Here is a 72,089-nt window from a genome sequence, read left to right on the forward strand (position 1 = left end):
AAGGCAGCCTTCAGAATGGGAGAAAATAATAGCAAATGAAGCAACTGACAAACAACTAATCTCAAAAATAGACAAGCAACTCCTACAGCTCAACTCCAGAAAAATAAATGACCCAATCAAAAAATGGGCCAAAGAACTAAATAGACATTTCTCCAAAGAAGACATACAGATGGCTAACAAACACATGAAAAGATGCTCAACATCACTCATTATCAGAGAAATGCAAATCAAAACCACTATGAGGTACCATTTCACACCAGTCAGAATGGCTGCGATCCAAGAGTCTACAAGCAATAAATGCTGGAGAGGGTGTGGAGAAAAGGGAACCCTCTTACACTGTTGGTGGGAATGCAAACTAGTACAGCCACTATGGAGAACAGTGTGGAGATTGCTTAAAAAACTGGAAATAGAACTGCCTTATGATCCAGCAATCCCACTGCTGGGCATACACACTGAGGAAACCAGAAGGGAAAGAGACACGTGTACCCCAATGATCATCACAGCACTGTTTATAATAGCCAGGACATGGAAGCAACCTAGATGCCCATGAGCAGATGAATGGATAAGAAAGCTATGGTACATATACACAATGGAGTATTACTCAGCCATTAAAAAGAATACATTTGAATCAGTTCTAATGAGATGGATGAAACTGGAACCTATTATACAGAGTGAAGTAAGCCAGAAAGAAAAACACCAATACAGTATACTAACGCATGTATATGGAATTTAGAAAGATGGTAACAATAACCCTGTGTACGAGACAGCAAAAGAGACACTGATGTATAGATCAGTCTTATGGACTCTGTGGGAGAGGGAGAGGGTGGGGAGATTTGGGAGAATAGCATTGAAACATGTATAATATCATGTATGAAACGAGTCGCCAGTTCAGGTTTGATACACAGTACTGGATGCTTGGGGCTGGTGCACTGGGACGACCCAGAGGGAGGGTAGGGGAGGGAGGAGGGAGGAGGGTTCAGGATGGAGAACTCGGGTATACCTGTGGCTGATTCATTTCGATATTTGGCAAAACTAATACAATATTGTAAAGTTTAAAAATTAAATTAAAAAAAAAACATTGTAAATCAGCTATATTTCGATTGAAAAAAAAATAAATGAAACACTATGGTTTTTAGGAATAAATACATGTATGTGTCCAGTCACTCAGTCATGTCCAGCTCTACTTCCTCATGGACTGTAGCCCACCAGGCTCCTCTGTCCATGAAATTTTCCAGGCAGGAATACTGGAGTGGGTTGTCACTTCCTATTCCAGAGGATCTTCCCAACCCAAGGATCAAACTCACATCTCCCACATCTCCTGTATCGGCAGGCAGATTCATTACCACTGAGCCACCTGGGAAGCCCTAAGTGTACAGTAAATATATAAAAATCAAAAGAAATGAAAAACAAAAAATAATTAGGATAGTGGTTAGCTTTGAGGAAAGAGGAAATGAGAAGAAACATGCTTAGGAAGGGGTGGGATTAGAGTAATACAGGCAGGATCCCAAAAAGTAATTGCATTTAAGGCAATGGCACCCCACTCCAGTACTCTTGCCTGGAAAATCCCATGGACGGAGGAGCCTGGTAGGCTGCAGTCCATGGGGTCACTAAGAGTCGGATACAACTGAGCTACTTCACTTTCGCTTTTCACTTTCATGCATAGGAGAAGGAAATGGCAACCCACTTCAGTGTTCCTGCCTGGAGTATCCCAGGGATGGGGGAGCCTGGTAGGCTGCCGTCTATGGGGTCGCACAGAGTCGGACATGACTGAAGCAACTTAGCAGCAGCAACAGCAGCAGCAGCAGCAGCGGTCTTAAACTGACTGATGGGTACAAGTTGTAGATTGTACTATTACTTTTTGCATTAAACAATTGTCATAAATATTTATATTTAAGCCATTATTTATTAAAATCACTGAATTTTCAGATGCCTAATCTAGCCCTGATTTCAAGAAAATCAGAGATACCAAAGGAACATTTCATGCAAAGATGGGCTTGATAAAGGACAGAAATGGTATGGACCTAACAGAAGCAGAAGATATTAAGAAGAGATGGCAAGAATACACAGAAGAACTGTACAAAAAAGAGCTTCACGACCCAGATAATCACGATGGTGTGATCACTGAGCTAGAACCAGACATCCTGGAATGTGAAGTCAAGTGGGCCTTAGAAAGCATCACTACGAACAAAGCTAGTGGAGGTGATGGAATTCCAGTTGAGCTATTTCAAATCCTGAAAGATGATGCTGTGAAAGTGCTGCTCTCAATATGCCAGCAAATTTGGAAAACTCAGCAGTGGCCACAGGACTGGAAAAGGTCAGTTTTCATTCCAATCCCAAAGAAAGGCAATGCCAAAGAATGTTCAAACTACTGCACAATTGCACTCATCTCACACGCTAGTAAAGTAATGCTCAAAATTCTCCAAGCCAGGCTTCAGCAATACGTGAACCGTGAACTTCCTGATGTTCAAGCTGGATTTAGAAAAGGCAGAGGAACCAGAGATCAAATTGCCAGCATCCGCTGGATCATGGAAAAAGCAAGAGAGTTCCAGAAAAATATCTATTTCTGCTTCATTGACTATGCCAAAGCCTTTGACTGTGTGGATCACAATAAACTGTGGAAAATTCTTCAAGAGATGGGAATACCAGACCATCTGATCTGCCTCTTGAGAAATTTGTATGCAGGTCAGGAAGCAACAGTTAGAACTGGACATGAAACAACAGACTGGTTCCAAATAGGAAAAGGAGTCCATCAAGGCTGTATATTGTCACGCTGTTTATTTAACTTATATGCAGAGTACATTATGAGAAATGCTGGGCTGGAAGAAACACAAGCTGGAATCAAGATTGCCAGGAGAAATATCAAAGCCTCAGATATGCAGATGACACCACCCTTATGGCAGAAAGTGAAGAGGAACTAAAAAGCCTCTTGATGAAAGTGAAAGTGGAGAGTGAAAAAGTTGGCTTAAAGTTCAACATTCAGAAAACGAAGATCATGGCATCCGGTCCCATCACTTCATGGGAAATAGATGGGGAAACATGAAATTGGAAGACGCTTACTCCTTGGAAGGAAAGTTATGACCAACCTAGATAGTATATTGAAAAGCAGAGACATTACTTTGCCAACAAAGGTTCGTCTAGTCAAGGCTATGGTTTTTCCAGTGGTCATGTATGGATGTGAGAGTTGGACTAAAAGAAAGCTGAGTGCAGAAGAATTGATGCTTTTGAACTGTGGTGTTGGAGAAGACTCTTGAGAGTCCCTGGACTGCAAGGAGATCCAACCAGTCCATTCTGAAGGAGATCAGCCCTGGGATTTCTTTGGAAGGAATGATGCTAAAGCTGAAATTCCAGTACTTTGGCCACCTCATGCGAAGAGTTGCCTCATTGGAAAAGACTCTGATGCTGGGAGGGATTGGGGGCAAGAGGAGAATGGGACGACAGAGGATGAGATGGCTGGATGGCATCACTGACTCGATGGACATGAGTCTGAGTGAACTCCGGGAGTTGGTGATGGACAGGGAGGCCTGGCGTGCTGGGATTCATGGGGTTGCAAAGAGTTGGACGTGACTGAGCGACTGATCTAATCTCTGAATCTAGCCCTTTGGAATAAAACTCGTTTGTCTATGGAGAATTATTATTTTAATATAGCATCATATTCTATATTTTTTATTTAATGTAGAATTCTGGAACCAGCATTCAAAACTAAAATATGATCTTTACTTTTTCTATTTCAGTATTATCTTGGTTTAAAGATTATTCTTGACTTCACAAGAAACCAACTGAAGAGTTTTCAATACTTTTATAGTCTGAAACTGCTTAGATACCCAGGCATTATCTGCTTTTTATTTGTTTTCTTTCTTTCTTTCTTTTTTTAAATTTGTCTATTTTAAACATTCTTTTGTTCTAAAATAGAAGTAGGAGCAATGGGATAGTCAAGTAATTTAGGAATCTTTTAATTCTGTTTTTAAAATGCAAGCATTTTCAATCACTTGTCTCCCTGATTATATAAATCAATTTGTTTTTGAAAAGGAATCAGGGCATGACATCAAACTTTAAGGCCATTTAAGCATTCCATTGTTACTTAACGGACTTAGACAAGTAATTCATGTGGAACTTTCCCAGCTATCCTCTGGAAAGAACTCAGCTCACAATTAGGGCACTCTTCACATAGTGAATTACAGAGTAGCTTAATTCACTTATTGAATGATCCTAGGTAATGTGAGAGAATATCTTGGTATAATGGGTTGTATGATGATTTGCAAAGTGGTGGATCTGCATTTGGAGCCCTGTAATCCAAGTTACTGGTAAAAGGGTCTTGGAAAATGTGTTGAAATTAGTGACCTTGAGAGGAGAAGATCATCCTAGTTACTGAGGTGGATCTTACCTGTGATGGATTCATTTTGATATTTGGCAAAACTAATACAATTATGTAAAGTTTAAAAATAAAATAAAATTAAAAAAAATAAATTCAATTAAAAGTGTCCTTATAAAAAACAGAAGTACAGAAGACATGGACATAGACACACAGAACTGAAGATGATGTGAAGACAAGGGTAGTAGTTAGAATGATGTGGCCCCAAGCCAGAAACCAATAGAAGCTGAAAAGGGCAAGGAACCAAAATCTTCCCTGGAGCCTCTAGGGAGAAAAAGGATCTGCTGACTCTTTGATTTATTATGTGACTTCCAGGACTGTGGGAGAATAAAATTCTATTATTTTAAGACACTCAGTTTGTGGTAATTTATTACAAGAGCCACAGGAAACTAATAAAGATTTCTGTATGATGAAGTGAGTTGCTCTGTAACTACTACTTAAAAATGTGGAAGTGATTTTGGATTTGGGCAATAGACAGTGACCAGATTAATTTTGAGGTGTATGCTAAAAAAAAAAAAAAAAAAAAAGTCTAGATTTTTCTTGAAAAGACTGTTGGTAGAAGAAAGGGTGCTAATACTCTGCAAGTGAGGGCTCAGGAGAAAGTGAGGAACACAATAGAGAACACTTCTATTATCTCAAAAAATGTATATGTTGTCAAGAACTGAATGCTGGCAAAAACATGAACACTAAACTTGCTTTGATGAAGACTTAGAAGGAAGAACATGCTTTTGGAAACTGGAGGAAAGGTAATCCTTATATTCAGTGCAGAATATAATAGAATATAGATATAGAATTCATAATATAATATAGAATTATATTATAATTCTAATATATATTATTATCTAATAATAGAATTTAGCTGAGTTATGTCCTGCTATTGGGTAGAAAGCAGAACTTTTAAGCAATGAACTTGAATGTTTAGCTGAAGATAATTTTTCAAATAAAGTGTTGAAGGTGTGATCTGGTTTTTAATTTCTCTTTATAGTAAAATGCAAGAGGAAAGTGATACTTGAGGGAAAAAAATGTTGGGAGAAAAGGAGTCAAAATAGGAACACTTGAAAAAATTTCAATAGATGCTAATACTAGGAGATTTACTGTTAAGAAAGTATACTCTGGAGAGAAGTCCAAGGGTATACATGGACAATGTTTCACTGAAAGAATTCTGTGTGTCTTGTGGATCCACTTGGCCATCTCAGCAAAGTGAGGAATTGATGTGAGCCTCCATAACATACACAGGAGATCCATAAGGCTTTTTACAATGTTATATCAGCAGAAAAAACTGCCAGCTTGCAGTGAAGGAGACAGAAAGAGCATAAAATGAGGGAAGGCTGTTGAATCTCTGAAATTCTACTGGTAGAAAATGAACTGATAGAGTTACTCAGCTGCAAACATGTGCTAGTCTTCAAGAAAAGGAAGATGACTCTGAGAACAGAGTCTTAGGCCCAGACGATGGAGCTTTGGGAACATACAACAGATTATCAAGCAATAGAGTGTTATTCCCAGCATTAAAAACTAATGGGATTTTCCCTTATGCCTTTGGATGTTACTTGGGACTGGAGATTTAGTTCTGCTTTCCATTTTCTCTTTTGGAATAAGAATATCTATAAAATTTTATACTATGATTGCCTCATCATTGTATTTTGTTTTCTAGTTTAACAGGTTAACAGATGGAGAGAAATTTTGCCTCAGCCAGAGCCAAACCCATTTGTGATTTACATGATTAGATGATAAGATTTGGAACTATTGAGCTAATAATATTTAGATAAGATTTTAGACTTAAGAGTTGTTACTTTGGGCAATATTCTGATGAGGTGCATATATTTTGCATGCTGGACAGACATTAATTTGGGGTGGCCAATGGGCAACCTATAGAGTTGAATGGTAGCCCTCAAAAAGATATTGCCTGAAACCTGTACATGTTGGCTTATTTGGAAGGCAGGTTTTTGCAGATGTAATTAAGTTAAGAATCTTGATATGAGAACAGCATCCTCAATTAAACAGGTACGCCCTAATTTCAATAACAAGCGTCCTTACGGATACACACAGATGAGAAGGCAAAATGAAGGAGGAGGCAGAAATTGGAGTGGTGTGGCCCCAAGCCATGAAATCTGATGAATATCAGAAGCTGGAAGAGTAAGACACAGAATTTTCCCTAGAACTTCTGGAGGAAGCATAATTCTGCTAACATTTTGACTTAAGACTTATAACTTACAGAGTTGTGAGAGAATACATCTGTGTTGTTTTAAGCCTCCAAGGTTGTAGTAATTTTTATGGAAACTCCAAGGAACTGAGATGTTTGGAAATGCCATCAAGCCTCAGATAAGAGATCCATGGATTGTTAAGGCATTGACCCTGGGAAAAAAGCAGCACATAGCAGCCTCTCTAATGCAGTAAACCTGGGTTTCCCAGCTACCAGTAAACAGTTAGAGAAGTATTTCCAGTGCATAATAAAAACTTCTTCATTTAACTAGTAGCTTAATTAGCTTGCCCTCAAGCATATTCAAGAAGTGAACTAAAATTTAGTTGTAGGTACTAAGAAGTAGGAAAAATTAAAATTCACCATATTGGACTAATTTCTTCTTTAATTATTTGAATATTAATTTATGTGCATCTATATATTAGATAAAATACTTTGGCAGTTTATCTTTTGGTACCAGAACCTATAATCAATTTTTTTTCTTTTTTTAATTAAGTGAAAAATAAAGATAAACTCTTTTTGTAAACTTCTAAAAGATTGTTTCTTTTATTTTTTAGCCTTAAGAAAGCTGAAATAATTTGCTGTGGGGAATCAAAATCTTTAGAAATTGTTAGCTTTCATCTGCAGAGACACAGAGACAACCATATGGCTTACTATCCCGAAAGTAGATGATTATTTATACTCTCCCAAAATTGTAGGTCATAACTTATTAGTGAATGATGGGTTTAAATGAGGCTGTTATAGAAGACACAGACATTGTACATTAGCAAATACTCAAGAAAATAACAGTAGCACAGCAATAATAGTCAAAATGTTCTGGGCTGTTACACAGCTAAGCATTTCACAGTGGAGTGAAAAGTGGTTGACTGTGGTTTCTTGAGGCTTACCACTCTCCGCTATATGTCACAGCCATCTCCGTCTTGCAAGTCTTGAGCTTAATGGGACTGACCCAGACAGCGTCTGGCTTTCTTTTATCTTCATTATCTGGCAGTACTGTTTGCCTGAAGGTGAAAAAAGAAAGTGAGTGCACAGGCAAAGATAAAACATAACATCTGAAGAGGATGAAAATGTGGATGAAACAAACTGATCATTTTACATACAATGCGATGCTCAAAATCACCCTCTAAAATTGGTAACATTATAATCATCATTGTGAGTAAGGCATTTTATATTTAATCCCTTTTTGGTCTACAGCTTATGTTAGCACCCCTCAGCGCTGATATCCAGGACAAGGGCCTTCTTAAAGCAGCAGCTTTTGTGCATGTACCAGATTCACTGCTCTAGTGGAGGGGCAGTCCCACTTTCTCCTTGAGTCACCTCAGCAATTACATACAAAGCAGCAGAATCCACAAAACCCAAAGAAGAATGCACCCCACTCCCACCTTGTAAAAGAAGACATTTGTAGCAATGTTTTAGATCTTGATTTGTGGTGAGCAATAAATTTTAATCACAGAACATTAAGAAAGAAATTTGCTGTCTATTAAGAAACAAAATAGCTCTTCCTTTCAAGTAGGAAAATTAGGCCTGCTACTTCCATTAAGGGTAGGATCTTGGTGTTTTATTGGCTTTTAGAGTCTCTTGCAGTTCTAATTCTACCATTTTATCATTCAGAGTGACTTCTATAAAGTTGAAGGTTATCACAGGAAAGTCTTTGTGACAAGCCTCTAAACCAGCCTGCCTGTGGACTAACCCCCTATAGAAGGAAACACCCAAACTGAAAAGAAACTGTGGGGATTCCCAGAGGTGATAGGATCTGCTTGTGTGGAGCTTCTGATGTTGGCCCAAAGGTGAGGCAGCCAGGCTCTGCGTGAGGAGCATAAAGTAAAAAGGGAGCTAAGAGGTTTTCCCCTTTTGCTCTGCCCTGCTGCTGTCTTGAGACATTGTACCTCTGTTCCAGAGAAATTTTCCTGCTTGAGAGGAGTTTCAAGGAGAGAAAGTGTGGATGGGCCAGAGAAGAGCTGAAAGAGATACTGACTGCAACATTTCCAGAAGTGATGTAGAGCAGGGAGTCCTGGTGTGAGGGTGCTTTAGGAATGCCTTATCCTGTACATTTGCTTGTATTTTCTTTTTATTTGTATGAGCATGCTATTACACAAAAACTCTACATATTGAAAGAGGTCTAAATAAAAGATTCCTACCAACTGATTTAAAATAAATGTTGTTAAAAGCACAATGGCACCTTGCAAATTTTATCCTTTCTTTGTAATTGTTAAAACAATGGTGCATCCTTCAATCAATTATAACTTAGATTTTATTAAAACTAACTTCTCTATTTGAAATATGTATATGTATATAAAATCTACAATAATTTGGGTTCAGTTCAGTTCAGTCAATCAGTTGTGTCCAACTCTTTGCAACCCCATGAACCACAGCACGCCAGGCCTCCCTGTCCATCACCAACTCCTGGAGTATAGAGATAGAGACAGGAAATAAAATTCCAAGTTTATTATTCTACAAGGCTATAATAACTTGGATACTAAAAATAGATGAGTAGTACACAAAAACAAAATATATAGGCAAACTCTACTTCTTAAAACTTATGCAAAAATCCTAAACTAGATGTAACAATAATAACAGCAAATTAGCAACCTAGTAAAATATTCAAATGACATAACCGAAAGGGTTTATCCTGGGAAATGAAAATGCCTCATCATTAGGAATTTTATTAATAAAATCATTATCAGTCAGTCAGTTCAGTCTCTCAGTCATATCTGACTCTTTGCAACTCCATGGACTTCAGCACACCAGGACAGCTTCTTGGTCCATCATGTCCATCGAGTCCGTGATGCCATCTAACCATCTGATCCTCTGTCGTCCCCTTCTCCTCCTGCCTTCAATCTTTCCCAGCATCAGGATCTTTTCCAATGAGTCAGTTCTTCTCATCAGGTGGAAGTATTGGAGTTTTAGAGTTTCAGCTTCAGCATCAGTCCTATTAAGAGATAATAACATCTTAACATATACAAAGAAGGAAATGGATAAAATTTACTAGCTATAGCTATTGTATACACAAACTATCAAAGTGATACAAAATATGGATGCTATAAACATTTGAAGAATTAACATAAATCCTTCTCAAATTTTCCCCAAAATTTAAGAGGAGGGAACATTCCCAAGCTCATTTTGTGAGATGAGCATTGCCCTGACACCAAGCCAGGTAGGGATAGCATAGGGAAAGAAAACTACGGGCCAATAGAATTGATGAATATAGATGTATTCTCAACAAAAACTAGCAAACTTAACACAGAAGCACATTAAAAGGATCATGCCTCAGGATCAACTGGGATTTGTTCCTGGGATAAAGTCTGGTTCGACATACACAAATCAGTAAATGTGATACATCACAATAATAGAATGAAAGATAAAAATCATATAGCCATCTCAATAGATGCAGAAAAAACATTTGACAAAATGAAACATTCTCCCATGATAAAAATGATTTAAAAAAAAATGCTCAGTGGGTTAGATATGGATATTTCAGCACAGTGAGGGCCATGTATGACAGGACAATTAATGGCACAATACTCAATGGTGAAAGGCTGACAGTTTTCCTTTAAAATCAGGAATAAGACAAAGTGCCCACTCGCACAACTTCTCTCCAGCATAGTGCTGAAAGTCCTCGCCAGTGCAATCATGCAGAGTAAAAGAAATTAAAGGCACCCAAATCAGAAAGGAAAAAGCAAAGTTGTCTTTATCAGCATATGATTCAGCCTTATACAGACAAAATCCTAGAGATTCCACCAAAGGGCTGTTGAAACTAATGAATGAGTTCTGTAAGATACAGGATACAACAATCAAAATGCAAATGTACATTTTGGATGTACACTAACAACAAACAATCTGAAAAAGGATAAAAAATTATATTGCAATATCATCAAAATCAATAAAATACTTGGGTATAAATTTAACAAAGTGAAAGATCTATAAATGAAAACCTCAAGACTTTGATGACACATAGAAGGGAAAAGGTGGAAGCAGTGACAAATTTCTTCTTCTTGGACTCTAAAATCACTGCAGATGATGACTTGCAGACATGAAATCAGGAGACAATTGCTTCTTGGCAGGAAAGCTATGACAAACCTAGAGAGTGTGCTGAAAAGCAGAGACATCACTCTGCTGACAAAGGTCCATATAGTCAAGCCTATGGTCTTCCCAGTGGTCATATACGTTTGTAGGAGCTAGACCATAAAGAAGGCAGACTGCAAAAGAACTGATGCCTTCAAATTGTGGTGCTAGAGAAGAATTCTGAGAGTCCCTTGGACATGGAGATCAAACTAGTCAATCCTAAAGGAAATCAACCCTGAATATTCATTGGAAGGACTGATACTGAAGCTGAAGCTCCAGTATTTTGGTCACCTAATGTGAACAGCCAGAGAAGGCAATGGCACCCTACTCCAGTACCCTTGCCTGGAAAATCCCATGGATGGAGGAGCCTGGTGGGCTTCAGTCCATGGGGTCGCTAGAGTTGGACACAACTGAGCAACTTCACTTTCACTTCTCACTTTCATGCATTGGAGAAGGAAATGGCAACCCACTCCAGTGTTCTTGCCTGGAGAATCCCAGGGACGGGGGAGCCTGGTGGGCTACCGTCTATGGAGTCGCACAGAGTCGGACACAACTGAAGCGACTTAGCAGCAGCAGCAGCAATGTGAACAGCTGACTCATTGAAAAAGCCCCTGATGCTGGGAAAGAATGAGGGCGGAAGGAAAGCTAGTGGAGATGATGGAATTCCAGTTAAGCTATTTCAAATCCTGAGAGATAATGCTGTGAAAGTGCTGCACTCAATGTGCCAGTAAATTTGGAAAACTCGGCAGTAGCCACAGGACTGGAAAAGGTCAGTTTTCATTCCAATCCCAAAGAAAGGCAATGCCAAAGAATGCTCAAACTACTGCACAATTGCACTCATCTCACACGCTAGTAAAGTAATGCTCAAAATTCTCCAAGCCAGGCTTCAGCAATACATGAACTGTGAACTTCCAGATATTCAAGCTGGTTTTAGAAAAGGCAGAGGAACCAGAGATCAAATTGCCAACATCCGCTGGATCATTGAAAAAGCAAGAGAGTTCCAGAAAAACATCTATTTCTGCTTTATTGACTATGCCAAAGCTTTTGATTGTGTGGATCACAATAAACTGTGGGAAATTCTGAAAGAGATGGGAATACCAGACCACCTGACCTGCCTCTTGAGAAACCTATATTCAGGTCAGGAAGCAAAAGTCAGAACTGGACACGGAACAACAGACTGATTCCAAATAGGAAAAGGAGTACGTCAAGGCTGTATATTGTCACCCTGCTTATTTAACTGATATGCAGAGTACATCATGGGAAATGCTGGGCTGGAAAAAGCACAAGCTGGAATCAAGATTGCTGGGAAAAATATCAATAACCTCAGATATGCAGATGACACCACCCTTAGGGCAGAAAGTGAAGAGGAACTAAAAAGCCTCTTGATGAAAGTGAAAAAGGAGAGTGAAAAAGTTGGCTTAAAGCTCAACATTCAGAAAACTAAGATCATGGCATCTGGTCCCATCAATTCATGGGAAATAGATGGAGAAACAGGGGAAACAGTGTCAGACTTTATATTTTTGGGCTCCAAAATCACTGCAGATGGTGATTGCAGCCATGAAATTAAAAGACGCTTACTCCTTGGAAGGAAAGTTATGACCAACCTAGATAGTATATTCAAAAGCAGAGACATTACTTTGCCAATAAGGCCCATCTAGTCAAGGCTATGGTTTTTCCAGTGGTCATGTATGGATGTGAGAGTTGGACTGTGAAGAAAGCTGAGTGCCGAAGAATTGATGCTTTTGAACTGTGGTGTTAGAGAAGACTCTCGAGAGTCCCTTGGACTGCAAGGAGGTCCAACCAGTCCATCCTAAAGGAGATCAGCCCTGAGATTTCTTTGGAGGGAATGATGCTGAAGCTGAAACTCCAGTACTTTGGCCACCTCATGCGAAGAGCTGACTCATTGGAAAAGACCCTGATGCTGGGAGGGATTGAAGGCAGAAGGAGAAGGGGATGACAGAGAATGAGATGGCTGGATGGCATCATCGACTTGATGGACATGAGTTTCAGTAAGCTCTGGGAGTTGATGATGGACAGGGAGGCCTGGCGTGCTGTGATTCATGGGGTCACAAACAGTCAGACATGACTGAGCGACTGAACTGAACTGAATGTGAACAGCTGACTCATTGGAAAAGTTCCTTATGCTGGGAAAGAATGAGGACAGAAGGTGAGATGACTGGGTGGCATCACTGATGCAATGGACATGAACTTGGGCCAACTCTAGGAGATGGTGAGGGGTAAGGAGGCCTGGTGTGCTGCAGTCCATGGGGTCACAAAGAGCTGGACATGACTGAGTGACTGAACAACAACAACAATTTTGGGGGATAGTTTGAGAAAGATAAGTGTTAACTCTTCTGTAAATGTTTGATAGAATTTGTCTATGAAGCCATCTGATCCTGTATTTCTATTTATTGTAAATCTTTTAAACACAGTTTCATTTTTAGTACTTGTGATTGATCCATTCATAGTCTTGAAACAGTCTTTGATATTTTTCAGTCTCGGAAGGCTGTACCCTTCTAAGTATTTGTTCATTTCTTCTGGATTTTCCATTTTATTGGCATATAGTTACTTGTAGTAGGCTCTTATGATCCTTTGTATTTCTGTGGTGTCAACTGTAACTTCTATTTCATTTCTGATTTTATTGGTTTGGGTCCTCTCCCCCTTTTTTTGATGAATCTGGCTAAAGGTTTATTGATTTTGTTTATTTTCTCAAAGAACCAGCTTTTAGTTTCATTGATCTTTTCTATCATTTTCTTCATCTCTATTTCATTTACTTCTGCTTTGATCTTTATGATTTCTTTCCCTTACTGGCTAGGTTTTCTTTGCTTTTTTTTCTCTAGTTGCTTTAGGTATAAGATCAGATTGTTTGTTCTATCTTTAACTTTTGAACTTTAATTATAATATGGCTTAGTATGGGTCTCTTGTGGTTCTTCTTATTTGGTATTCTGTGCCTTCTGGACTTGAATGTTTATTTCCTTATATTAGGGAAATTTTCAGCCATTATTTTTTCAAATAGAGTTTCTGTCCCTTTCTCTCTCTTTTCCTTCTCAGCCCCCTATATTTTCCCAGAAGTCTCTTAAGCTTAATCCTCATTTTTTATATTATCTTTTCTTTTTTGATTGGGTGATTTTTACTACCCTGTGTTCCAGACTTCTATTCTATTCTTCTGCTTCCTGTAATCTGGTGTTGATTCCCTTTTGTGGATTTTTCATTTCAATTATTGAGTCTTTCAGTCATAATTACTTATTTTTACATCCTCTGTCTCCTTGTTAAAGTTCTCATTGAATTATTTATTCTTTTCCTGAGTTGAGCATCTTTCTGACCAATGGAGAAGGCAATGGCACCCCACTCCAGTACTTTGCCTGGAAAATCCCATGGATGGAGGAGCCTGGTAGGCTGCAGTCCATGGGGTAGTTAAGAGTCGGACACGACTGAGCGACTTCACTTTCACTTTTCACTTTCACACATTGGAGAAGGCAATGGCAACCCACTCCAGTGTTCTTGCCTGGAGAATCCCAGGGACGGGGGAGCCTGGTGGCTGGCGTCTATGGGGTCGCACAGAGTTGGACACGACTGAAGTGACTTAGCAGCAGCAGCAGCTGACCAATGAAGTCTTCATCTGATAAATTGCTTATATTTGTTTCATTCAGTTGTTTTGGGGGGAGTTTGATCTTGTTCTTTCATTTGAAAGGTTTTCCTTTATTTCTTCATTTTGCTTAATTATCTGCATATATTTTTATTAGGTATATCAACTACATCTCCTGGTCTTGAAAGAATGTGTCCTGTGGGGCCCAGTGATGAAATCACTCCTTGTCACCAGAGTGCTCTAAGGGTATCCCTTGTGGGGCTGCCTGTGCCTTCCTGCTGTCCTCGAGCTGCAATTGCTTCAGGCACTAGTGGGTAGAACTAGCCCCTGATGGCAGACACCCTGATGGGAAAGGCTGGTCCCCAGCCTGGCTGTCCAACAGGCCTGGTTTCAGCTGCTGTAAGCAAGCTGGTATGCATTTCTAGCCTCTAATATGACTTAGAGGCTACAAAGTCTACAAAGCCTGGCTGCAACTGTTGTGGTGTGCCAGTGTATAGAGCTTGCCTCTAGGAGAAGGAGCTGCTTTAGAGGGATGCTGGTCCTGGCTGAATCTGCCTGTTGTATGGGAGGGGCTGGCCACCTGGAACTACTCTACTACTACTACTACTAAGTCACTTCAGTCGTGTCCGACTCTGTGCGACCCCATAGACGCCAGCCACCAGGCTCCCCCGTCCCTGGGATTCTCCAGGCAAGAACACTGGAGTGGGTTGCCATGTCCTTCTCCAATGCATGAAAGTGAAAAGTGAAAGTGAAGTCGCTCATTCGTGTCCGACCCTCAGCAGCCCCATGGACTGCAGCCTTCCAGGCTTCTCCGTCCATGGGATTTTCCAGGCAAGAGTACTCTGGAGGGGAGCTGATGCTGGACAACACCGCCTGCCAGGAGCAGTATGCTTGGACCTGCTTTGGAGGGGCCCAGTGGGGAAGGTGAGTTGGGCCGGGCAAGTCCTCAGGGGAACATAGGGGCAGTGCTCATGGCATTAGGTGGGTTGATCAAAAATGACAGAAATATCACTTACCAGAGCCAAAACAACTAGATGAAGCAAGGGTAAAAAAATAAATAAACAGATGGCTCTTGATAGTACTCTATCCCCAGAGAAAGTTCTATCAGATTCCTGCCCCTCCAGTACCCACCTTAGTATTAGGCAATGTACCTCCTCAAATGGCTCAGGTGCTTTCCAGGCTATTGCCTTTGCCCTGGGAGTGAGTGTTTGTATGTGAATCCTATAAGAGTGGAGACTTGGTTTCCCACAGCCTTCCATCTCCCCCAGATGTAAGCCTCACTGGTTTGCAAAGCCAGACATACGGGGGCTCATCTTCCCAGTGCAGGTCCCCTAGGCTGGGATCCTAATGTGGGGCTCAGATCCCTCCACTTCTCAGGGGAACCTCTGTAATTGTGGGTTGTCACATCGAGAGCGTGAATTGTGATTAGATTGCATCCTGTCCCTCCTACCTATCTCATTGTGTCTTTTCCTTTATATCCTTAGTTGTAGAAAATCTGTCCTGCTAGTCTATGTAACTGTAATTTTGGTATGTCCAAAGAAGAAGGTGATCTCAAGATTTTGCTGTTCTGTCATCCTGAATCGTACTGCACAAATTGTAAATTTCTTATGGAAAGTCAACATTTTCTGTGAGAGTATGACATTTGAGTGTTACTGAGGAAAGCAAGTAAATGTTAGCTTTTGTGGCAGGAAAGGTAGAAGGAAACAAAGAATTAGAGGGAGAAATAGCATGAGCTGTAAAAGAAGTCAAGCTTTTGGAGGTGAAAAATAATAGATATACAGACAGTACAAAAAGCAGAAACATTACTTTGCTGATAAAGGTACATCTAGTCAAAGCTATGGTTTTTCCAGTGGTCATGTATGGATGTGAGAGTTACACTATAAAGAAAGCTGAGCACTGAAGAATTGTTGCTTTTGAACTGTGGTGTTGGAGAAGACTCATGAGAGTCCCTTGGACTGCAAGGAGATCCAACCAGTCCATCCAAAAGGAAATCAGTTGTGAATATTTATTGGAAAGACTGATGCTGAAGCTGAAACTCCAATACTTTGGCCACCTGATGTGAAGAACTGATTCATTGGAAAAGACTCTGATGCTGGGAAAGATTGAAGACAGGAGGAGAAGGGTATGACAGAGGATGAGATGGTTGGATGGTATCACCGACTCAATGGACATGAGTTTGAGCAAGCTCCGGGAGCTGGTGATGGACCGGGAAGCCTGGTGTTCTGCAGTCCATGGTATCTTAGTCAGACACAACTGAGTGACTGAACTGAAGTGATGATAGATTTTCAGAGATAGAAGGGATCTTGGTAATTGTGTGGGCACCTTTTATTCCTTAGATGAAACATTTAGTCAAGTGATTACAGTACATCTCATGATTATTCAATAGATGGCCCACCAGAATCTAATGAATCTTGACTTCTAATTCAAGTTTTGTTCTGTTTTGTTTTGTTTTTTTTTCCAGGTAAGGGAACTGTGCAATTTTCCCCAAGGAAACACCTTTCATTGGCTACAACTTTTTTCTTTTCATCATTCGAAGCCATGTCAAAACTCTGTGTTCCATGAGATTTTGCCTCTTCTCCTTCTTCTGCCTCATTGCACTGCCTGGGGGAGATAATATTTTTCAAAGACAGACTCAGCAGCATTCTGTTATGAACTGAATGTGTCCCCTTAAAGTTGATATTTTGAAGCCATAAATCCCAGTGTGGCTGCTTTGGGAGATGTGACCTGTAAGACAGTAATTAAGATTAATGAAGTAGTAAGAGTGGGGCCCACATTCAATGGTTTTAGTATCTTTATAAAAAGAGGCACCTGAGAGCCTTGTCTCCATGCACATGTATTGAGGAAAGGCCATGCGAGGACACAGAGAGAAGGCAGCCATCTGCATGCCAAGAAAAGACTACTTGCCAGAAACTAAATCAGCCAGAACCTTGATCTTGGACTTACAAACTCCAGAACTGTGAGTAATAAATTTTAGTTGTTTAATCCAACCAATCTGTGGTCTTTTTTATGGTGGCTCAAACAGACAGATTTGTGTCACATCCCACAATCCTTTCTACTTTCTCATTAAAAATGGGATAGAATGATCTCTCCCTGAAGCTAGACTGGCCTTAGGAACTTGCTTGTAAACCAATAGAATGTGGTAGCAAGAATGCACCAGAGACATTTGCAGTTATGTGCTATAAGATTCCTGAAGTCTGATCAGAAGAGGCCATGCATTTCAGACTCCTCCCTCTAAATCCTGGCTTTCCACATGCATCCTCTTGAAGTGCTGTTTCAGAACCCAGCATTCATGCTGTGAGGAACCCAAGCCACATCCTGAGGTTGTGTGTGGGCACAAGGGCACAACTGAGTCCAGCCTTCAAGTCATTCCATTCTGGGTGCCAGATGGTTCCAGATGGTTCCAGCTCTCAGCCAGTCAAGCCACCCCCAAGGGTTTAGATCCTCCCAGCTGAAGCCCTGGAGCCCTGAGTTCTAGAGCAATGTCTGAATTTCTGATTATAGAATCTGCAGGCATAGTAAAATGGCTGATTTAAGCCATTAATTTTGGTGTGTGTGTGTGTGTGTGTGTGTGTGTGTGTGTGTGTGTTGGTGCATCCATGGATAATTAGAACATGGAATTTCTTGCTGTAAAATATCTTTAGTGGGAGCTCTCTGACTAGTCCTATGCATTCTACTCCTTATGACTTGTAAGATGGAGAAAGAGACAAGATGAACACGGGACAGAAATCTTCCCATAAGTAAGCTAGAGACAACTTTTGAAATAGTCCAGAATCTTTGCTACTTAACTTCCTTTGCCAAATATTATACTTGACGATGAAAGATTAAAAATTGTTGACTTTAAATACAAGTGTCTCTGAGCTTCTGACATTGGTTATTTATGTTCAAGACTAGTTTAATCATCATAGCTATATTGAAAGTTGAAACTCTCAAAATGATCAAGGTGCTCCATGCTGGGTTAAACCAGCCCAAGTAGTCAGTCATTCTCACTAGACAGAAATCAGGGTGTCTACTAGAGAAGGAATACTTAAGGTAAAACTAGGGTAGATTTGGTCTCCACTTAGATAACTAGGGATCAGAAACATTCTTGCAACTAACTCCTTGCCTGTTAATAAGTTGATTACAGTCTGGTTAATTGCTCAGGTTGAAAAAGTGGTGCTATTCATAAACACACTACTACAATAGACATGCATCCTACATGATTGCGTTCATGAAAAATTCTACAAAATGCAAAATTCTTAGCGACTGAAAGCACTAGAGACAGTGACTGAAAGTATTAGTGTTTGCCTGGAGATGGGGAGGAGGGGTAATTACAAGGGTCAATGGATGTGTCCATTATCTTGATGCGGTAATGGTTTCATAGATATACACATATGCCAAAACTTTTCCAGCTGTACACTTTAAATGTGCTATGCTTAGTCACTCAGTCATGTCTGACTCTTTGCGACCCCATGGATGGTAGCCCACCAGGCTCCTCTGTCCATGGGATTCTCCAGGCAAGAATACTGGAGTGGGTTGCCATGCCCACCTCTAGGGGATCGTCCCAAGCCAGGGATCGAACCCAGGTCTTCCAGATTGCAGGTGGATTCTTTGCCATCTGAACCACCAGGGAAGCCCACACTTTAAATATATGCAAGTTATTATAAGCCAGTTTTCTCTATAAAGTTGTTTTAAAAATTTCCATCATAGCCAAGATCATAGCATTGAACTTTCTGCTGGTCGTTTTTTTTTTAAGCAAAGAAAGTATTGCAGAAATATCCCTCTTACTCCCTCCGCCTTTGTCATTTTCCCAAAGCAAACACTATCAGGATGTCCATGTATTTCTGTGCAAGATTTTATACATTATCTCTGAGTGTGTCCATTAAATTTATTTTCTTTCATGAGTTCAAAATATTTGCATAAATATTATCATATTGGGATAAGTACCTATTTGTGATCATTGAAAGAGAAAAAGAAATTCTTTCCTTTTCCACCTTCCTTTCAGACATAAGTTTCCAGCCTCAGATTACTTTGCATGCACTCTTTGCTTACGATCATTATTTCTTAAATGTCATGTTTTCACTTTTGTTGGATTCTTTTTGTTTTTCTGTGGTATGTTCTCAATGAATCGTATTTTATGAAAGGTACTTGGATAAGAAACAAACTTTCCAGTCCTTCTTTGCATGTCTAAAGGTGTCTATTTAATTTTGTATTCATGTTTGATAGATAGCTTGGCAGGGAATAGAATTTTAACCTGCAAATTATTTTCCCAAGAAAATTCAAGCATTGTTCCATCACATTCTAAAAGCTGGTGATACAGATGAAAATTCTGACAAACTTTATCTTTCATTGTAGTTCACATGCCTTTTGCTTCTAGAACCCTTTAGTGTCTTTATTTTGTTCTTTCTGAAATTTTTTTTCTGTCATACTTATTAACTCTTTTGACTGGGAAATTTCAGCAAATCTTTCTTTTAGTTAGTTCTATTAAATGGTTTTATTCAGGTATCGTGTTTTTAATTCCATGAATTGACTCCATTTTTTTTTTCCTTTTGAATAGTTGTCTATTCTTAGGTTCGGAGAAGGCAATGGCACCCCACTCCAGTACTCTTGCCTGGAAAATCCCATGGATGGAGGAGCCATGGGGTCGCTAAGAGTTGGACATGACTGAGCTACTTCCCTTTCACTTTTCACTTTCATGCATTGGAGAAGGAAATGGCAACCCACTCCAGTGTTCTTGCCTGGAGAATCCTAGGGACGGGGGAGCCTAGTGGGCTTCCGTCTATGGGGTCACACAGAGTCGGACACGACTGAAGCGACTTAGCAGCAGCAGCAGCAGCAGCATTCTTGGTTATAGATTCTCTGCTAAGTCTGTCTAGAGATTTTAAATATCTCATTTTTCCTCTGAATTATCTTCATTTCCTCTTTGTCAATTCTGTTTGTTCATCCTTCCCTGACTCTTCTGTTTTCCCTTCTTTTCTCCTTTTGAAATTTTTCTTGGAGTGTGTATTTATGAATAATTCACAGTGTTGGTTAATTAGACAGTTCACAAGAATTTACTCAATTGTTCATGTATGGCTTCTCCTCAGAATTTGAGGACTTCTTACAACCTGGAATATAGGCGAAATATGTCACCTGGCAGATTTCTTTAAGTATATAAACAATGGTGTGAAAATTGGCAAACATCCCGAAGTCACAAAGGGATCCTGTCTATTATTTTAGGAACCTTATCCTCTCCTACTCAGGTACTTCTGCCTTCACTCTGGGAATAAATATAGATTCGGGGAAAGAAAGCTGGAAAAAGCGTACCATGACCCCTACTCTATTCTCAGCATTGCTATAAATTTATTCTGCTTTATATATATCTCAATCTCAGGAGTATGACTCATGTAAACTGCATACATTAAAATCTGTTATTGGGTCTACTTTGAAATGAACCTAAACTAAGTTAATCTCTTGAATTCAACACTTAATCCTAGAATCTGAGGATTTATTTTATTTGATTCATTAACTATGTTCTTGTAAAGATTTTTCTCTTAACTTTGGATTTTTACAGGAAACTAGATGCAGATTTTAGTGCTGTCAGAACCACTACTACCTATTCTGTGACATATTTTAATGTAGACATATTTACTCAAATCTTCCCTCCACAGATCCAGAAAAAGTAATCCCATAATCTAATAAAGTCAATTAACCTTGATATCTGGACAGCTTAAGATTTTGTGGCAGTTTTTCCTTCTATTCTCCAAAAATCAGCTAATGAAAGGAGATACACGACTTGATCTATCCATCTAATTAAACATTAATGAGTGACTGACCCTCTACTTCATGCCAGGCAGTTTAGGAGATATAAAAAATCCATAACCAATCCTAACCATAGGGCATATTATCACAAAGATTACAGTCTACTAAGAAATACACACAAACAACAATTGTGCTCTGTGAGACAAAGGCTATGAGAGAAGAGTACAGAATGCCATTACAGCCCATGGGAGAATCAGTTACTGGTAACTGTCTATAGCAACTGGGAGCGTTCCTGAAAGGAAACAATCCTGTTTCAAATCTTGAAGGGTGGGAAATAGAGCTTTGCTAATCAAAGGGACCAGGTATTTCAAGCAGTTGAGTTCAGTTGCTCAGTCGTGTCTGATTCTTTCCGACCCCATGAATTGCAGCATGCCAGGCCTCCCTGTCCATCACCAACTCCAGGAGCTCACTCAAACGTACGTCCATTAAGTCAGTGATGCCATCCAGCCATCTCATCCTCTGTCGTCCCCTTCTCCTCCTGCCCCCAATCCCTCCCAGCATCAGAGTCTTTTCCAATGAGTCAGCTCTTCGCATGAGGTGGCCAAAGTACTGGAGTTTCAGCTTTAGCATCATTCCTTCCAAAGAACACCCAGGACTGATCTCCTTTAGAATGGACTGGGGGGATCTCTTTGCAGTCCAAGGGACTCTCAAGAGTCTTCTCCAACACCACAGTTCAAAAACATCCATTCTTCGGTGCTCAGCTTTCTTCACAGTCCAACTCTCACATCCATACATGACCACTGGAAAACCCATAGCCTTGACTAGATGGACGTTTGTTGACAAAGTAATGTCTCTGCTTTTGAATATACTATCTAGGTTGGTCATAACTTTCCTTCCAAGGATTAAGAGTCTTTTAATTTCATGGCTGCAGTCACTATCTACAGTGATTCTGGAGCCCCAAAAAAATAAAGTCTGACACTGTTTCCACTGTTTCCCCATCTATTTCCCATGAAGTGATGGGACCAGATGCCATGATCTTAGTTTTCTGAATGTTGAGCTTTAAGCCAACTTTTTCACTCTCCTCTTTCACTTTCATCAAGAGGCTTTTTAGTTCCTCTTCCCTTTCTGCCGTAAGGGTGGTGTTATCTGCATATATGAGGTTATTGATATTTCTCCCAGCAATCTTGATTCCAGCTTGTGTTTCTTCCAGCCCAGCATTTCTTATGATGTACTCTGCATATAAGTTAAATAAGCAGGGTGACAATATACAGCCTTGATGTACTTCTTTCCCTATTTGGAACCAGTCTGTTGTTCCATGTCCAGTTCTAACTGTTGCTTCCTGACCTGCATTTCAAGCAGAGAAAACAGCATTTGTAAACATTCTATTTCATCTGCTAGACCTATAATTTTCAATAAATTTTGTAAAGGGAGCAGAACACTTTCTTAAACAAGAATCTTTGTGGGATACCAAGGATGGCCTGGGACTCTAAGAGAGAGATCTTTCATTTCCAGGTTTCTACTGACTCTAACATATGCCTTCCCCCCCTCCCAGGCAGCTGCCACAAGGATGGCCCATGGTACTATGAGTTTACGTGATGCAGGTACAGCTCCACAGATAAAAGGAAATCATTCCTATTACAGGCTTCTCTGGTATCTCAGACAGTAAAGAATCTGCCAGCAATGCAGGAGACCCAGGTTCAATCCCTAGGTCAGGAAGATCCCCTGGAGAAGGGAATGGCAACCCACTCCAGTATTCTTGCCTGGAGAATCCCATGGATAGAGGAACTTGGTGGGCTATAGTCCATGAGGTTGCAAAGAGTCAGACATGACTGAGTCACTAGCACACATACACATTCTTATTACAGATTCTCATGAGATGGACCACTCTAAAATAGAAATAATTTCAGTGGCAGGTACCAAAATGCCCCTTTGAAGGGAGGCTTTACTTGATTAGTTCCATATACAGCTAATGTGAGTTAGAGAGACAATGAGTTGGCAAGAAATAGGAAAGCAAAAATTGATGAATTAGTCTCCTTAGGAAGATGAGGGTGTTTTTTTTTAATGTATTTTAAATCTCATTTATTACTCTTGAGGTGATGAGGAAATAGAAATCAGAAATGGGGAAGAAACATGACTTGTTGCTCTGATGACAAAAGTCACAGTTGGATGAAATAGCAAAGAGACAATATTTTTAAGGAGCAAAGGTGTACAATATTTAGTTTTCAGTTATTTGTAAAGCATACTGGTGCCAGCACTGGTGACTGGAGTCTGCTCTAAAAGTCAATTGTTAAACTGTCAGGAATTTCACAAGCTTGTCATTAAACTTAGCGTTTATTCCAGATTAAATAACAGAAATGCACAATAAGTAACACATATTAAAAACAAAGGGAACAGATACTCAAAACTGATTACCTCCTAATTATTTTGCTATATTATACATATGTACTCGTAAGTTCCCCTATACCTATGGCATAAGTACTGTGTAACACCATAAAGCCGGGAAAATCCCATGGACGGAGGAGCCTGGTAGGCTGCAGTCCATGGGGTCGCTAAGAGTCGGACATGACTAAACGATTTCACTTTCATTTTTCGTGCATTGGAGAAGGAAATGGCAACCCACTCCAGTGTTCTTGCCTGGAGAATCCCAGGGACGGGGGGCCTGGTGGGCTGCCGTCTCTGGAGTCGCACAGAGTCGGACACGACTGAAGCGACTTAGCAGCAGCAGCAGCAGTGACATAATACACAGTGATCTTTCCCTGACTAAGCCAGTGGTATCATGTTGGTAGCTTGAAGTATTTGCACCACAGGATTTGGCAAATGCTTCAGATCAGGGTGTTTCTGTTTGAGAGCAGGTCGTTAAATTTTTACCAGAGCATCAGCTCATCAAGGGCCAGTTTGCCTGAAAGCAGTCACTCAGAGTCCTTGCTCCATCATTAACCAGCACCGTGACTTGAGCAGTTACTTAGTTTCTTTCCGCCTGACTTTGCTCTTGTGGTTATTTTCAGAAGTAAATGAATCAAAATGTAATTGTTATCCATTATTGGTGTTTTGTTGTAACATTTTTTTTTACATAATATTAAAATACATGTATCCTATATAAATGGCTGGCATCTCCCTAAACCCTCAGAAGCACACACAAAATCCTGGCTTTATCCCGTGCTGTGCTTAGTTGCTCCATCATGTCTGACTCTTTGCAATCCTGTGGACTGTAGCCCACCAGGCTCCTCTGTACATGGGGATTCTCCAGGCAAGAATACTGGAATGGGTTGCTGTGCTCTCCTCCAGGGGATCTTCCCAACCCAGGGACTGAACCCAGGGCTCGCACATTGCAGGCAGATTCTTTACTGTCTGAGGCACCAGGGAAGCCCAAGAATACTGGAATGGGTAGCCTATCCCTTCTCCAGGGGATCTTCCCGACCCAGGAATCAAACTAGTTTCTCATGCATTGCAGGCAGATTCTTTACCAGCTGAGCATCCATTTACTCAGTCAGTTTTCATAGTTAAAAAACAAACAACTGTTAGCAAACAACCTCTATAACTAAGAAAACATTTCTCAGCTTCCTTTGGTTGTTCTGAGTTACATTTTGAAACCCTAAGTGTCATAGAACTGCTGCTTATAGTCTTCCTTAAGAGGCAATCAAGTGGCAGACTTGGCTCTGCCCCTTCAACTTCTTTTTCTCTGCTGGTGGGATGTCAACACAATGGTAGGATCTGCAGCAGCCATTTTGAACTCTAAAGAATGAAGTTTCCATAATGGAGCAGCGATATGGAAGTTGCCTGGGTCTCCTCAGACTGCATGGAGCAGAGTCTCCACACCAATATTTTCCTGGGAAAGAAAACTATTAATAAGTATCTGTGCTATTAATTCCCTTCTACCTCAGAGTGTGTTCCTTGAAACAACAGTTCTTATCAGAAATTCAGAATCTCTCTCTCAAGTCATTTGGTGGTTTAGTTGCTAAGTCATGTCCAACTCTTGTGACCCCATGGACTGTGGCCTGCCAAGCTCCTCTGTCCATGGGATTCTCCACGCAAGAACATTGGAGTTGGTTGCCATTTCCTTCTCCAGAGGATCTTCCCAAAACAGGAATTGAACCTGGGCTACAAGGGAAGCCCAAGACTGTTGACCTGCATAATAATAAAATTTGTACTAACACAGTCATGGCATGCTTCATTTGCACATTAAAGGTAGGGACATGCTGGGGTAAGCATGGGGTAATGGTGTTAAATTTTCACCATTCTTACTTTCAGTTGAGCCCATTTTAACTTCTTTTACTCTTATGGGATCAAATCTGTACAGAATAACCAATGGGAGGGGCAGTGTGCATAGTTGGGTCCTCAGGATGAAAAGGAACAAATCATGGTAAGGAAAACAGATGAGAGGCAGGAAACTGGAACCTGTACCACAAGCAGAAAAAAACTCTTTGTCTGGAAAAAGGGGAATTAATGAGTTTTACCCAGATCTTGGGCTTCCCAGGTGGCTCAAGTGGTAAAGAATCCAGCTGCCAATGCAGAAGACACAGGCAGGAGATGCAGGCTCTATCCCTGGTTCAGGAAGATTCCCTGGAGGAAGAAATGGCAGACCACTCCAGTATTCTTGCCTGGGAAATCCCATGGACAGAGGAGCTTGGTGGGCTACAGTCCATGGGGTCGCAAAAAGTCAGACAAGATTAAGTGACTGAGGATACACTCAGATCTTGAAATGGAGAATTACAGTCTTATCCACCAGTCTGTTCCAGGTAACAGTAATGATGCTGCCATCTTTGTTGACTGTCTTGTCTTCCCCACAGTTCTTTGCCTCCTCCAGCCAAAGTGCTTGTCAGTTTCATTTACTCTTTTAAATCCAAGGTTTCCTAAGACATGAAATGCTTAGGATAGGAAAATTCTGTTGGTTTCCACTATTGCTAAAGCTAGCTTGGGTTGTTCTTTAAAATGTAAGCTTTATTATTACTCAGGTATGCTGAGGCCAACAAATCAGGAGAAGGCGACAACTGCTGTTAAAAAGATAGTTTCTTACTTACAGTTCTCAAGAGGTGGGTACCTGCCATGCAGGGCCAAGAGAGAAGCACCAGGATCAGTCAGGAGGCAGAAGGAGAAGATAAAATGTGGGCAAGAGTCTGTTTCGTAATTTTCATGAGAAGGAATTAACAAGCAGAGTAAGCATGATAAGCAGATTTAGGATTGGCTAGTTTGAATAATTTTGGGCTCTGGGATATAGAAAAGAGTGAAAGTGTTACCCTCTCAGTTGTGTCTGATTCTTTGCAACCCCATGAACTGTAGCCTGCCAAGTTCCTCTGTCCATGGAATTTTCCAGGCAAGAATACTGGAATGGGTAGCCAATCCCTTCTCCAGGAAATCTTACTGACCTAGGGATCAAACTCAGGTCTCCTGCTTTGCAGGCAGATTCTTTACCATCTGAGCCACCAGGAAAGCCCGAGATGTAGAGGTTACCCCAGATTGTCCAGTACCTGGCCCAGAGAAATATAGGCCTGGATTATGAAAGCTCTATAGAGGAGGTGTGGGCTAAATCAGTTAGTTTGTTTATGAATGGCACTTTCTTGAGCATACTGTTTGCTATCTCCAGAAATTAACTAATCCAGGGAAGAGCAGTCCCACCCTGGTCTGCAAGATCCCAGTTGCCAGAATATCAAGAATAAAGAAAATGAGAAAATATAATAAATCAAGGAAGGCTTAGAGGAAATAATAATTTGGCCTCAAAGGAAGAAGATTTGGTTTAGAGATAAAGAACATTCTCTTTTTTTTATTGGAGTATAACTGCTTTATAATAGTGTGTTAATGTTTGCTGTACAACAAAGTGAATCAGCTATATGTATACATATATCCCCTCCTAGTTGAGCCTTCCTCCTATGCATCCCTCATCCCACCCATCTAGGCCATCACAGAGTACTGAGTTGAGTTCCTTGTGCTATCCAGCAGCTTCCCACTAGCTATTTACACATGCAGTGTATATATGTCAATGCTATTGTCCCAATTCTAAGTCAAGTAAAAGCACAAAAGGCTGATCTTCAGGAAAGATGACAGTGAGGATGAAGAAGACTGTTCGTTACAGGAGCTGTCACTGCCTGCTAAGAGCTGCAGCAGAACTCTTGCACCCCTAAGATAATGAAAGGAGGAAGGAAGTATTGGCGGAATGGAGCCTGAGACTATCACCCCATTGTTGAGTGGCTGAAATAAACTTGGGATGATCTAGCTCCAGACAGCTTGCATGACATAGTGAGGTGTTATTCTTGCCTAAGGCACAGTTAGGTTAGTTCTCTGACATCTGCCCTGAAAGCTTGAAGTCAGTATAATAAAAGCAGGAAACTGAGGAATAAGCAATTTGGGACTGGTAAAATCTGACCTGAATACTAAAGGATTGAGGGAAGAGCTATGATCATAATATTTTTTAAAGGTTATTGCGACAGTCATGCATAAGATGGACTAGAGAGGAAATAGAACAAAGGAAATATATATATATATATATATATAGAGAGAGAGAGAGAGAGAGAGAGAGAGAGAACTAGCAAAAGAATTTAGACAGTGAAAAGAAAAAAGAAAAATAAGAACATCTGAGAAAGTTTCACAGCAGGGCTTCTGAGGTGGCTCAGTGGTAAAGAATCTGCCTGCCAATGAAGGAGACACAGAGATGCAGGTTTGATCCCTGGGTCAGGAAGATCTCCTGGAGCAGGACATGACAACCCACTCCAGTATTCTTGCTTGCAAAATCCCACAGACAGAGAAGCCTGGGAGGCTACAGTCTATGGGGTTGCAAAGAGTCAGACATGATTAAGTGCACACACACACATGTGACCACTGAAGTTGGTGACCCTGGATAAGAAAGGAAACTATTTTGAGCCCCTGTGAGCAGGACAGTGCTGGAGCCTCAAAAGGAGAATCATCAGTAGAACAGACTCGGGAGCAAAACCAACACAGTCAAGCTTAAGACCAAGCCCAGGTCTCCAGGGAAGCCCACAAGCTCCTAGTTGCATATCACATGCCATAAAAGAACATGAAATTCTTTACGCCTGATAAAAAGAAAAGTGATATTTTTGACCTTTGAAAACAAATATACTCTTAGAATAAGTGAAAATTGTTCATTAATTGAGCACTGATTCTCTGGCTTCCCAGAGTGGGGATTACATCATATTTTTCTTACCATAACCATGTACAACTATTGTGACTGTTCTATTCATAATTTAATATGAAGAAAAATTTAGGCTCAAAAAATCAAAATTCCTTATAGTCACACAGCTGTAAGTGGAGGAGCTGGTAGCAAAGCAACTCAGTAGCCACAAAAGTACACATTTACTGAAATGACAAACACACATGCTGTTTTAAGAGGATCTGAAAGTCTCTTTTTAATCTGGCTTCAAAATCTCCACCTACCATTTCAATGGTCTTAAAGCACCTCCTGAATTAGCCAGCGACTCATTTTACTCCAGAATTTATAAATAGCACTGACAATTTTTTACCAGGATGAAATATAGAACAGAACAGATAATCTCTATAAACACAGGGATTAAACATTTTTTTTATCTTTATGGCAGGATCTGGATCAAAAGTTTTTATGAATTTAGGGTCCTGCATTTCAGAGAAGAGTTGAGACAGAATGCAGGGGAGAGTCAGTGGGAGTTCGTGCAAGATGGTTGAGAGAGATAGGGTTGTTTACAGGCAGGATGGAGCATCCATTTGTTTATTTACCGTCTGTAGCCTTAAACATTATAGACAGAGATATGAACCAACCCACACGGAGTCAGGTCAAGGAGGCTGGTTAACAGCATGCCAAGCAGCTCAGGCACCCATCTGTCTAGACTGGGAGTCCTCTATCACCCAGGCAAACACCATTGCGTTTTCTCTCTATGGATCTGTGTGGCAGAGGATGAGGACGCTGGCACCCGCTTCATCAAGATAACTCTCTTTTAAGGCTTGTTTTAGGTAAGCAGCTCACCTGGCTAGTCAAGATCAGGCAATCCTCTTTGTTCCTCCCTGTGGTGCAAGGGACCTTTCGCCTGGGCAGAAAGCACTGTTTTCATTGTGCATTATGTATGAGCCCTTGCTCAAGTATCAGCCTGCGGTGAAACACACAGGCGAACACATCCAAAGGCATCCTGTGATCCACACCCTCTGAGCATTGGCTTTGGCAACCAAGAGCACTAAACACTGAGTGAAAACAGAAGGCAAACTGTCCTTTTATAAGGAAATATGAATCAAAGGTCTGATTTCAGAACATAAAGTGGATGACTCTGGGTATAGATTCTAAAATAACAGCCTGTAAACAGCTCTCCAAGGTCATTGACTTACACTTTGCCTTGCTCCTTGACTTTGTAATGCTCTCATTCCTGAAGCTGCCCCTAGACCCACCTCCCTCACTCCCTCTATCCCTGGTAGGATGCCCCAGACCTTCCCAGAGCTGGCTCCTGCCATTCCTACAGTGGCTCCAGCTGAACCACAGCACATGACATTGCCTGATGCTTTTGGCCATGAAGGCCATATAAAAATTTTCTCAAACCACTACAGGACCTGTGTTTTCCAGAACCCAGAGGAGTTTTCTGTTGCATGACCCAGATGGTTCTTGCTATCTCCTACCCGGCTTGTGGGTCAGCTTCTGCCTGGTTTAATATATCTTAGTAAGAGCTTAATTCCCAGGTACCTGTTATCTGATCTGCCAATTTTAGCCCTGCGTTTTCTGGGTCAGTTGGATAATGGACCTCATTTACTGGTTGATCATTACCACTTTGTTTTTGAGGGGCTATTATTAGTTTCCTCGGACTGCCATAACAAGTACCACATACTGGGTGGCTTAAAGCATCAGAAATTTATTGTCTCCCAGTTCTGGAGGCCAGAAGTCTCAAATAAGACTGTCAGTGGGCAACGTGTCCTCAGAAGACCCTAGGGGAGAGTTCTTCCTCCTCCCAGTTTCTGGGGAGCTCGGATGTTCCTTGATTTGTGACAGCATCACTTCAATCTCTGCTTGTTTTTACAAGGCCATCTTTTTCCTATGTGTCTGTGTTTTCAAATCATGTGTATATGTGTGTGTATACATGTGTATTTGTATAGGCATGAATATGTATATATGTTAATAGGTCTATGTGCATATGTATGTATGTATTTTATGTATAGGTATGTGTATTTCTGTGCATTGCATGTTCAATCGTAACCCTAGAGCACAGGGTGAAGACTAGGACAAAGGAAAGCTGAACCACAAGACTATCCCTTGTGGCCTGCCTGGAGGAGGGCAACCCCAGCTGTAGAACACCTGGCCTCTTGCAAAGCAAACTAATGAGATAAATTATTTTAGGTGGGACTTGGAAACCCCATGGCCTGGTATGGAAGGAGGAGACTGAGATGCCCAGGGGGTTAGGAAATTTAGGAACCACAGGGGCCTAAAAGAAAAGTGGCCACTGGATTTCCCATTAGTGGTCCAGCTGGAAACGTTGAGAACAGAGACACTGAGTCTCCATCCTAAGTGATGTTTGTTTGAGTGGTGTGAATGGTACTGGTACCAGTGGAGAAATCAGGTCACTGTGCCTCCTGGGAGGGTGGCCTGATAAAATACAGGCTGCCTCTTCAGAATGTGAAATTTGAGATAAATAATTAATTGATTAGTATAAAGTATGTCCCAAGCATTATGAGACATAACTGTACTAAGATATTGTTCAGTGCCTATCTGAAATTTATAATTAACTTGGCATCCTGTACCTTTATTTGCTAAATCTGGCCACTTATTTGTGAGGACCCTCAAGGCATAAAGAGACAGCCTGTCAGGATGGACCTATTCTATAATCATGCCCCTACCCCCAGGGTCCATGGAGACCACCAAGATGGGGTGGGAAACAATTCCACTGGATTCTCCAGATATCTGAAGTTTTAATATATTTAATACTAACAGGGTAAGAATGAAAAAGGGAAAGAAAAGGAACCTCACCTGCTATCAGGCATTCACTAAGGGAGGCATGGAGCATCCATGGAGTCTTTGCTCGGGGGAATCCTAAGTACAGGTGGGGAAATGGGCACCTGGTGGGTAGGTATAGGGATTAAGTAATAAGTGAAGTGAAGGGACCATTAGTAAGTGAAGGCAAGGAAGGGCCTGAGGTGACTTTCCTACAACCAACTTTATCTACCTGTGTATCACTTTTCTCCTGGAGTCACATCAGCGCCATCTGTTTGCGCATCCTCCAAGTTTGCCCAGGTTGAAGGTCAGCCTGGTTCCTAGCTCCTGCCTTGCTCCTCCACCCATCAGTGATTACCTGATCAACACCACGGTCATAAACAGAATGCACAGAGTCTCTGCCTTCACTGGGGGAGGAGTACATGTGGGGTGGGATGCACTAATCGGAAAATGCAGACTTACCTGATGGGAAAGTGGCAATTAACTTTAGTGTGATGGGACAGTAAAATGAAAAGATTTTTTTCAAGACTCGATATTTAAGCTGAACAGCAAAATTAGTAAGAGTTGCAAAAGCCAGGTGGGAGAGGTATGGGGGAGTTCTAGCTGTAGGGAACAGCAGGTACAAATGCCTGGAGGTGGGGAAGTCATGCTGTATTCCAGGAGCAAGAAGACCATCACCATAACTGAGAGGAGGAGCAGGGGATGGGTTGGGATGAGGCTGAGCAAAAGATGAAGCCTCAAGACTGAAGTTGCTGAAGCCCAGATTTATCCAACTGGAACCATGTCTTGCAGTTCCTCTGGCTGCCCGTCTGGAGCCTCTGCATTTGCACAGCCCCCAGCTGCCCAGTGCCATCCTCCAGGGCCATTTGCTAGAGTCTCCATACAGTGACCTCTGATGGGAGGGGCACGATGCTCCCAAATTGTCTGGGGCTCCTGGCTATGGCTTTGTGACGGGATCCCCTAGTCATTCCCTGCTGTTCTGTCCTGCCTCGGCAAGCAGGTTTCTATCTCACCTGGCCCATTGTCTCCCACAGGTTCCAATATGACCTCATTTCCTGCCTCATATCTTCTGCTTATGTCTGCCTCCCCACCCTACCCCTCAAAGGCACGTCCCAGACCCTCAGAATAGCTGTTGATTTTGTATATTTCAGGACAGAGAAGGAGAGAAATGTAAAGGAAAAACTGTCTTGTTCCATGTGATTCCTGGCAAAGCAGTCTTTCTAAAGTGGGAAGAAGGGACCTCTGTTCACCTGGGCGCCTTTAGAAAGACATTGCTCTGGTAGCCAGTAGCAGGATGGGCTCAAATCCCAGCAATGCCATTCCCTGCATGTGTGACTTCCTACCATTTGGCTGTGACTCATTTCCTCACCTGTAAGATGAGGTCAACCACAGTGCCCCTTTGAAGATTAAGAGCAGTGACCCTTAGGAACCCTCATCACAGTCCTCGCCTGTGGTTTTCACCCTCAGTCAATGAGTAGAAACAGTGGGACTCTCACCAGCCCCAAGCCTTGAGTAACGATGGGAGAGGTAGAGTTGGAACTGAAACATTCCAAACTTACTCTGCTCATCAGAAAGTAATTTGCGTCTTCTGGCAGAAATCTGGAGGGTGGGAAAGACAGAAGGAGGCTGGGTCTTACAGAGAAGAGCACGAGGTGAGAAATGTCTTTCAAGTTTAAGAAAATAAGAAAGTTGAAGAGACACTGGAGATGTGAAAACTCACTCCTCGATTGAAAAACTATAAGCATTGCAAAACTATAAAGAAATGCAATGACTTAGTGACTGAACAGCAACAACAGGTGAAGAAACGCAATGCAGCAAGTAGGTTAGATTCGAAGTTACTATTAGTCAGTCCGTGACATTGCAGGCAGAGGTTAAACCCCTGCCCTCGATGCCTTCCCCATGACAAATACTGACATGTGGGTGGGTCTCAAACTGTCCGTGCCCTTTTGTTTCTGTGGTTCATGTCCAAAGGGGGCCTTCTTCTTTAGGGAACACTGTCTATTGTTCACCTATGTGTGGAAAAGGGGAAGGCAACAGATTAATTTACCATGACTTTGTCCTGCTGGATTTTTCTAGAGGTAGAATGTCCAGGCTGTACTGAAGATGCAACTGTTGAGACATATTCTATGGCAACACTTTAGCCGAGCACTTAGGGATAAAAAGACAGGTAAGAACACCTATGTGGCCCTCATGCAGTTTCCAGTGTAGTAGAGGAGGCAAACTTATAAACTTAGCAGGTAGAAAACTACCCAGAAATGAACAAGAATGAGATGTGTGCAGGAAGGTTGCTTGCCCGCCTTTCTCTTGCCCACCTTGCCCACCTTTCACAGCAGCAGAAGTTGAAGCAGGTAACCCTGATAAGGAAAGGTAAACATTGTATCGGTTGGAACAAATGTTTGACTCTATAACACCACTGAATCGAATGCACAGTCAGGGGGCAGGAAATTGTGTGCAGACAGTGATACATCCTTCTCCCTCCTGGTTGCAGCAGGACAAAGTGAACAGCAATGTCTGCCTGGAGAGAAGGAGAAAAGACAGGGAGGGCAGGCCAGTGGGCCCTGCAAACTGAGATGGGGCCTCAGGCTATGTTAGGGAAAGAAGCCATATGGACACATGAACATCTTTACAGAGATCCTGTCTACAGTGGTAGCACTGAATAATTTTTCAAAATCATCTAAGACATCTCTCATCCAGAAAAAAAATTCAGAACTTGGAAAAGGTGAAGGGACTAAACACTTTGATGAGGAAAGGTACAGGCACAGTGGGAATGCCAGAGGCAGACAAAGGTGGTGGTACCCACGATGAGCAAGATGGTAAAATGGGATGTAGTTGTGGCCTCAAGTGGGTTAACCCACTTATGGACAAATTGTATCCTCCCCAAATTCATATGTTGACGTTTGAATCTCCATTACATCAGAATATGACAGTATTTGGAAATAAGATCTTTACTGAGGCAATTAAGCTAAAATGAAGTCATTAGCATTGGCCCTAATACAACCTGACTGATATCCTTAGAAGAGGAGCAGAGTAGAACACAGATATTCACAGACAGAAGACCATGGGAGGACACGGGGAGGAGATAGTCATATACAAACCAAGGAGAGAGGTTTCTTGATCTCAGACTTCCAACCTCTAGAACTGTGAGGACATACATTTTCTTTACTTAAGCTCCCAGATATTTTATTACAGCCAGCCCTAGCTCACCTGGGCTTCCCTGGTGGCTCAGAGGGTAAAGCATCTGCCTGCAATGCGGGAGACCTGGGTTCAATCCCTGGGTGGGGAAGATCCCCTGGAGAAGGAAATGGCAACCCACTCCAGTACCCTTGCCTGGAGAATCCCATAGATGGAGAAACCTGGTGAGCTACAGTCCATGGAGTCGCAAAGAGTCAGACATGACTGAATGACTTCATTTTCCCTTTCTTTTCTGCTCACCTAGACTTTCTCCCACTTGTGTCAAAGGCCAGCATGACAACAAGCTGAGTTCATAAAGACGTATTTTTTTAATTTTTATTTTGGCTCAGAATATCATTATTTTTATTTGACTAGTAAAACACTTGTTTTATCCTTTGTTGCATAACCAATTTATTTCTGATTAAATAAAAGTAAGTAAATATAAACTCTTAGAATATATTCTCCAGATAAATTAAATAACAAAATTCTCCTAAGGATAGGAGGAGAAATAGAAGCTGGTAAAATTCACTATCCTTTGAGGACACCACCTTGAACAGATCAAGCTCTCTTAATGATTATAATCTCTTCTCCAACACAATTTAATTTACTTTGTTGGTTTTACTAATTATACTTTACTCTTATAAATAGATTGCCCAGTCTCCAGTTTCACTCATTCCTTTTCATTTCTCCAGCCACAGAAAATAATGTCCTAATGGAAATGTGCTTGTGTATCGGGTTTTGGTATTGGTACACTGGAGAATTTTGTCATCTCCTAGTTTCTCTGCTTTGTGACATCTTTCAAAACTCCTCTTTTTGCGAAACTGTACTGCCAGTGTTGTATGGTTTTCTTCCCTGGTTTCAAAATAAATTTATTTAACTTCTGCTTCTAGGAAGATGTAATAGCTGTATGTTTCCCTATTCCTCCTACTAGTTACAAATTAAAACCATAGACATTTCATAGACAACAATCAAAGAAGATTCTCAAAGGTGGGGAGCAGAAGGAAGACCAGCTAAGAACCCTGGGAAAAGGGCATCACATGGCAGTAGTTTCTGGGCTTTCTTTTTGCCTCATACAACTCCAACTTGAAGCTGAATAACATATAGACAAAAATATCTCAGCAAAATCATTCTGTCTCTACCCAGAGGACAAGAAGACCCATGCTCGCAAGACGGAAACTTTCAGATGATAAATGCTCTCCTCCTAACCAAATCCCACTGAGAACTGTGGACTAACCCTCATCCATGCCAGCAAAAACCAAGTGGGAAACCTTGACTTCCATCCCCTCGAGGCAATAATGCATGCATGTTCTATTTCTCAGTTGTGTCCAACTCTTTGTGATTCCCTGGACTGTAGCCAGCCAGGGTCCTCTGTCCATAAGATTTTCCAAGCAAGAATACTGGAGTGGGTTGCTGTTTCTTTCTCCAGAGGATCTTCTTAACCCTGGGATCAAACCAGGGTCTCCTGAGTCTTCTGCATTTGCATGAGTCTTTACGGCTGAACTTAAAGAGGCATCATAAAAAGCCCTCGCATTTCCCTAACTGAGCAGTATCACAGAAAGCCAACTAAAATAGAAGACTTAAACTCCAAATTCTCATAGTATAATCTCCATATTTCCAGGTTTCAATAAAAATAACTCATAATAGACTTAAAACTAAATGTAAGAAATACAATAGGTCCCATCACCAAGTTGGCCAATATGCTAGAATTCCTTTGGACAACCTTACACAAAACATGAACCTTCACTAAATTCTTAACACCTCGTATGAAAAAACTCAAAATGGTTTATGAATACAAAACCTAAAATTTCTACCAAAAAAAAAAAAAGGAAAAAATATCTTCAGGATCTAAGGCTTGGCAAAAATTTCTTAGACTTTACACAGAAGCATGATGCAAAAAGGAAAATTTTTTCACTTCAATTTCATCAAAATGTATAACCTTTGCTCTGCAAATGACTCTCTTAAGAGGGTAAAAAGACAAATTACAGATTGGAAGAAAATATTTGCAAACATATCTGAGAAAGGGCTAATATCTAGCATATATAAAGAACTCTCAAAACTGAACAGTTTAAAATTTCTCAGAAAAAAATGGGCAAAAGAAAAAAGAAACATTTTGCCACAAAGGGTATACGAATGGCAAATAAGCAAATAAGCATACAAAAAGATGTTCAACATGTTGCTTTCAGGGAAATTTACATTAAAATCACAATATCCCAGGGACGGGGTAGCCTGGTGGGCTGCCATCTATGGGGTCGCACAGAGTCGGACACGACTGAAGCGACTTAGCAGCAGCAGCAGCGTATGATCATCTATGCCAAAGCCTTTGACTGTGTGGATCACAGTAAACTGTGGAAAATTCTGAAAGAGATGGGAATACCAGACCACCTGACCTGCCTCTTGAGAAACCTATATGCAGGTCAGGAAGCAACAGTTAGAACTGGACGTGGAATAACAGACTGGTTCCAAATAGGGAAAGGAGTACGTCAAGGCTGAATATTGTCACCCTTCTAATTTAACTTATATGCAGAGTACATCATGAGAAACGCTGGGCTGGAAGAAGCACAAGCTGGAATCAAGATTGTTGGGAGAAATATCAATCACAATGCAGATGTCACCACCCTTATGGCAGAAAATGAAGAGGAACTCAAAAGCCTCTTGATGAAAGTGAAAGAGGCGAATGAAAAAGTTGGCTTAAAGCTCAACATTCAGAAAACAAAGATCATGGCATCCAGTCCCATCACTTCAAGGGAAATAAATGGGGAAACAGTGGAAACAGTGGAAACAGTGTCAGACTTTGTTTTTTGGGGCTCCAAAATCACTGCAGATGGTGACTGCAGCCATGAAATTAAAAGACACTTACTCCTTGGAAGGAAAGTTATGACCAACTTAGATAGCATATTCAAAAACAGAGACATTACTTTGCCAACAAAGGTCCATCTAGTCAAGGCTATGGTTTTTCCAGTGGTCATGTATGGATGTGAGAGTTGGACTGTGAAGAAGGCTGAGCACCGAAGAATTGATGCTTTTGAACTGTGGTGTTAGAGAAGACTCTTGAGAGTCCCTTGGACTGCAAGGAGATCCAACCAGTCCATTCTGAAGGAGATCAGTCCTGGGTGTTCATTGGCAGGACTGATGCTGAAGCTGAAACTCCAATACTTTGGGCACCTGATGCAAACAGCTGACTCATTGGAAAAGACTCTGATGCCGGGAGGGATTGGGGGCAGGAGGAGAAGGGGAAGATGGAGGATGAGATGCTGGATGGCATCACCAACTCAATGGACCTGAGTTTGAGTGACCTCTGGGAGTTGGTGATGGACAGGGAGGCCTGGCCTGCTGTGATTCATGGGGTCGCAAACAGTCAGACACGACTGATTGACTGAACTGAACCAAACTGATATGACCATCAGAATGACTAAAGTTTTTTGTTTTTGTTTTTAATGGTGACATTACTGAATATAGGTGAGAATGCAATGAAACTGGATCACTCATACATTGCTGGTGGGAACATAAAATAGAACAGCCACTCTAAAAAACATTTTGGCAGTTTCTTAAAAAAAAAATCTCTTAACTATCATATGACCCAGAAATTATACTTCTGTGAGTTTATCCCAAGAAATGATGACTTAAGTTCAACAAAAGTACTTAAACCATGTGAATGCTCATTCAGGTTTTTGGTTTTTTTTTTTTATTTATTTTTTTTAAATTTTATTTTATTTTTAAACTTTACATAATTGTATTAGTTTTGCCAAATATCAAAATGAATCCATCACAGGTATACATGTGCTCCCCATCCTGAACCCTCCTCCCTCCTCCCTCCCCATACCATCCCTCTTGGTCGTCCCAGTGCACTAGCCCTAAGCATCCAGTATCGTGCATTGAACCTGGACTGGCATCTCGTTTCATACATGATATTTTACATGTTTCAATGCCATTCTCCCAAATCTTCCCACCCTCTCCCTCTCCCACAGAGTCCATAAGACTGTTCCATACATCAGTGTCTCTTTTGCTGTCTCGTACACAGGGTTATTGTTATCATCTTTCTAAATTCCATATATATGCGTTAGTATACTGTATTGGTGTTTTTCCTTCTGGCTTACTTCACTCTGTATAATAGGCTCCAGTTTCATCCACCTCATTAGGACTGATTCAAATGAATTCTTTTTAATGGCTGAGTAATACTCCATTGTGTATATGTACCATAGCTTTCTTATCCATTCATCTGCTGATGGACATCTAGGTTGCTTCCATGTCCTGGCTATTATAAACAGTGCTGCGATGAACATTGGGGTACATGTGTCTCTTTCCCTTCTGGTTTCCTCAGTGTGTATGCCCAGCAGTGGGATTGCTGGATCATAAGGCAGTTCTATTTCCAGTTTTTTAAGGAATCTCCACACTGTTCTCCATAGTGGCTGCACTAGTTTGCATTCCCACCAACAGTGTAAGAGGGTTCCCTTTTCTCCACACCCTCTCCAACATTTATTATTTGTAGACTTCTGGATCGCAGCCATTCTGACTGGTGTGAAATGGTACCTCATAGTGGTCTTGATTTGCATTTCTCTGATAATGAGTGATGTTGAGCATCTTTTCATATGTTTGTTAGCCATCTGTATGGCTTCTTTGGAGAAATGTCTATTTAGTTCTTTGGCCCATTTTTTGACTGGGTCATTTATTTTTCTGGAGTTGAGCTGTAGGAGTTGCTTGTATATTTTTGAGATTAGTTGTTTGTCAGTTGCTTCATTTGCTATTATTTTCTCCCATTCTGAAGACTGTCTTTTCACCTTGCTGATAGTTTCCTTTGGTGTGCAGAAGCTTTTAAGGTTAATTAGGTCCCATTTTTTAATTTTTGCTTTTATTTCCGATATTCTGGGAGGTGGGTCATAGAGGATCCTGCTGTGATGTATGTCAGAGAGTGTTTTGCCTATGTTCTCCTCTAGGAGTTTTATAGTTTCTGGTCTTATGTTTATATCTTTAATCCATTTTGAGTTTATTTTTGTGTATGGTGTTAGAAAGTGTTCTAGTTTCATTCTTTTACAAGTGGTTGACCAGTTTTCCCAGCACCACTTGTTAAAGAGATTGTCTTTAATCCATTGTATATTCTTGCTCCTTTGTCAAAGATAAGGTGTCCATATGTGCGTGGATTTATCTCTGGGCTTTCTATTTTGTTCCATTGATCTATATTTCTGTCTTTGTGCCAGTACCATACTGTCTTGATAACTGTGGCTTTGTAGTAGAGCCTGAAGTCAGGTAGGTTGATTCCTCCAGTTCCATTCTTCTTTCTCAAGATCGCTTTGGCTATTCGAGGTTTTTTGTATTTCCATACAAATTGTGAAATTATTTGTTCTAGCTCTGTGAAGAATACTGTTGGTAGCTTGATAGGGATTGCGTTGAATCTATAAATTGCTTTGGGTAGTATACTCATTTTCACTATATTGATTCTTCCAATCCATGAACATGGTATATTTCTCCATCTATTAGTGTCCTCTTTGATTTCTTTCACCAGTGTTTTATAGTTTTCTATATATAGGTCTTTAGTTTCTTTAGGTAGATATATTCCTAAGTATTTTATTCTTTCCATTGAAATGGTGAATGGAATTGTTTCCTTAATTTCTCTTTCTGTTTTCTCATTATTAGTGTATAGGAATGCAAGGGATTTCTGTGTGTTGATTTTATATCCTGCAACTTTATTATAGTCATTGATTAGTTCTAGTAATTTTCTGGTGGAGTCTTTAGGGTTTTCTATGTAGAGGATCATGTCATCTGCAAATAGTGAGAGTTTTACTTCTTCTTTTCCAATTTGGATTCCTTTTATTTCTTTTTCTGCTCTGATTGCTGTGGCCAAAACTTCCAAAACTATGTTGAATAGTAATGGTGAAAGTGGGCACCCTTGTCTTGTTCCTGACTTTAGAGGAAATGCTTTCAACTTTTCACCATTGAGGATAATGTTTGCTGTGGGTTTGTCATATATAGCTTTTATTATGTTGAGGTATGTTCCTTCTATTCCTGCTTTCTGGAGAGTTTTTATCATAAATGGGTGTTGAATTTTATTAAAGGCTTTCTCTGCATCTATTGGGATAATCATATGGTTTTTATTTTTCAATTTGTTAATGTGGTGTATTACATTGATTTACGGATATTGAAGAATCCTTGCATCCCTGGGATAAAGCCCACTTGGTCATGGTGTATGACCTTTTTAATGTGTTGTTGGATTCTGATTGCTAGAATTTTGTTAAGGATTTTTGCATCTATGTTTATCAGTGATATTGGCCTGTAGTTTTCTTTTTTTGTGGGATCTTTGTCAGGTTTTGGTATTAGGGTGATGGTGGCCTCATAGAATGAGTTTGGAAGTTTACCTTCCTCTGCAATTTTCTGGAAGAGTTTGAGCAGGATAGGTGTTAGCTCTTCTCTAAATTTTTGGTAGAATTCAGCTGTGAAGCTATCTGGACCTGGGCTTTTGTTTGCTGGAAGATTCTTGATTACAGTTTCAATTTCCGTGCTTGTGATGGGTCTGTTAAGATTTTCTATTTCTTCCTGGTCGAGTTTTGGAAAGTTGCACTTTTCTAAGAATTTGTCCATTTCTTCCACGTTGTCCATTTTATTGGCATATAATTGTTGATAGTAGTCTCTTATGATCCTTTGTATTTCTGTGTTGTCTGTTGTGATCTCTCCATTTTCATTTCTAATTTTATTGATTTGATTTTTCTCCCTTTGTTTCTTGATGAGTCTGGCTAATGGTTTGTCAATTTTATTTATCCTTTCAAAGAACCAGCTTTTGGTTTTGTTGATTTTTGCTATGGTCCCTTTTGTTTCTTTTGCATTTATTTCTGCTCTAATTTTTAAGATTTCTTTCCTTCTACTAACCCTGGGGTTCTTCATTTCTTCCTTTTCTAGTTGCTTTAGGTGTAGAGTTAGGTTATTTATTTGACTTTTTTCTTGTTTCTTGAGGTGTGCCTGTATTGCTATGAACTTTCCCCTTAGGACTGCTTTTACCGTGTCCCACAGGTTTTGGGTTGTTGTGTTTTCATTTTCATTCATTTCTATGCAAATTTTGATTTCTTTTTTGATTTCTTCTGTGATTTGTTGGTTATTCAGCAGCGTGTTGTTCGGCCTCCATATGTTGGAATTTTTAATCGTTTTTCTCCTGTAATTGAGATCTAATCTTACTGCATTGTGGTCAGAAAAAATGCTTGGAATGATTTCTATTTTTTTGAATTTACCAAGGCTAGCTTTATGGCCCAGGATGTGATCTATCCTGGAGAAGGTTCCATGTGCGCTTGAGAAAAAGGTGAAATTCATTGTTTTGGGATGAAATGTCCTATAGATATCAATTAGGTCTAACTGGTCTATTGTATCATTTAAAGTTTGTGTTTCCCTGTTAATTTTCTGTTTAGTTGATCTATCCATAGGTGTGAGTGGGATATTAAAGTCTCCCACTATTATTGTGTTGTTGTTAATATCTCCTTTCATACTTGTTAGCATTTGTCTTACATACTGCGGTGCTCCCTTAATTTATTTTTAATTATAGGATAATTGCTTTACACTATTGTGTTGGTTTCTGCCATACATCAACATGAATCAGCTAAAGGTATACTTATGTCTTCTTTTTGAACCTCTTGTCCACTTCCCATCTAATCCCATGCCTCTAGACTGTCACAGAGCCCCAGTTTGAGCTCCCTAAGTCATACAGCAAATTCGCACTGGCCATCTATTTTACCTATGGTAGTGTATATATTTCCGAGCTACTCTCTCCATTCATCCCACCCTCTCTTTCTCCTGCCCTGGCTGCCCTCCTCCGCCACTGTGTCCACAACTCTGTTCATTCAATTTTACCTGTAATAGTCAAAAACTGGAAATAACTCTGATATCCATTAATGGATGAATGGTTAAACATACTATGATCCTTCCATACCATGGATCACTACTCAGCAACAAAAAGGAAGGGATTATTGATAGAGCATCAAACTGGATGAATCTCCAGGAAAGATGAGTGAGAAAAGATTGAAGTCATAGTCCTTGTAAAGCCCCATCTAACATGTGGCATTCTATCACTTTGGCTATCCTATCTGTTACTGAAAGCAAAAGTGATAGTCGGTCAGTTTTGTCTGACTCTTTGGGACCCCGTGGGCTGTAGCCCCCAGTTCCTCTTATGCATGGAATTCTCCAGGTGAGAATACTGGAGTGGGTTGCCATCCCCTTCTCCAGGGTATCTTCCCAACCTGAGATCGAACCTGGGTCTCCTACACTGCAGGCAGATTCTTTACCTTCTGAGCCATTCTCTTGGTTAGAAGTAAATCATTAGGTCCAGCCCACATTCAGCAGGAGGGTTTTTCACAGGCATATGAGTTCCAGGAGCCAAGATTATTTCAGGTCATCCTGGAGGCTATCCACCAAAGCAGGTAATAACCATCTCCTGCTTGGAGAGGGAAATGGAAACCCACTCCAATATTCTTGCCTGGAGAATTCCATGGACAGAGGAGCCTGGCAGGCTACAGTCCATGGGTCACAAAGAGTTGGGCACCCCTCTCCTGCTTAGGCAAGTCAAAGGATCTCAGCACTCCTGGTGGAATTAATGTGGCATTTGGGGGAGAGAGGGCCTGTCTTGAGATGCCTTAAGTCGACCTAGAAAGATCATTTGTAAAGGGTCCAGCTTGCTGAAGGCGAGAGTTAGCAAGTACAGTGGACACCTGGCAAACCAGAGCCTGGGGGAGCAGCTGCCAGGCGAGGAGAGGCACCGCCCCACCTTGAAAACCACAGCTGTGGAGCCCAGAAGTGAAATCGCACTGGGAGAACTGCAGAAAATTGCCTTGGGGACAATCCCAACCGTACCACCTCAGCAGATGGAGAATGAATCCATGCATCAGACTGCATCTTCTTTCCTTTCTCCCCTTCCCCAGGCTCACCCTGGAGGGGGCAAAACTGTTTACAAACTGAGCTATCAGGGAAGCCCAAAGTTGACTGGAGGAAAGAGAAAAATAAGAGGAAGGGAGGGGAGCAGTGGATATGGGGCTCCTTCTGCAAGCAGCTGGCCCACAGTGCCAGGCGGGCCAATGGAGGTGGAGGTGGTGACTGATTCCAGTCTGGGAGTGGGCAGTTTAGGTGTGAAGGAGACACTGAGTGTGCATGATGCCACCCACCCTAGGGTCATCCATTAGGTGAAAGGGAACAGAGAGGTCAGGGGACTAGCTGATTCCTCCAGGAGTAGGGAACATCTATCCCCCTGGTGGTAGGGGCCACAGAAACTGAACACAAAGTGGATTGTGATCATATCTTTTAGGAAGAGTTTGTACAACGTCCCAGTTATGGTAAGAAAAAGCCTGTCCCTGCTCGACAATGCTTACCCACTGGGAATTGATAGATACGAAAGAACAATTTCTATTGCATAAATGTAATTCACAGCTATGCCTTAGATCTCCCTTAAATCTCTAGCAACCCTTTCTTTTAACGCTGTATCCAGGTCACAAGTTCATTCGCACTGAGTGTTTCATGTTTATACAGTTAGGTGGTGTGTTGATGGATACACCCACCAGAGCATGTGAAGGGGTCCTTCTGCAGCCCTCAAAGCACTGCTGTGACCAAGCAGGGGTGAGAATGGGGTATTAGAGCCTCCCTGGAGGGATGCCTTTCTGTGGAAACCTCTGGGATTCCAGGAGGGCCACTCCAGCTTAACATCTCTCATTTACTCCCTGGACAAACCCCTAATCCTCTGAAATCATGGTCCTTCAGCTGAGAGTCACGGCCTTACTGAACATGGCTGCTGGCTAGAGAAGAGCATGCCCTTGGAGAAGCTGTAAGGCTGCACATAAACTGAATTCATGGGCAACTGTCTAATATTAAGTGACATCTGGTTTCAGAAATGGCCAAGCTAGCCAACTCTCTTAGGATTTTTTATAAACAGAGAATTGAAGTCTTTGGGTCCAGATAAGCCATAAATCTGGGTTTTGCCACTTGCTGGTCCCAGGCCCTCCAGCAGATGACTCAATCTTACAGCCTCAATTTTCCTGGATTTAAAACTGGAGGTGGGAGAGGGAGAGGGTGGGATGATTTGGGAGAATGACATTGAAACATGTATAATATCATATATGAAATGAGTCACCAGTCCAGGTTCAATGCACGATACTGGATGCTTGGGGCTGGTGCACTGGGACGACCCAGAGGGATGGTATGGGGAGGGAGGAGGGAGGAGGGTTCAGGATGGGGAACACATGTATACCTGTGGAGGATTCATTTTGATATATGGCAAAACCAATACAATATTGTAAAGTTTAAAAAAAAAAAAAACTGGAGGTGAAACAGCAATCCCCCCATAGAGGTCTTGTTGAGGGGTAAGTGAGGTGACACAGGGAAAGTACTCCGCCTGTGCCTGGCTTATGGTAGCTGCTGCCTCTTAACTAAAAACCCAGGATAGGCAAGCCAGGCTCTGTTGGCCATGCTACCCAGTTACTGAACACAAGAAAGGGGATGCCTCTATCCAGGAACTGATATTAAAGAAGTGACATCTCTTCTCTACTCACTCCCCTCTGTTTCCATTCCTTGAACCTTTTCCCTTGAAGAAATCCTGGGCTGCCCTTGGAAACCAGAGATGCCAGCTCCTGGTGGAGACAAAAACCTGCATTTGTCCCTGCTCTCTGTCTCAAAGAGAGGACTTTGCCCTGGTCAGGTCAGGGCTCACTCAGGAGGACCATGCTGATAGGAACCTATATATATCCCTACCCACTGCCTCTCCTCCATCCGTTAAATAAGGTAGCCCCTATATTCACAGGGCAGTTCCTTGTCAGAAAAGAAGGAAGCCAAGTCCCAAGGCATTTTACAGCTGCTAAAACTCACTGTGAGCCTTTATTTTCAAAGTTGTCGAATAGCATCCTTCTTCATCTTGATGTTGATGGGCAGATTGTAAAAAGGACCACAGGGTCTGCTGAAATACACAGCCCTGTATCATCTCCTTTCCATGCATGAGAGCTGGACCTAGTCACTTTCTTCTACAAAGAGATGAAATGTCACACTTCCACGGTGAGGGTACAAAAGACCTCGTGTTCTATCTCCCACACGTTCTCTTGCATTTTGCTTACTCAATCTGCAGGAAGCCAGCTACTCTGATTTGTTCTGCCTCTTGAGAGGCCCCTTGGCAAAGAACTGACAGCTCCAGCCGGGGAAGAACAAAAGGCTTCAACTCAACATGTGCAAAGCCCAGAATCTTACTCAGAGCTATGGGAATGAGCTTGGAAGAAGAGCCTCCCCTTTCCCTCTAGTTCTAAGAGAACTGAAGATCCTTCAACACCCAGACTTCAGCTTCTGAGACCTTTAGCCAGAACACTGAATAATAAAGATTTGCCAGTTCATTGAGATTTTTTAGGCAGAAACAAACTAAAACCGCTGTGTTAGATTTTAAACAATCCTAGAAACCTCCTCCAGTTATTCTTTCATTCTCATTTAAATACTCTCATTAACATCAATAAATAGCTCATGAGAAATAGACATGCAATTTTAACGCCTACACACCAATCTTGAGTGAGTGCCTGACACTGTACCTCGGTTTCAAAATACTTACTGCTCGCATTTCATTCACAGTCCATGCTGCATCCTACTGCTTCCTTAATCTACTTTTCTGCTTTTTTTTTTTTTTTAAACAGAGTTAGTCTTTTGAAAAGGAAGTATTGAGTGGCGACCCTTACAATACTGCCTAGCATCAGTGAATTAGAACTAGATGTGTGGTTCCAGTGCTGATTTGTTTACATGCTTGTACCCACAGGACACTGTACAGTTTCTGGGTGAATCACCCCATCGCCTTTCTCCAAGGCTTTGGGGGTTGATTAAAATTATCCTCTGCCTTCAGGCGCACAGCAGAAGGAGGCCGTTGTTTCTGGGAACAAGTCATAGTTTTTCTTTCATTGTCTTCCCAGACTTAGGTGCTCCAATTTTTCCTTTACATGAGGTTTTTATCCCATTATTGGCTGTCATTTCTGTCACTTCCTCCTTGTTGTCACAGCACAAATGGAAGCTCACCAGTCGCCCAGGATCTTTTTGTGTCTCCTGTCACCTGGGGGTCTGTACCTAACAGACTTTAAAAGATTAATTTTCTGTTTTCAGTCACAAAGGAGGACAAGACAGTGCTTAGTCACCTTGCAAACCAGGGTCCAGAGATTATTTTTACAGACACTTTGCTTTTTTTATTTGTGATAAAATACGCATGACATAAAATTTACCATTTTAACCTTTTTCAAGTGTACAGTTCGGTGGAACCATCAACCACTACCCACTGTCTATCTTCAGAACTTTTTCATCTTCCCAAACTGAAATTCTGTCCCCAGTAAACACTAACTCCTGCTGTTAGCCCTTGGAACCCAACACTCTACTTTATGAACTTGACTACTCTGGGTCCCTCATACAGCTGGGATTATGCAGTCCTTCTGTGGTTGGCTTAGCTCACTTAGCATAATGTCCTCAGAGTTCATCCATGTTGTAGAATGTGTCATTTTTTTGTTATGGTTAAATCTTGGCTATATATATATACATATATGTATAATGTATATATATACATTTTAGGATTTCAGGTAATGTATTTGCCATTTTACCCAAAACATTTTGCTTTAGGTGGACTTGAGCGTTTTGCTGCAATATATATCATTATATGTGTTATATTAGACTGGACGTCCTGTCTTTTTTGAAGCAGTGTTCCCTGACCACCACAGTTTCAAGACTGACTCTTAGCATGTACTCTATTTTGTTTATTCATCCACTGATGGACATTTAGGCCATTTCAACGTTTTGGCTACTGTAAATGTTGCTGCTATGAATATAGGTTATTTTCACAGATGTCTTGGCCTCATTGCTAACTGAGGATAATAGTAACAAGACAGAGACCATGTGGGACATGGGCCTAATTTGACTTTTTTCCCTTTTTTCCTTCTTTCCTTCTATCACTCAGTATGGTTCAAGTAACTGAGCTGGGCACCAGGGGTGCCAGGCATAAACATGGCAGTACCCTGTGTCATACACTCCCAGACAGGGAGGAGAACTCCACACATGCTCCGTGGGGCTGGTGAATCTGTGGGGTAAGGTCGAGTCCTACGGAAAAGATATAGCCTAGCTCAGGATCGATCAGAAAGGCTTGGCCCAGAACCTTGACAGACAGATTTAGAACAAATGTAAGGCAGAAGACAAGAGTGGCATTGGCACAGTGCAACTTGTCCTGAGTGGCTGAAGTACCAGGAAGGTACATAGAAAGCCTGAGCTCGTTAGAAAGGGAGATTGAAGCCCATGAAGAATGAACTTGTGTATCTTGCAAAAAAGCAACCCAACTAAACACAATCAAATCACTGAAGTATGTTTTACTTTATTGCAAACTTATATTGGGGTAAATATTGAAACCCTAAAGATAATAGAGAAGCTACCATGATATCACAACACAGTTAAGTTTTAAAAAGTCATCATAACATAGACAACAAATGAGATGTGGTACCCTGGGTTGGGATCCTGGAACTGAAAGAAGATGTTAATTTTAAAAACTGGTGAAACCCAAATAAAATCCACAGTCCACTTAATAGTAACATACCAATGTCAATTTCTTAGTTTTGATAAGTGAGCCATGATATGAAATACATTAGTGGTGAGGGGAACTCAGTGAAGGGTATATGAGAACTCTGTTTTTGTAACTTTTCTCTTATATTTAAATATGCTTCAAAATAAATTTTATTAAAATTTTAAAGTCCCAGAAGTTTATAATTCTATCCTTTAATTGAATCTCTTTTCCTTTTTTCTGTTTTACTCTAATTTATAGTAGATATTCATTTTTATATCTGTAAAGAAAGTTACTAGATAGATTTACTATAATTGGCAGTTTTAGTTAACATTGCTCACACTTAGGTTTCTCCATTTTGTTTCAGTCTCTTTATTTTTTGTCTCTCTCCCTTTTAACACCCTTTTAACACCATCACAGAACCAGTATTACATACTTTTCAGTATGCCCTATACCTCATAGATTAATTCAAATGTGTAAACATATGTACATCAATGGCAAATGTCTGTCTTTGTTGAGTTTTATAGAAAAGGAATCACAAGGTAGATGATTGTTTGATTGATTGAAAGATAATCTGTGTACCTTCTTTCTTTACTTCACAGCATAAACATCCTACAATTCAAGAGATATAGGTCTAATTAAAAATGTTAAATGGCCAAATAACATTTCAGGTAATATATTTTGCCATTTTATCCAAACATTTTGCTTTAGGTGGACTTGTGCGTTTTGCTACAATATATATCATTATATGTGTTATATTGGACTGCATGTCCTGCCTTTTTTGAGGCAGTGTTCCCTGACTACCACATTTTCAAGACTGACTATTAGAATCCGCCCTAGAATGGAGCCAAGACCTGACCTTTTCTCTCTGGTACATTCCCTGTGTGGCTTAGGTCTCCCAAGACTGGGCAGGATGGAGGATGAGCGGAGAAGGCAATGACTTTTCTTATTTTTATCTCACTGGTGATGTTTCAGTTGGACATTGGTGCCACTTAGGTGACATTGAGTATAGTCACATGGCTCTGCAACCATCACCAATATCCATCTGTAGAACACTTCCATTTTTTCAATCTGAAACTCTGTATCTATTAAACAACAACTTTTCATTCCCCATTCTCCAGATTTGGCACTCACCTTTCTTCTCACTGTCTGTCTGTTTTATTTGAATCTTTGTTATTGGGAGCTCCAGCGGGTTCTCAGAAGATGGCCCTATGCCCCTAAGACCCTAATAGTGTCAAGGATTACATAGGGCTGTCCCTGACTGTTGGGCACCCTCTCTCAGGATGCCTCCCAAAGGCACATCCATGATATATGTCTGCTCACAGGAGCCATGCCACTCAGCCTCCCCTCTCTGCCCTCCAAATGCCCCTAGCTAGTTCTTGACACAGAGATTTCACCAAGCCAGGGTTAGATGACAGCTCAGGAGTGCATACACCCTGTTTTCCAGGGATTCTCTTAAATATCCCTCAGTTGGCAGGTGCTGGGGAAAACAGTCCATGCAAAGGCAAGGCATTCTGCAGCTTCTCTAAAGAGACTTTCCCTTACCTTTCTCACCACACAACCCTCGCTTCCGGGTCCATCTGAGGACACAGAACAGGTTCTGCTGCCTCCTTGGCAAGTGTTCCCAGAAAGTCTGTTCTCTCTTAGAAGGCGTGGGCCCTTTGTTCTCTTGCAGCCTGATATGGGAGGAATCCCCATGACAGCCCGCTGTACAAGGGCACACTTTCCCACTTTCCATTATGTATATAAAATGAAGATTCCAAGAGTCCAGGCAGAGGGTGGAGGTACACAGCAGGGAGGTGACATACTCTCTCTTTGGCCAAATTTTTCTCAATGTTTTTGGAGCTCTTTTTTTTTTTTTTTAATAATTTATTTAATTGGAGACTAACTACTTTACAATATTCTGGTGGTTTTGACCATACATGGACATGAACCAGCCACAGGTATACTTGTGTCCCCCTATCCTGAATCCCCCCACACCTCCCTCCCCACCCCATCCCTCTTTTTAAGCTAAGCCTCTACTTGGATACTCTGCATTGTCCCACTTTAGGAAGAATCCCTGGAAGTCTGTTTAGTCATCCCTCTCCACATTGTCCACATCTGATCACCCTCGATGTCTGACTAGGTCCCTCATCCTCCACTACCTCCCGCCTCCTACCCCATGGTGATGTCCAATCACCCTGGCCTGCCTTCATCAAGAATCCTATTAGGATGGGTTAGCCAGAATCCCCCCTCATCCCTAATGGTCCTCATAGGTCCCCTAATGGTCCTTTTCATCCACTGACCCCCATCCTCCTCCTTGACCGTAAATTCCCACTTGTTCACACCATATTCAGAGTGGACCCTGATCTCTCTCCCATTGTAGTAGGCCTTTCCTTGAATAAAAGTGGCCTTACAGTTCTTTAACAAATGTCAGTAAGATTTTACTTTTTAATTGAAATATAGCTGACGTACAGTTTTATGTGAGTCTCAGATATACTACAAGACGATTTGACATTTGCACAGGTTATGAGGTGATCACCACTGTGCATCTAGTAACCGCTTGTCTCCATACAAAGTTACTATGTTATTGACCATATTTCTCATGCTATACAGTATATCCCCATGACTCATTTATTGTAATAACTAGAAATTTGTACCTCTTAATCTCCTTCACCTATTTTGCCCAAACCCTCTCATGGTGACCATCTATTTGTTCTCTGTATCTATGAGTCTGTTTCTGTTGTGTTTTGTTTATTTTGCTTTTTATATTCAACATATAAGTAAGATTATACAGTATTTGTCTTTATCTGACATATTTCACTTAGCCTAACACCAATTAGATACATCAATTTTGTTGCACATGGCAATATTCCTTTTTTATGACTGAGTAGTATTTCATTGGATATATATTGGGTTGGCCAAAAATTTTGTTCAAGTTTTTCTGTAACATCTTATGGATGAACTTTTTTGGCCAAGACAATACATACCGCATATTCTTTACCCATTTATCTGTTGGTGAACATTTAGGTTGTGTTCCTATCTTGGCTATTGCAAAGAATGCTAATGTGAACATTGACATGCATGTGTCTTTTCAAATTAGTGTTTTTGTTTTCTTCAGGAAAAACCCCAAAAATGAAATTGTTGGATCACATAGTAGTTCTACTTTTAATTTTTTGAGGAACTTCCATACAGTTTTTCATTGTGTCTGCATCAACGCAGTCCCATCAACAGTAAACAAGGCTTCTCTTTGCTCCATGTGCTTGACAATACGTGTTCTCTACGTTGTATTTTTGATGATAGTCATTCTGACCATGTGAAGTGTTTTTTCATTAGAACTTAACTGGTGATTAGCAATGTTGAGCATCTTCTCATGTGTCTGTTGACCAATCTGTATGTCTTCTCTGGAAAAATATATATTTAGCTCCTTGACCCATTTTAAATCAAATTACTTGGGGTTTTTTGTTGCTGAGTTTTGTGAGTTCTTTGTATATTTTGGAAATTAACCCTTTATCAAATATACCATTTGTAAATATCTTATTTCATTCATTAGGCTACATTTTCATTTTGTTGATAATTTTCTCTTCTGTACAAAAGTGTTTTAGTTTGATGTAGTCCAGTTGTTTATTTTTTTGGTTTTTTTTCCCTTGCCTGAAGAAAGAGATTTTATAAACATTGCTAATATCAATGATAAAGAGTGTATTCTCCAAAACATCTTCTAGAATTTTTATCATTACAGGTCTTACAATACATTTAACCCATTTTGAGTTTATTTTTGTGTATGTTGCAAGAAAGTAGCCCAATTTGATTCTTTGGCATGTAGCTGTTTAGTTTTCCCAACACCATGTACTGAAGAAACTGTCTTTTTTCCATTATATATTATTACATCCAGCATCATAGATTAACTGACCAATCGAGTAAGCATGGGTTTATTTCTAGACTCTCTTTTCTATTCCAGTGATCTGTGTCTGTTCATTAATGTCAGTACCATACCGGTTAGATTATTGTAGTTTTGAGTATCACTTGAAATCAGAGAATGTGATATTTCCATCTTTGTTCTTCTTTTTTGAGGTTGTTTGGCTATTTGAAGCCTTTTGTTTTTGTACCAATTTTATAATTACTTGTTCTACTTCTGTGAAAAATGCCATTGTTATTTTGATAGGGATTGCCTTGAATCTGTAGATTGCCTTGTGTAGTATGCGCTTTATAACCATATTAATTCTTCCAACCTATGAGCATAGTATCTTATATCAATATCTATAACGTATATAATATATACACATATATATGTATATATATGTATATTCCATTAAGGTCAGTGTTTCATTATTGGTCCTTTGAAATTACTGGGATGTTAAAGTCTCCTACTATCATTGTATTACTGTCAGTTTCTCCATTTATGTTAGTTAGTATTTGCTTTATGTATTTATGTGCTCTTATATTAGGTGCATATATATTTATATATTAAAATGATAAATTGTAATAGGATACTGCAATTGTTATACCTTCTTGTTGAATTGATTCCTTTATCATTGTGTAACATACTTCTTTGTCTTGTTATTGTCTTTATGTTAAAGCCTACTTTTCCTGGTATAAGTATTGCTAACCAACTTTCTTTTCATTTCCATTTGTATTGAATATTTTTTCACAGCTTTTCACTTTCAGTCCATGTGTGTCTTTAGGAGTAAAGTAAGTCTGATTTAGGCAGCATGTATATGAGTCAGGTTTTTGTATTCATGTAGGCCACTCTACGTCTTTTGATTGGAGCATTTAGCCCATTTAGGAGTAATTATTGATCTATATGTTCTTTTGACATCTTATTCATTGCTTTCTGGTTGTTTTTATAGATTTTCTTTTGCTTTCTTCCCTTGTGATTTGATTTCTATCTTTAGTGTTGTGTTTGGATTCATTTTCTTGTGTATGTGTGTATCTATTATAAAGGGTTTTGGTTTGTGATTACCATAAGGTCCCTATCTTATCTGTTTATCTGTCTGATTATAGTAAGTTAATAATCTTTTAAGTATGAATAGATTCTAACAGCCTTGAAGTTTTACTTCTCCCCCATGTTTAACATTTTTGACATCATGTTTTATATTATTTTGCTTTGTGTATCCCTTAACTACTTGTTAAGGGTATAGATGATTTTACTACTTTTTCTTTTAACCTTTCTATAACTACCCACTTTGATTATGCACATCTTCTAAAATATAATTATCAAAGAGTGTATGCAAAGTTAGAGAAAACAATAATATCAGAAAAATTTTGTCTTAAAATTTTGATAAAGTCTTTTAAGAAAGTCTCACATTGACTCTCAAACCATTGATTTTTATATCAGAATATCAGTTTGCCACTTTAACTTTTACCATACATAAAAAATAATCAAAAATTTATTGATTGGCCTATACTAATGTGACTGTTTATATTTACATTAAGCAGACTCTTTTACCAAGTTCTTTATATGCAAATTACCATTTGTCTCATGTCAAATTCATTAAAAAGTTAGAAGCAACAGAAATGTTATTAGAAATAATACATTTGAGTATGTAACTGCTTTCTGTCAACAAAGAACATTTTAAAATAAATTAACTGAAAAGCTATTATCTAATTTACTGTTTTCCCTTCTAGTATATTTTTATTTCAGTTATTGTATTCTTCAGCTCTGTTTGGTTCTTCTTTATATTTTCTGTTAAAATTCTCAGTTTGTTCTTTATTCTCCTGAGTAGTTCATTGAGCATATCCATGGCAATTACCTTGAAATCTTTCAGGTAGATGGCTTATCTCCATTTCATTTAGTTTAGTTTTGTTTTTTTCTGGGGTTTTGTATTATTCCTTTGTGCAAATCTCTGTTTATTACTATGTATTCGGTATGTCAGTTACATTTCCTGATGTCAGAGAAGTGATCTTATGTAAGAAACATTCTACAAGACCCAGAAGCACACTCCTCTCTATTCCTCAGAGCTATAATCTCTAGAGGTGTCACCTGTGTGGGCCTTTCTGTTGTGGTGAGGCCATAGCTACTGTGAGTGCATTGGTAGGCAGGGCTGCGCTGACTGGTTGGCTACCAGGCCCTGTCTCATGTAGTGGCTGCTGGCTCAGTGGTGAGCGGGGCCAAGCTAAGGTGCTGCTGACTGCATGACCTGGTGTGTCCTGGGATGTGTACCAGTACACTGGTGGTCAAGACTGACTCCTGTTGTTTCCTATGCAAATTGTGGGTTCCCTGGACTGGTGCCAGTTAGCTGCTGGTAAGGGTTGGGTCCCAGGGCAGCGGATGTGGGGCCTAGGGCTGGTTCCAGTCCACTGATGGGAGGGACTGGGTCCCAGCTTGGCAGGCAATGGGACCAAAGGGAGTTTGGGTCTGGTGCTGGCCTGACAGCAGACAGGTAAGTCCTTGACCCTTATAGGCTATAAGAAGGAGTTCAAAATGGTGCTTACCAGTATCAGTGTCCCTGTGGTAGGAGAAGCTCCCCCAAATGGAGCATCTATGTCCTCAAGGGGAGTCCCAGTTGCCACCTTTCTCTTCAGGAGGCTGTCTAAGATCAGCAAGTGGATTTGATTCAGGCTCCTTTCAAATTACTGCATTTATGCTGGTTATGAGTTTGTGAGATATTCTGTGAACTTTTAAAAGGCACAGTCTCTGTTTCCTGTAGCCCTCCAACTCTCCCATACTCAAGCTCTGGTTGCCTTCAAAGCTAGACGTTCTAGGGGCCTCTCTTCCTGGTATAGGACCCCTGGGCTGGGATGCCCAATGTGGGACTCAGATCCTTCACTCCTTAGGGAAAACCTCCACAATGGTGATTATTCTCCCATTTATGAGTCATCTACCCAACTACATGGATTTTGATTATACCATATCTCTGCCTCTCCTACCTATCCCATTGATATGGAAAATCTATTCTGCTAGTCTTCAGATTGCTCCCATTGATGGCTGCTCTGTAAACAGCTATAATTGTGATGTGTCCGTGGGAGAAGGTAAGCTCAGGGTTTCCTTACTCTGCTATCTTGGCCACACCTCCAGAAATAGTATTTTGTTTAACAATGCTCCAGATGTGTCTTCTCTTACATTTGGTAGACTTCCAGGGTGGGTTTCAGGGTGACCAGGAAGTGCAAGCAGAACAGGCAGGACAGTGGCCAGGAGGCTGTTGCAAATGTCCAGGACCTGCGGGAATAACACAGCCATATTCCAAAAGATCGGTGTTTAATTTTTAAGTTATGCTACACTTCTTTCAGAATAATTTTATCTAGCAATCTTGGGAAATGCTAGATATGAGGGCATGAAAAGTGAAGTCACTGCCTGCCCTGGAGGAGATAGATATATAGGGCAATAATGGCCTTGTTTTTTGGATCCAATTTATCACAGGCTGCATCACTACAGAATGTTCAGTGCGTGCATGCTCTGTTGCTCAGTAGTGTCTGACACTTTGTGACCCCACAGACTGTAGCCCATCAGGCTCCACTGTCCATTAGATATTCCAGGCAAGAATACTGGAGTGGGTTGCCCTTCCCTGTTCCATGGGATCTTTCTGACCCAGGGATTGAATCCACATCTCCTGTGTCTCTGCACTGGCACTCAGATTTTTTACCACTGATACACTTGGAAAGCCTGGAGAATGTTCAGTGCTAAGCCCCAATTCTGGAGACACTTTTAAAGACCAGAATCTGGATATAGATGGGTTGCCTGAAATGATTATCCTGGGCTCCTTTCAAGCACTAGGTTGGCAAGAAGGGTGGGTTAAGGCAGGTGTTTTAACTGATAGAGGATTAATGTCATTGAGGGAAAACATGTGAGCTGCACAGGCCCCTGAATGCACCAATTATCTGCTGAAGGCTGCTGCTGTGCTGACACCTGGAATCTCACACCTGACAGACCGTCTCTACTGTAAGACACACCCACTGAGACGTGAGCTCAGCAGGCACTCAACAGCCACCATAAACTTTTAAGTAATCTTTCAAAAAAATCTCTCTAGTTAAATAATCTTTACCCCTATATGAAAATAAAAAAAGAAATGGAGTGTGTACACACATGTATGTGTGTTTGTGTATTTGCGTGCAGATCTATCACTGATATTTATGCTGCAACACATAACGCAGAGTACAAGCCACTATATGATCATGGTAATGCTGCTACTGACAGAAGCAAACTTCACTTCATCACAAGAGACAGCACATAGGCACTTGCCTAACCAATCCCCACTGTGATATCGACTCCAGTTTTATCGGCTCCACAAAACTGACTTATGAAATGTAGTCATACTTTGTATATTCCTATTATTAATATCCTACATGGTCAGATTATATATATAAACATGTAGGGATAGAAGCACTTCATTTGTTGTTGTTCAGTCGCTTAGTTGTATCCAACTCTTTGTGACCCCATGTACTGTGGTATAGCAGTGTTCCCTGTCCTTCGCTATCTCCCAGAGTTTGCTAAAACTCATGGCCATTGAGTCTATGATGCCTCCCAACCATCTCATCCTCTGTCACTCTCTCCTCCTCTTGCCCTCAGTCTTTCCCAGCATCAGGGTCTTTTCCAATGAGTCGGCTCTTTGCATCAGGTAGCCAAAGTTTTGGAGCTTTAGCAACACTCCTTTCATTGAATATTCATGATTAATTTCCTTTAGGATTAACTGATTTGAACTTCCTGGAGTACAAGGGACTTTCAAGAGTCTTCTCCAGCACTGCAGTTTGAAAGCCTCAATTTTTGGTACTCAGCCTTTCTACGGCCCGACGCTCACATCTGTACATGACTACTGGAAAAACCATAGTTTTTAAGATATGGACTTTGTTGGCAAAGTGATGACTCTACTTTTAAATACACTGTCTAGGTTTGTCATAGCTTTCCTTCCAAGGAACAAATGTCTTTTTATCTTGTGGTGAAGTCACCTCCCATAGTGATTTTGGAGCCCAAGAAAATAAAATCTATCACTGTTTCCACTTTTCCCCTTCTATTTGCCATGAAGTGATGGGACCAGATGCCATGATCTTAGTTTTTTAAATGTTGAGTTTTAAGCCAGCTTCTTTGGTCTCCTCTTTCACCTTCACCAAGAGGCTCTTTGCTTTCAGCCATTAGAGTGGCATCATCTGCATACATCTGAGGCTGTTGATATTTCTGCCAGCAATCTTGATTCTAACTTGTGAGTCATCCAGCCCAATATTTCACATGATATGCTCTGCATGTAAGTTAAATAAGCAGGGTGACAAATACACAGCCTTGATGTACTCCTTTCCCATTTTTGAACCATCCAGTGTTCCATGTCCAGTTCTGTTACTTCTTGACCTACATACAGGTTTCAAAGGAAGCAGGCTCCTTTGTTTAGTTCCCACAATGTGGGAGACCCAGGTTCCATCCCTGGGCCAGGAAGATCCCCTGAAGAAGGGCATGGCAACCCACTCCAGTATTCTTGCCTGGAGAATCCCATAGACAGAGGAGCCTGGCAGGTTACAGTAGTCCATGGGGACACAAAGAATTGGACACAACTGAGTGACTATCACACTAGGGATATTAACAATTTGATCTCTGGTTTCTCTGCCTTGTATTAATCCAGCTTGTACATCTGGAAGCTCTTGGCTTATGTACTGTTGAAGCATAGCTTGAAGGATTTTGAGCATTACCTTGCTAGCATGAGAAATGAGGGTGATTTTACAGTAGTTTGAACATTCTTTGGCATTGCCTTTCTTTGGGATTGGAATGAAAACTGACCTTTTCCAGTCCTATGGCCACTGCTGAGTTTTCCAAATTTGCTGGCATGTTGAGTGCAGCACTTTAACAGCATTATCTTTTCAGATTTGTAATAGCTCGGCTGAAATTCCATCACCTCCACTAGCTTTGTTCATAGTGAGGCTTCCTAAGGCCCACTTGGCTTCATGCTCCAGGATGTTCTTCTCTAAGTGAGTGATCACACCATCGTGATTGTCGGGATCATTAAGACCTTCTTTGCATAGTTCTTTTGTGTATTTTTGCAACCTCTTCTTAATCTCTTCCATTTCGGTTAGACCCTTACTGTTTCTGTCATTTACGGTGCTCATCTTTGCATTAAATATTCCTTCGGTACCTCCAGTTTTCTTGAAGTGATCTCTAGTCTTTCCCATTGTATTGTTTTCCTCTATTTCTTTGCATTGTTCACTTAAGAAGACTTTCTTGTCTCTCCTTGCTATTCTGTAGAACTCTGCATTCATTGGGTATATTTCCCTTTCTGCTTTGCCTTTCATTTCTCTTCTTTTCTCAGTTCTTTGTAAGGCCTCTTCAGACAACCACTTTGCTTCCTTGCGTTTCTTTTTCTTGGGGATATTTTAGGTCACCACCTCCTATATAAAGTTATGAACCTCCATCCATAGTTCTTCAGGTGCTCTGTCGACTAGATCTAATCCCTTGAATCAATTCGTCACCACTTCTGTATAATCGTAGGGGTCTAATTGAGGTCATACCTGAAAGGTCTAGTGGTTTTCCCTACTTTCTTCAATTTAAGCATGAATTTTGCAATAAGGAGCTGATGATTGGAGCCACAGTCTGCTCCTCATCTTGTTTTTGCTGACTGTATAGAGGGGAGCATACTCAATTTTCATTTGCTTATATCAGCCATCACTAGGGGGAAAAAAACTGAAGGAGAGAGAATTTGTGAATGATTAGGAAATAGTTACTTTGTTCTCTTTTTAGCTGAGAAAAGTGTTACACTCCTTTCCCACCTTTCATTGATATGGAGTGCAGAGATGCTCACAGGTAGGAGGGCACATGGCCCCACACCCAGCCTGACTTCTTTCTGCATTTCAATGTCCTTTCTTCTGCCATCTTCTGAAACCAAGACAGGGAAAGAGGAGAAAATGGGGAAAGGTTGAGGTTTCACTGTTCTCATTCATAAAGGCCACAATTAAAGTCCATGGGTCACTGTCTCAGAAGCAGGAGGCCTGGAAGCAGCCCACAGGCTCTGTGCTCTCTTTGATCAGCCCTCACATTCCTCCAAATTGAAGAGGAAAAATGGAAACAGTGACTACTTTATTTTCTTGTACTCCACTGCAGATGGTGATTGCAGCCATGAAATTAAAAGACACTTGCTGTTTGGATGGAAAGCTATGACAAACCTAGACAGTATATTTAAAAGTAGAGGGATGGTATGGGGAGGGAGGTGGGAGGGGGGTTCAGGATTGGGAACATGTATACACCCGTGGCGGATTCATGTTGATGTATGGCAAAACCAATACAATATTATAAAGTAATTAGCCTCCAGTTAAAATAACTTAATTTAAATTAAATAAATAAATAAAAGCAGAGACATCATTTTGCCAACAAGGATCCAAATAGTCAAAGCTATGGTTTTTCTAGGAGTCATGTACAGATGTGAGATTTGGACCATAAGGATGGCTGAGAACCAAAGAATTGATGCTTTCAAACTGTAGTGCTAGAGAAGACTCTTGACAGTCTCTTGGATAGCAAGAAGCTCAAACCAGTCAATCCTAAAGGAAATCAACCCTGAATATTCACTGGGAGGATTAATGCTAAAGTTGACGCTCCAATACTTTGGCCACCTGATGTGAAGAGCTGACTTATTGGAAAAGAATCTGATGCTAGGAAAGATTGAGGGTAGGAGGAGAAGTGAGCGACAGAGGATAAGATGGTTGGATGGCATCACTGACTCAATGGCCATGAGTTTTAGCAAACTACAGGAGATAGTGAAGGACAGGGAACACTGGCGTGCTGCAGTCCATAGGATGAAAAATGCTGGACACGACTGAGCAACTGAACAACAACAGCAATGCACCCCTCCACGTGTGCTCTGGCTCTGTTCAGACCTATTCTCAATTGCCTCACTCCTGGAACTGAACCTCATCAGCTTGGTGTGGAACAAATGCTCCAACACCAGCAAAATCCTTTGAGTACCCTGATATCTTTGCACATCAATGATGATTTCTTGCATCTCTGATGTCAGTTCCCCCATTATTCTTACATGTGCTCAAAGGACTCCAACCAAATAACAAACTTTCTGTGATAATGCTTTACATCTTAATGCAGGTGGGATTTCTACAACGAGACAGAAAGAAACAACCAGAGCCAAGAGCCTCACAGAGTCACCCATTACACATAGAAAACTCAGGTGAAAGGACGGATTGGGAGCCCCAGTTGGGTCCAGGCTTCTTCAGGGGGAGGATGAAGCATCTGCTTAGCAGCCTGAGGCATGCATGAGTAGACTGTGCCCCTGGATGCTGGCAACAGATAAGGAACACGTGAGTTGAGACTCCAGTCAATTCTGTACCTTGGAATCAGTCATCATCCTCAGGAAGCAAAGAATTTCTGGATCACATTGGCAAACAGATCAATACAGAGCTCCTCTCTTGTAGAGGTGACAGAAGGGGTAGGGAGCTCCCAGCTGTCTGCTGCTTCAGTGCAGGCAAAGCGGCTCTGAAGTTCTGATGCCCTGACTATGCAGTGCATGCAGCGCTTGCTTCTTTGAAAGGGCCTGAGGATCACATTGCTCCCGTGTCACTTATAATATACCAGAGTCCAGATTCCAAGACGTCCCTCAGGGCTGTGTTCACCCAGTTCCCCATGAGCAGGCAACAAAAGTTGCAGGAAGCAGGTCCACTGTCTGTTTACAAAATAGTCTGATTGAAGACCTGCTTCTATTTCCATATTAAGAAAGTTACCTGCTTACATCCAGGAGGAGGATCGGCTTACACAGCTATAATCTTTATCCACAGAAAAAAAAAACAAAGCCACCAGTGTCCAGTGTACCATCAGTTAAGAGTAGAACCAACACTGCAACTCAGGGCTGACTGACTTACCAAGTATGCCCTAGTTTCCCTCTAGAAGAGCAGGAATAATAATACCTGTTTTCTCCTGGATACAACAACATGAGATGTGATCAGAAGCGTTTGTAGCTCTTCAGAAGAAAAATTACACAGTGCTACACCTGTCCTCAACCTGGTACTTAGAGACTAACTTATCTGCATCTGAAAGCTCCACACAATTTAGGAGGCCAAATCACCAGTCTTACTTAAGCAATTTAGATAAACCTCTATTTAAGAGTTTAAAAATAAGGTGAAAAAGTCTTTTTTTTTAAATTTTATTTTATTTTTAAACTTTACAATAAGACTTGAATAACTTAACTGGGTATGTATCTGCATCTGTGTCATGTGTGACTCCGTATGTGCATACATGCATACTCGTGTGTGCAGACATATGTATATCTGTACATATATGTATGTGTTCCTGTGTGGGAATTTGTGTATCTTTGTGCATGAGTATATGTGTGGGTGAATATGTGTCTTAGTGTATGAATATGTGTCTGAGTGCCTGTGTGTGTATTTAGTCTAATAGTAGTCATTTATGGTCCAGTTTCCTTACCTGTTCAAAGCAAGCACTACCTTCCAAGTCATCCGCTGAGACCTGATAATCTATTGACTCCAATAGATATCTCTCTCTGCATTTTCTTTTGTTTTGAGGAGATATCTTCAGCTTTCTTCCTATTCCTTTTATTTATTTTTTAATTGAAGTATAGGTAATACAATGTTGTATTAGTTCTAGGTATACAGCATGGTAATTCAGTTTTATATATACACACACATATGTATATATATGTATTTTTTTCAGATTCTTTTCCATTATTAGCGATTACAAGATATTAAGTATAGTTCCCTGTGCTATAGAGTAGGTCTTTGTTGTTTATATATTTTATGTATAGCAGTGTGTATATGTTAATTCCAAACATATATGGAATTAATATGCTAGTTTATCCCTCCCCCAAACCCTTTCCCCTTTGGCTAAACATAAACTTGTTTTCTATGTCTGTGAGTCTATTTGTGTTTTGTGAGTTCATTTTTATCATATTTTAGATTCCAAATTTAAGCGATGCATGATATTTGTCATTCACTGTCTGACTTCTTTTAATATGCTAATCTATACATCCATTCATGTTCTGCAAATGATATTATTTTATTCTTTGTCATGGCTGAATAATATACACACACACTGAAATATTATTCAGCCATGACAAAGAATAAAATAATGTCATTTGCAGAACATGAATGGATGTACAGATTAGCATATTAAAAGAAGTCAGACAATATATCGGAGAAGGCAATGGCAACCCACTCCAGTATTCTTGCCTGGAAAATCCCATGGATGGAAGAGCCTGGTAGGCTGCAGTCTATGGGGTCTCTAAGAGTTGGACACGACTGGGCGACTTCACTTTCACTTTTCACTTTCATGCATTGGAGGAGGAAATGGCAACCCACTCCAGTGTTCTTGCCTGGAGAATCCCAGGGACGGTGGGGCCTGGTGAGCTGCCATCTATGGAGTCACACAGAGTCGGACACGACTGAAGCGACTTAGCAGCAGCATGTATATATATGTGTGTGTGTGTGTCTCACATCTTTATCCATTCAACACTTTATAAACATCTAGGTTGCTTCCATGTCTTGGCTGTTAGTGCTTGAATGTATATTAGGGGGCATGTTTCTTTTTGAATTAGAGTTTTCTCTGGATTTTTAAAAACATTTTAATTTCCTTATTATACTTAAAATGTGCAAGAACATTTTATTTTTTCTGCTTTATTGAGGTATAATTGACAAATAAGAATGTAAGAAATTTAAAGTACACTTCCCAAGATTTGATATCTGTATACATTATTAAAGGATTTAGTTAGCTAACACATCCATTACTTTATGCATTTATATTGCCAACATCTGCTGGATCATGGAAAAAGCAAGAGAGTTCCAGAAAAACATCTATTTCTGCTTTACTGACTATGCCAAAGCCTTTGACTGTGTGGATCACAGTAAACTGTGGAAAATTCTGAAAGAGATGGGAATACCAGACCACCTGACCTGCCTCTTGAGAAACCTGTATGCAGGTCAGGAAGCAACAGAACTGGACATGGAACAACAGACTGGTTCCAAATAGAAAAAGGAGTACGTTAAGGCTGTATATTGTCACCCTGCTTATTTAACTTATATGCAGAGTACATCATGAGAAACGCTGGACTGGAGGAAGCACAAGCTGGAGTCAAGATTGCTGGGAGAAATATCAGTCACCTCAGATACGCAGATGACACCACCCTTATGGCAGAAAGTGAAGAGGAACTAAAAAGCCTCTTGATGAAAGTGAAAGAGGAGAGTGAAAAAGTTTGCTTAAAACTCAACATTCAGAAAAACTAAGATCATGGCATCTGGTCCCATCACTTCATGGCAAGTCAATGGGGAAATAATGGAAACATTGAGAGACTTTATTTTGGGGGGCTCCAAAAATCACTGCAGATGGTTACTGCAGCTATGAAATTAAAAGACACTTGCTCCTTGGAAGAAAAGCTATGACCAACCTAGATAGCATATTAAAGAACAGAGACATTACTTTACCAACAAAGGTCCATCTAGTCAAAGCTACGGTTTTTCCAGTGGTCATGTATGGATGTGAGTTGGACTATAAAGAAAGCTGAGTGCCGAAGAATTGATGCTTCTAAACTGTGGTGTTGGAGAAGACTCTTGAGAGTCCCTTGGACTGCAAGGAGATCCAACCAGTACATCCTAAAGGAAATTAGTCCTGAATATTCATTGGAAGGACTGATGCTGAAGCTGAAAGGTCAATACTTTGGCCACCTAATGTGAAGAGCTGACTCACTAGAAAAGACTCGGATGCTGGGAAAGATTGAAGGCGGGAGGAGAAAGGGATGACAGAGGATGAGATGGTTGGATGGCATCATTGACATGATGGACATGAGTTTGAGTAGGCTCCAGGACTTGGTAATGGACAGGGAAGTCTGGCGTGCTGCAGTCCATGAGGTCACAAAGAGTCGGACATGACTGAGCAACTGAATTGAACTGATGTGTATATCCAGCCCCTAGCAAACACTTCTGCTCTCTATTTCTATAAATTTGACTTTTTTTATATTCTGCATGTAAATGACATTATACAATATTTGTCTTCCTTTGTCTGGCTTATTTCATTTAATATAATGCCATCAAGTTCCATTCATGCCATTGCAAAAGCAAGATTAATTTCTTTCTGAATAATGTTTCATTATATATGCTTGTGTGTGTATGTCTTTGTATGTATGTAATATTTTCTTCATTTGCTAACGGTCACAGGTTGTTTCCAATTCTTGACTATTGTGAATGATGTTGCAGTGAACATGGGGTGCATATATGTTTTCGAGTTAGTGTTTTTCTTTTCTTTGGGTAAATACCCAGAAGTGTGATTGTTGGATTATATGATAGTTATCATCTAATTTTTTGATGACTCTCTACTGCTTTCCATTGTGGCTACATCAATTTACATTCCCACCCATAGTGCATCAGGGTTCTCTTTACATCTCAAGGAAAAAGAAATTATGCCCAAAGTTTGTAGAAGAAATAAAAGAAATAACAAAGATGAGAGTGGAAATAAATAGAAACTAAAAAAAAGACAATAGAAACGATCAATGAAAATAAGAGCTGCTTTTTTGAAAAAATAAAATAGGCCAGCTTTAGCTATTCTTACCAAGAAAAGGAGAGGGAATTCAAACAAATAAAATTATAGAATCTGGTAGATCCCTTTGCAGCTTTTTGTGCTTTATGCAGAAACACCTTTTATTATTGATGATGCTGAGTTAGTTCTACATGGTGTTTAGAACATAGATCTTCAATGGGAAGCTCCCCACTCCCTCCATTCTCTCTCCTGCAGGTAGCACAGGTGAGCATCTTGGAGCAGAATTACTGGAAGCTTCACAAGTGCTTGGCTCTTCACAAATGTTGCCAGTCCACTAGTCTGCTATGGCCCCACACCCTGGCCATTCTGCTTCATTCTCCAGTTACAGTGATTGAAAACAGAGACATCGGCCGGTGAGGGTTTCTCACTCTGACCTTTAAATCTTCCCTAAAGCCCAGCTGGGAACAGTGACCTGGAGGACATGGGTGAGAGTTCTCCAGTTAAAATAATCAAATTCTGGGGCCTGAATACACCACTCTCCTTATAGCCTTACAGCACTATAGTAAGAGAAATGCAATTACACTTGAAAATTGAGTGTTGCTTTACGTCAACAAGATACGTGGGATTAACTGAGTCCTTACAAACAGATGCCATTTTGGATTGCAGAAGCTAAGTTAAACCTTTTAAATGAAAGTCAACCTTTATTAAAAGTGGATAAGGGTGGGATTATTGAATTTTAAAGCAACTGATAGGGATTTTTCAGAAAAGATGTATGAAGGCTATTCTTTGTGATATACAGTTCTTGAAGATGAGTCCAAGAAACTTTATTCTTCACGATTAACTAAGAGGGTGTCAAATAATTGTCATAGAAGGGATTTGTTTAAAACACAAAGGTTGCTCAAATGAATAAACAGCCATAGCTGACTGACCTTTAGTAATCCATGAAATGAAGACAAGCATTAACACAGATTGGGCTTCCCTGGTGGCTCAGATGGTAAGGAATTTGCTGCAATGCAGGAGACCCAGGTTCCATCCCTGAGTCAGGAAGGTCTCCCGGAGAAGGGAATGGCTACCCACTCCAGGATTCTTGCCTGGAGAATTCCATGGACAGAAGAGCCTGGCAGGCTACAGTCCATGGGGTTGCAAAGAGTCAGACATGACTGAGCAACTAACGCTTTCACTAATACAGATGATGGAACAACAGTAACCATCTTTCTTCATGTAACAGTTTAAAATAAAAATGCTTAATAAGCTAATATTATAAAACTTATAGTTTCAGATATTTAGACAACTGCATATTTTATTTCAACCTGCTTGTTTGACTTGCCTTTAAAACTGCATTTTAAAGATGGGCATTTTAAAGGCACACAACGTGCTGGAGTAAGGAGGAACTTGAAAGTCTGAACACCTGTGTTGTGAACCTGAAAGCCAAGTGTCCTTAACTACCTGTGACACTGAGCAAATCACGTCACTTCTCTGAGAATCAGAACCCTCCTCAATACACAAAAATATCACTATGACACTGATGTACCCCTCCCTCCAGGTCCCATTGACTTTCCAGTGATCCAGTGAGATAAGGCATGTGAAAATATTGTGTTGTGACTATTATTAGTTGTGATGCTATTAGTCATGGTAATGTTAATAATTACATTTTAAACGTGATATATTTAACTCCCATCAAAAACATCCAATCTCTGTGGTAAACACAGACATGCTAATGTCCCACCTTGCTAGCCCTGAAATGAAAACAAAACAAAGCCTGCATTTAGCTCTAAGGTAACCACCTTCACTGGGAGCACTTGACATGTTGACAACAATCAGTTCAGTGAGTTTACAGGAGGAAAAAAAAAAAAATCAGTCATGCTGTTTGGATTTACCATAAAGTAGCAGGTTGTTTATCTGACTACATACTTTCTGACATTGCAAAGGCACAAGTCTGGAAAATGTCTTCCTTTTAAAAATTCTTAAAGATCTGTATTAAAGTATTTATTCAATGTATAGACTTAAATGAGGAGAAATTAATGTTAATAAATTAACATTATTGCAACTTAATGCAATAAAACTGAGTTGTATGATATAAAGTTGCCTGGAGGTTTTGATTCTTTTGATCACCTCCTGATGTTCTCTGTTCCTTTTGAACTTTGTGAATTTTTGCAGGTTTCAACAGCTTAGGTGGGCATCAGAAGTGCCATCCAGCAGTGGGACTTGAGATGCCCACTGGGAAGGACAACAAAGCAGAACTAAGTGTGCTTTTCAAGGATATAATATTTCCCATTATGAAGATCCAGCAAAAGATATGAGATAGTAGCTGTTGACAATGGAGAAGGCAATGGCACCCCACTCCAGTACTCTTGCCTGGAAAATCCCATGGACGGAGGAGCCTGGTAGGCCTGCAGTCCATCGGTCTCAAAGAGTCAGACACGACTGAGCGACTTCACTTTCACTTTCATGCACTGGAGAAGGAAATGGCAACCCACTCCAGCGTTCTTGCCTGGAGAATCCCAGGGACGGGGGAGCCTGGTGGGCTGCCGTCTATGGGGTCGCACAGGGTCAGACACGACTGAAGCGACTTAGCAGCAGCAGCAGCAGCTGTTGACAAAGGAGATATGAAGAGGGAGGGTTTTCTCTTTTAACCCAGAAGTCATCCACTCTTCTAACCCAGGAGGGTGAATGTCCTTTCTATAGGCTGACAATTGTTTCATGTTAGCAGTTTTACTTGTTCATAAGCTTTATACACTGTCTAAGAGGCTGGGTCTTCCAGGCTATGTGGGGCCATGTACTGAGGCCCAGGGGATCATGTGACTTAGAAGCCTGAGGGTAAGGATCCAGGATCCATTTACCACTTCTTGGCCCAGCCCAGCTACGCTAAGTCTGACTGTGCATAATCAAATTCAGTCAACACAATGTCGAGATTTGAATTTTAATAAGAGACAAAAATATACAAAGACAAGGAAACCCTAGGAGACCTGAGTCATATAGACTCAGAAAGAAACTGGCAAGTGTGGTAAAAGGTCAGGGCTTACTGTGTAACTTTGCTCTAAAGCCACTTCTCCCTGGAGCAGGCCACAGAATCAAGGACTGTTGTCCATATTCAGACATTCAGACGTTGCATTCTCCAGCATCAGCATCTCACCTGAAGAAGTCCAGGCGGAACTGGGCCCCTGGCTGCTGGATCCCTGGAGTTCTCACACTGTGTGTCAGGGGCGCTTCAAGGAGAATATTGGCAGCCCTACTTAGTGCCATGGAGGGCTACATGAACAGGCAACTTGGATCCTGCTGCCAAATGGCCCATTGCCCAGCCTGACAGCAACCTGTATCCCTCAGAGAAAAATCAATGCATGTCTTGATTAGTTTAAAATCTGGTCTGAGGAATGGTATGGGGAGGGAGGAGGGAGGAGGGTTCAGGATGGGGAACACAGGTTTACCTGTGGCGGATTCATTTTGATATTTGGCAAAACTAATACAATATTGTAATGTTTAAAAAATAAAATAAAATTTTAAAAAAATAAAGGAATGTTTACCAGAAAAAAAAAAAAAATCTGGTCTAACTGAGCAAAAAGCAGCCTCCCATTGGTCCTGGAGAAAGCTTTCATGATGGAGAATTGCATAATGATATTGGGCAACCCAGCAGTGATGTCACAGTGAGGCTCAGAGGCCAGCATCATGGGGAAGGAACTGGGCTAGCCAAAATCAGGATATAACCCATAGTCAAGGTGCAGTTGCTCACTCATGACAATTTCCCTTTACCTGATGCTTAAAATTCTCCAACCCAGGCTCCAGCAATATGTGAACCATGAACTTCCTGATGCTCAAGCTGGTTTTAGAAAAGGTAGAGGAACCAGAGATCAAATTGCCAATATCCGCTGGATCATTGAAAAAGCAAGAAAGTTCCAGAAAAACATCTATTTCTGCTTTATTGACTATGCCAAAGTCTTTGACTGTGTGGATCACAATAAACTGTGGAAAATTCTGAAAGAGATGGGAATACCAGACCACCTGACCTGCCTCTTGAGAAACCTGTATACAAGTCAGGAAGCAACAGTTAGAACTGGACATGGAAAAACAGACTGGTTCCAAATAGGAAAAGGAGTATGTCAAGGCTGTATATTGTCTCCCTGCTTATTTAACTTACATGTAGAGTACATCATGAGAAACACTGGACTGGAGGAAGCACAAACTGGAATCAAGATTGCCGGGAGAAATATCAATCACCTCAGATATGCAGATGACATCACCCTTATGGGAGAAAGTGAAGAGGAACTAAAGAGCCTCTTGATGAAAGTGAAAGAGAAGAGTGAAAAAGTTGGCTTAAAGCTCAATATTCAGAAAACGAAGATTATGGCATCAGGTCCCATCACTTCATGGCAGATAGATGGGGAAACATTGGAAACAGTGTCAGACTTTATTTTTATGGGGTCCAAAATCACTGCAGATGGTGATTGCAGCCATGAAATTAAAAGACACTTACTCCTTGGAATGAAAGTTATGACCAATCTAGATAGCATATTCAAAAGCAGAGACACTTTGCCAACAAAGGTCCGTCTAGCCAAGGCTATGGTTTATTCAGTGGTCATGCATGGATGTGAGAGTTGGACTATAAAGAAAGCTGAGTGCAGAAGAATTGATGCTTTTTTTTTTAAATTTTATTTTATTTTTAAACTTTACATAATTGTATTAGTTTTGAATTGATGCTTTTGAACTGTGGTGTTGGAGAAGACTCTTGAGAGTCCCTTGGACTGCAAGGAGATCCAACCAGTCCATCCAAAAGGAAATCAGTTGTGAATATTTATTGGAAAGACTGATGCTGAAGCTGAAACTCCAATACTTTGGCCACCTCATGCGAAGAGCTGACTCATTGGAAAAAACTCTGATGCTGGGAGGGATTGGGGGCAGGAGGAAAAGGGGACGACAGAGGATGAGATGGCTGGATGGCATAATTGACTCAATGGACATGGGTTTGGGTGGACTCTGGGAGTTGGTGATGGACAGGGAGACCTGGCGTGCTATGGTTCATGGGGTCGCAAAGAGTCAGACAGGACTGAGCGACTGAACTGAACTAAACAGATGCCCTCTCCCTATCTTGCTTACACTACAGCTTTCAGTGGATCCCCTTTGTATTTTCATGGGTAACTGAGATGGTATCGGGTTGGCCAAAAAGTTTGTTTGCGTTTACCATCTTATGGGAAAAACTTGAATGAAATTTTTGGCCAAACCAATAGATTTGTTTGTATGAGTTAGCTTTAGATTTTTATATTTTGGATAAGCAAGACTTTCTTTGCTCTTCTGCCCAAACAAAAACTGAGTCTTCATATATGAAAAGGTGTATTCCTGAAAAGGAATCACATGAAAAGGAAAGATTTTCAATCATATGAAATTTTCAATCACAGGCAAAGGAAAGATTATTTTGAATAATATTGGCTGACCTTTCACAGGGACTTGGCGTAATGCCCCAGGAACTTTCAGTCCTAATCAGGTTGCTTAGTTAGCTTTCTGCCTGTTGAATTTTCTTGAAGCAGGGCATCCCTGGAACATAACACTCTGAACTGTCAGTGACCTGCTTTAACAGCTCTTCTCAGTGATGCAGCAGAGAAAAGGCAAATGAACCAAAGCTGTTTCCAGGAGCCAGATGTCTCCTCACATTGGAGATCCCAAGGAAGGGCAGGCCTGGGGAGGGCAAGGCCAGTTGTATGAAGCAACATGGCCTCGACAACCCCAAACAGACTTGCAACTAAACTACACAAACACTGACCCGCATGGCAGAAAGGAGATTTCTATCTCCTATGAAAACAGGCAAACAGCCAATCACCCTCTGAGCTTTCTGTTTGCAAGACTGCCATCCCAGCAGGTGGCTAATTGGCACTTGGTGGCAATTCTCAGCATTCAGCTCACCATAACACCAAGAATCCCACTCCTGGCTTAGGAGGGTGGTAACCCAAGGGGAGGCTGAACGCCCAGAAAGGGAAGAGAATACCTTTGGACTCCTTCTCACCTCAGAGGAGTGTCACTAGGTGTACTCCCTATGGTGGTTTTCATTGTTATTAAAAGAAAATAATGATTAAACATAAAAATAAAAACAAAGCCAGCAGCACCTCAGCTGTTGCCACAGCATTTCCTACAGACATGCAATGTTACTAACCCAGCACAGTTTGCCCCATGGTTCTTTCATTGTGTGGATATTTAACAAATATTTACTACATGCCATGGAGACACAGATAACAAGACATGCTGTTCCTCCTCTGAGGAGCATGCAGTCTCATGAGAAGATGGACATTGAACACTTTCAACACAGTGTCAATGTGTTGTAATAAACACAAGGACCATGGGAATGCAGGGAGAGCAGGAGTGTTAGGAACACTGTCCAGGGGCTGTGAGAGCACACATAGGCTTGAGGAGAGACAAGGGGTCCCAAAAGCAGTAATGCCGCAAACGCATGGAGTGGCTTGGGAACTATGGTCCTGGCATGTTTCAGAACCAGGGCATAAAGGTGGCTGGGAGGTGGGAAGGTGTGGAAGGCAAGTAGACGTGGGCCCTGACAATGGCAGTTATGCAAAGGCCTTGAGCAGGCAATGCCAGCACCATCATCCCAGCCAGCGTCTGGAAGAGGTGCAGGCAGCTACAGAGGAGGCAGAGCGCCCAGAAAGGAAGTTAGTCTGAATGAGAAAGGAAAGGTTTGGACTAGGGCCCTCATTCTGTCCAGAACTGCCCTGATTGCCAGACAGAGTGCATAAGACATATCTTTAATTGCACATTTTCTAGAAGCCACATTTAAAATGCACAAGGAAACATGTGGAATTCGTTTTTATAATAAAAGGCATTTTACCTAATATAGCCAGGGTATTATTATTTCAGCATATAACCAGTACCAAAAACACACGAATGAATTTTTTTCATTATTTTTCTTACACTGTCCTCAAAACCTGTATGTATGTATTTTACACATACAATATATCTTTGTGGGACCAAACATAATTCAAGTGCTCAGTAACCACATGTGACTGGTGGCAGCTTTGTGGGCCAGTTCTGGACACTCCAATGTGCGTCAGAGATTCCCTATTTGGGCCACAATTGCTCTGAGTGGCAAGATTGCTGATACTTCTTTCTCACAAGATATATTAAAATGAAACAATTTCCATCGGCAAAAGGCATATAGTACTCCAAGACTTCCAAGGCAAGCCACAGGACTAGATTGATGGGAAAAGTTGTGTTAAAATAAGCATGCACTCCATAATTCTCTTTGATTTCCAAAGCTTAGGGGAGAGAGGGTGCCTAGGACAATTTGCATTTTAATAAACACTGCCTCTTGCAAAATGATTCTCAACGTTCTTAATGAATGCTTCCCAATAACAATAATTAACATCAGAAGATGCTGTGCCAGCATTCAGTAATGAATGCCCTCCCAGGCAGACCCTGTTTGATTGACTTACAGCAAAGCTTTTAAGTAACTCAACTGGCACGGGGCCAGTCAGGGAGTTGGGTTTATGTAACTTGTTTCACAGAAGAAAAGCAGCTTAAGTAACTTCATATCTAGTCACAAGTGGGATAGGTATTAGAAGCAAGACTACAGCACAGGAAATCTGTAGCAGTGTTTTCAGTACTTAAGATCTCAGGAGGGGCACTTAGGTGTCCTTTATAAAAGTGCTAAGCAGGCAATGGGGACACTAATAGCCTCACATGGGTGTGTTGGCTCTACCATATCAGCTCCCCTGTCCCATGACTAATGCTCCACCCAGCTCAGGACACGTAAGTTTAGTTGAGGATTTGGCCATATCCAAGGGGTTCCTCAATACTTGCTACAACTCATCCCCTCAAAGCTTGGACCTGGCTTGCAGAATTCCCATCTGAAGATCCCTAAGGTCCTTGGCTCCTTTCCAATACCCAGTTTGGACAACAGTGTGGTGGGATTTACATGTACGTGATAACCTTCTTACACATGCTGCCATGGCCCTGCTGTAACTTCAGAATTAAGTCATGAAAGAAGCTTACTCTTATTGACTTAACACATATGTGCCAAGCACCGAACAAAATGTTTTGTATGAATGAACTCAGTAGATCTTCTCTACAACCCCATGAAATCAATGTCTTCATTATCTGCATCATATAGAAGGGAAATCAAGGAAGATGTGTAACTCACTCTGGTAGTTCAATAAAACATGCTGAAGCTGGTCCATTTCAAGGGAAGATGTTTTAAGGTCCACTTCATTTAGCTGTGGTGAATTTCTTATCTT

Source organism: Bos javanicus, chromosome 8 (genome assembly GCF_032452875.1).
Source record: "Bos javanicus breed banteng chromosome 8, ARS-OSU_banteng_1.0, whole genome shotgun sequence".
Lineage (NCBI taxonomy): Eukaryota > Metazoa > Chordata > Mammalia > Artiodactyla > Bovidae > Bos > Bos javanicus.